Raw genomic sequence first — 72,089 nt, 5'->3', positions numbered from 1 at the left:
TTGCTCACGGGAGAGGTAGTATTGTGAAACACTGCAGAAACGAACGACTTCCTTACTTTAGCTCCGACTGACCATACTCTGCGAAATTTTCCCAGATCCTCTGCTGAGAATTTTTGCTGCTGGAAGTTACCTCAGAAACCCTGTTAAATCGAAATGTATTGAGCGAATCGCAAAACAGAAAGCATTTAACACGGAACACAAACAAACTGGCATATCCCATGCATTTTCAGACACAGAGATGCATGAATGCTAAATGTGAAACAGTCCGAGGGCATGAGTCATAAAGTAATCTCACAACTAACAACAGGGCATTTCCAAACGACTCTTTCAAAAAGCTCAACTTGCCTGGGATGGCAGAACTGTTTGCGATTTTCCGAGCGGGAGGCGAACACGATCATGACAGTAGAGACATTTTGAAATATTTGGCAGTATCCCACACCACAGTTAGTTCCCTGGGAAGCAAACCCCTTTAACTTTTGTTTTCAACATCAATATACAGTGGGCACCGAAACAGCATTTTAACAAGCTGCAGCGTTGGAGTTGATCAGCAGAAATGGCAGTGGTGGGATTCGAACCCACGCCCCTTTCGAGACTGGAACCTGGATCCAGCGCCTTAGACCGCTCGGCCACACTACCAGCCGGCCGCGCCTTCTTATTTTCTTGTATTTCCAATTGTGCTCCTGCATAACAACAGATGCAAAGTCACATGATAAGGGTTCCATGATTCCTCTCGGACTCGCACAGCTGCTGGGATGTCCTCTCGGACTGGCACAGCTACAATGTCAATTTCGCAGCAGATATTGATAGCCCATCAATCCAGACAAAAATCAATGGTAAACTGAGTCTATCTTCTCAGACTCTTTTCAGCTACAAATGTATCTGTGAGTGCTTAAGAATATGGGTTCGCTTATGATTTGGTCAAATAACCATGAGCTGCTTGACATTACTGCAATTTCGAATCTCGCTTTGCTAAATGATTTCACCCATTGCTCGAAACAGGACGACTTTCACGTTTACACGGAACACCAAACACACCGGACTACAGGGAAAATGCACAAACCTGAGCAGGCCGTAATCCACATCATACCGTGCAGCATAGTTTCAGTCACTGTGTCTGTTTTTTTTTTCAGAATAAGAGTCCCAAAGAATGTTCTCCACCCGAAAACCGGAGGTAACATTACAATCCGAGAACGACAGATCACATTGTGAGGATGCTCTGACCTCGGAGCCAGTTCTAGAAGCGACTTTCCTTGCCTTTTACCTTAACCGTGCAATGTGCTGCAGAGATGTTCACACCTGGACATGAGCCACATGGATACCAACTGCGTTGGAAACCTATGTGGGAATCGACGACAAGCGACTCGATAAATTTTGTTAAATTCCATGGTGCTTTTTAGAAATGCAGTTTCTGTTCACCTCAATCAAAACGGCAGTTTCTGAACATAGTAACAGAAGTCACAAGGTAATTACCTCACCGCACCCCCCACTCCGGAAGAGGTGCTAACTGCCCTTGAGTGCTTTTTGTTCTCGATGTGAAGAGCTTTCACGCCTGAGTCACCTTCACGTCTCTGGTTGCTGAGTGAATCACAAAGAAGGAATTTCACCAGAGCTGCAACTGCCTCACTTCTCCACTCGCCCTCCCCGTTTACATTTTCCTGCTCGTCAGTAATTTAAAGAAAACCAAATGGATGCGATGTCATTCTGTAGCCTCTCTGTCGATTCCTCCGTTTCAGTTCCAACATGACTTAGATCTCGGGGCGGACCTTAATACTAGCGACGCTATGAATTCGCAAGTCGAAAGGTTCCTCTGAGCGTGCAATTTCTTTCATTGCTGTTGCTGATTGAATGAGCCACTAACGTGCGAATTGCTCCAAAACATGATTCAGGATATCTGGTGCCAATTCTCGCACGTTGAATCACGATTGACAGCTTCCAAATGAGGTCTTTCTGAGACGACCTTGGGGTACATTTGACAAACAGACAAGTTCAGGAATTCGTGGTGCGCTGTGACACCAGAGCATCTGCTTCTTTCCTGTCTTTGAACCGAGCCGCCTGCGCAAGGAAGGCAAATGCGGTACTGCTTTTCGTGGAAGGATCAGAAGGCGGTAACTACACTCTCCAACAGAATGGCATATGATCAGAACCAGGTTGGAGAAAAACTTAACAACGCTTTGCACTGTAATTAAATGGAATTGCATTACATTTCACTACCAGAGCAGATTTGTTCAAGCAAATTCGAAGGCTGGTATGCAGATGGGAAAGCATGCAAGAAAGCTCAGCTCTTGTCCATGTAAAAGGCTGCAGTTGAAGAACAAAGCAGTTTCTGCCCAGTTTCGAACTGGGGACCTTTCGCGTGTGAGGCGAACGTGATGACCACTACACTACAGAAACAAGCCGGAGTCGGCAGTGCTGCGACTCAATGGCGTCCAACACTGAAAGTTGAATCCGTTCTACGTTTCACCTTTTTGTTTCCAATAGCTCGTTGTTGTCCAGCGTAATTGACATCTTGAAAACGTAAAAAAAAAAGACACGTTAAATTGATGACAAAATATAGACAAAGCTGTCGTCGATGTTTGTACCGTCGGGCGAGGTGGAATAGGCTGGGACGACTTTCCCTGCAGCGTAACAGCTGCGACATGACCTTATGGAAGGGTGGTTAACTAAGTTTTACCCAAGTTGGTGTGAGTTGAAAACTCGAGAGCATAGCTTTAAGGTGATTGGGCTGAAAGTGACAAAGGACCTGAGGCACATTTCCCACAAAGAAGGTTGTGCGTGTTTGGAATGATCTACCAGAGGAAGTGGAGGAGGCTATTACACTCAGAAAATTGCAAAGGTAATCGGGTGAGTTTCTGGATATGATGCGTTTAGAGGGATTGGGGCCAAATGCTGGGGAACGGGACTTGTTTAATTTTGGCGATGTGGTGAGCACGGATGAGGTCCACCGAAGTATCTTTTTCCACGATGTACCCCAATTACGTCATGTTACCGGCTTTAAAGGATTACTTTTTAGCGGAGTTTGCCATCGCAGTCTGTGGCACAAACATTTAGTCTGTTCGATTGCTCACGGGAGAGGTAGTATTGTGAAACACTGCAGAAACGAACGACTTCCTTACTTTAGCTCCGACTGACCATACTCTGCGAAATTTTCCCAGATCCTCTGCTGAGAATTTTTGCTGCTGGAAGTTACCTCAGAAACCCTGTTAAATCGAAATGTATTGAGCGAATCGCAAAACAGAAAGCATTTAACACGGAACACAAACAAACTGGCATATCCCATGCATTTTCAGACACAGAGATGCATGAATGCTAAATGTGAAACAGTCCGAGGGCATGAGTCATAAAGTAATCTCACAACTAACAACAGGGCATTTCCAAACGACTCTTTCAAAAAGCTCAACTTGCCTGGGATGGCAGAACTGTTTGCGATTTTCCGAGCGGGAGGCGAACACGATCATGACAGTAGAGACATTTTGAAATATTTGGCAGTATCCCACACCACAGTTAGTTCCCTGGGAAGCAAACCCCTTTAACTTTTGTTTTCAACATCAATATACAGTGGGCACCGAAACAGCATTTTAACAAGCTGCAGCGTTGGAGTTGATCAGCAGAAATGGCAGTGGTGGGATTCGAACCCACGCCCCTTTCGAGACTGGAACCTGGATCCAGCGCCTTAGACCGCTCGGCCACACTACCAGCCGGCCGCGCCTTCTTATTTTCTTGTATTTCCAATTGTGCTCCTGCATAACAACAGATGCAAAGTCACATGATAAGGGTTCCATGATTCCTCTCGGACTCGCACAGCTGCTGGGATGTCCTCTCGGACTGGCACAGCTACAATGTCAATTTCGCAGCAGATATTGATAGCCCATCAATCCAGACAAAAATCAATGGTAAACTGAGTCTATCTTCTCAGACTCTTTTCAGCTACAAATGTATCTGTGAGTGCTTAAGAATATGGGTTCGCTTATGATTTGGTCAAATAACCATGAGCTGCTTGACATTACTGCAATTTCGAATCTCGCTTTGCTAAATGATTTCACCCATTGCTCGAAACAGGACGACTTTCACGTTTACACGGAACACCAAACACACCGGACTACAGGGAAAATGCACAAACCTGAGCAGGCCGTAATCCACATCATACCGTGCAGCATAGTTTCAGTCACTGTGTCTGTTTTTTTTTTCAGAATAAGAGTCCCAAAGAATGTTCTCCACCCGAAAACCGGAGGTAACATTACAATCCGAGAACGACAGATCACATTGTGAGGATGCTCTGACCTCGGAGCCAGTTCTAGAAGCGACTTTCCTTGCCTTTTACCTTAACCGTGCAATGTGCTGCAGAGATGTTCACACCTGGACATGAGCCACATGGATACCAACTGCGTTGGAAACCTATGTGGGAATCGACGACAAGCGACTCGATAAATTTTGTTAAATTCCATGGTGCTTTTTAGAAATGCAGTTTCTGTTCACCTCAATCAAAACGGCAGTTTCTGAACATAGTAACAGAAGTCACAAGGTAATTACCTCACCGCACCCCCCACTCCGGAAGAGGTGCTAACTGCCCTTGAGTGCTTTTTGTTCTCGATGTGAAGAGCTTTCACGCCTGAGTCACCTTCACGTCTCTGGTTGCTGAGTGAATCACAAAGAAGGAATTTCACCAGAGCTGCAACTGCCTCACTTCTCCACTCGCCCTCCCCGTTTACATTTTCCTGCTCGTCAGTAATTTAAAGAAAACCAAATGGATGCGATGTCATTCTGTAGCCTCTCTGTCGATTCCTCCGTTTCAGTTCCAACATGACTTAGATCTCGGGGCGGACCTTAATACTAGCGACGCTATGAATTCGCAAGTCGAAAGGTTCCTCTGAGCGTGCAATTTCTTTCATTGCTGTTGCTGATTGAATGAGCCACTAACGTGCGAATTGCTCCAAAACATGATTCAGGATATCTGGTGCCAATTCTCGCACGTTGAATCACGATTGACAGCTTCCAAATGAGGTCTTTCTGAGACGACCTTGGGGTACATTTGACAAACAGACAAGTTCAGGAATTCGTGGTGCGCTGTGACACCAGAGCATCTGCTTCTTTCCTGTCTTTGAACCGAGCCGCCTGCGCAAGGAAGGCAAATGCGGTACTGCTTTTCGTGGAAGGATCAGAAGGCGGTAACTACACTCTCCAACAGAATGGCATATGATCAGAACCAGGTTGGAGAAAAACTTAACAACGCTTTGCACTGTAATTAAATGGAATTGCATTACATTTCACTACCAGAGCAGATTTGTTCAAGCAAATTCGAAGGCTGGTATGCAGATGGGAAAGCATGCAAGAAAGCTCAGCTCTTGTCCATGTAAAAGGCTGCAGTTGAAGAACAAAGCAGTTTCTGCCCAGTTTCGAACTGGGGACCTTTCGCGTGTGAGGCGAACGTGATGACCACTACACTACAGAAACAAGCCGGAGTCGGCAGTGCTGCGACTCAATGGCGTCCAACACTGAAAGTTGAATCCGTTCTACGTTTCACCTTTTTGTTTCCAATAGCTCGTTGTTGTCCAGCGTAATTGACATCTTGAAAACGTAAAAAAAAAAGACACGTTAAATTGATGACAAAATATAGACAAAGCTGTCGTCGATGTTTGTACCGTCGGGCGAGGTGGAATAGGCTGGGACGACTTTCCCTGCAGCGTAACAGCTGCGACATGACCTTATGGAAGGGTGGTTAACTAAGTTTTACCCAAGTTGGTGTGAGTTGAAAACTCGAGAGCATAGCTTTAAGGTGATTGGGCTGAAAGTGACAAAGGACCTGAGGCACATTTCCCACAAAGAAGGTTGTGCGTGTTTGGAATGATCTACCAGAGGAAGTGGAGGAGGCTATTACACTCAGAAAATTGCAAAGGTAATCGGGTGAGTTTCTGGATATGATGCGTTTAGAGGGATTGGGGCCAAATGCTGGGGAACGGGACTTGTTTAATTTTGGCGATGTGGTGAGCACGGATGAGGTCCACCGAAGTATCTTTTTCCACGATGTACCCCAATTACGTCATGTTACCGGCTTTAAAGGATTACTTTTTAGCGGAGTTTGCCATCGCAGTCTGTGGCACAAACATTTAGTCTGTTCGATTGCTCACGGGAGAGGTAGTATTGTGAAACACTGCAGAAACGAACGACTTCCTTACTTTAGCTCCGACTGACCATACTCTGCGAAATTTTCCCAGATCCTCTGCTGAGAATTTTTGCTGCTGGAAGTTACCTCAGAAACCCTGTTAAATCGAAATGTATTGAGCGAATCGCAAAACAGAAAGCATTTAACACGGAACACAAACAAACTGGCATATCCCATGCATTTTCAGACACAGAGATGCATGAATGCTAAATGTGAAACAGTCCGAGGGCATGAGTCATAAAGTAATCTCACAACTAACAACAGGGCATTTCCAAACGACTCTTTCAAAAAGCTCAACTTGCCTGGGATGGCAGAACTGTTTGCGATTTTCCGAGCGGGAGGCGAACACGATCATGACAGTAGAGACATTTTGAAATATTTGGCAGTATCCCACACCACAGTTAGTTCCCTGGGAAGCAAACCCCTTTAACTTTTGTTTTCAACATCAATATACAGTGGGCACCGAAACAGCATTTTAACAAGCTGCAGCGTTGGAGTTGATCAGCAGAAATGGCAGTGGTGGGATTCGAACCCACGCCCCTTTCGAGACTGGAACCTGGATCCAGCGCCTTAGACCGCTCGGCCACACTACCAGCCGGCCGCGCCTTCTTATTTTCTTGTATTTCCAATTGTGCTCCTGCATAACAACAGATGCAAAGTCACATGATAAGGGTTCCATGATTCCTCTCGGACTCGCACAGCTGCTGGGATGTCCTCTCGGACTGGCACAGCTACAATGTCAATTTCGCAGCAGATATTGATAGCCCATCAATCCAGACAAAAATCAATGGTAAACTGAGTCTATCTTCTCAGACTCTTTTCAGCTACAAATGTATCTGTGAGTGCTTAAGAATATGGGTTCGCTTATGATTTGGTCAAATAACCATGAGCTGCTTGACATTACTGCAATTTCGAATCTCGCTTTGCTAAATGATTTCACCCATTGCTCGAAACAGGACGACTTTCACGTTTACACGGAACACCAAACACACCGGACTACAGGGAAAATGCACAAACCTGAGCAGGCCGTAATCCACATCATACCGTGCAGCATAGTTTCAGTCACTGTGTCTGTTTTTTTTTTCAGAATAAGAGTCCCAAAGAATGTTCTCCACCCGAAAACCGGAGGTAACATTACAATCCGAGAACGACAGATCACATTGTGAGGATGCTCTGACCTCGGAGCCAGTTCTAGAAGCGACTTTCCTTGCCTTTTACCTTAACCGTGCAATGTGCTGCAGAGATGTTCACACCTGGACATGAGCCACATGGATACCAACTGCGTTGGAAACCTATGTGGGAATCGACGACAAGCGACTCGATAAATTTTGTTAAATTCCATGGTGCTTTTTAGAAATGCAGTTTCTGTTCACCTCAATCAAAACGGCAGTTTCTGAACATAGTAACAGAAGTCACAAGGTAATTACCTCACCGCACCCCCCACTCCGGAAGAGGTGCTAACTGCCCTTGAGTGCTTTTTGTTCTCGATGTGAAGAGCTTTCACGCCTGAGTCACCTTCACGTCTCTGGTTGCTGAGTGAATCACAAAGAAGGAATTTCACCAGAGCTGCAACTGCCTCACTTCTCCACTCGCCCTCCCCGTTTACATTTTCCTGCTCGTCAGTAATTTAAAGAAAACCAAATGGATGCGATGTCATTCTGTAGCCTCTCTGTCGATTCCTCCGTTTCAGTTCCAACATGACTTAGATCTCGGGGCGGACCTTAATACTAGCGACGCTATGAATTCGCAAGTCGAAAGGTTCCTCTGAGCGTGCAATTTCTTTCATTGCTGTTGCTGATTGAATGAGCCACTAACGTGCGAATTGCTCCAAAACATGATTCAGGATATCTGGTGCCAATTCTCGCACGTTGAATCACGATTGACAGCTTCCAAATGAGGTCTTTCTGAGACGACCTTGGGGTACATTTGACAAACAGACAAGTTCAGGAATTCGTGGTGCGCTGTGACACCAGAGCATCTGCTTCTTTCCTGTCTTTGAACCGAGCCGCCTGCGCAAGGAAGGCAAATGCGGTACTGCTTTTCGTGGAAGGATCAGAAGGCGGTAACTACACTCTCCAACAGAATGGCATATGATCAGAACCAGGTTGGAGAAAAACTTAACAACGCTTTGCACTGTAATTAAATGGAATTGCATTACATTTCACTACCAGAGCAGATTTGTTCAAGCAAATTCGAAGGCTGGTATGCAGATGGGAAAGCATGCAAGAAAGCTCAGCTCTTGTCCATGTAAAAGGCTGCAGTTGAAGAACAAAGCAGTTTCTGCCCAGTTTCGAACTGGGGACCTTTCGCGTGTGAGGCGAACGTGATGACCACTACACTACAGAAACAAGCCGGAGTCGGCAGTGCTGCGACTCAATGGCGTCCAACACTGAAAGTTGAATCCGTTCTACGTTTCACCTTTTTGTTTCCAATAGCTCGTTGTTGTCCAGCGTAATTGACATCTTGAAAACGTAAAAAAAAAAGACACGTTAAATTGATGACAAAATATAGACAAAGCTGTCGTCGATGTTTGTACCGTCGGGCGAGGTGGAATAGGCTGGGACGACTTTCCCTGCAGCGTAACAGCTGCGACATGACCTTATGGAAGGGTGGTTAACTAAGTTTTACCCAAGTTGGTGTGAGTTGAAAACTCGAGAGCATAGCTTTAAGGTGATTGGGCTGAAAGTGACAAAGGACCTGAGGCACATTTCCCACAAAGAAGGTTGTGCGTGTTTGGAATGATCTACCAGAGGAAGTGGAGGAGGCTATTACACTCAGAAAATTGCAAAGGTAATCGGGTGAGTTTCTGGATATGATGCGTTTAGAGGGATTGGGGCCAAATGCTGGGGAACGGGACTTGTTTAATTTTGGCGATGTGGTGAGCACGGATGAGGTCCACCGAAGTATCTTTTTCCACGATGTACCCCAATTACGTCATGTTACCGGCTTTAAAGGATTACTTTTTAGCGGAGTTTGCCATCGCAGTCTGTGGCACAAACATTTAGTCTGTTCGATTGCTCACGGGAGAGGTAGTATTGTGAAACACTGCAGAAACGAACGACTTCCTTACTTTAGCTCCGACTGACCATACTCTGCGAAATTTTCCCAGATCCTCTGCTGAGAATTTTTGCTGCTGGAAGTTACCTCAGAAACCCTGTTAAATCGAAATGTATTGAGCGAATCGCAAAACAGAAAGCATTTAACACGGAACACAAACAAACTGGCATATCCCATGCATTTTCAGACACAGAGATGCATGAATGCTAAATGTGAAACAGTCCGAGGGCATGAGTCATAAAGTAATCTCACAACTAACAACAGGGCATTTCCAAACGACTCTTTCAAAAAGCTCAACTTGCCTGGGATGGCAGAACTGTTTGCGATTTTCCGAGCGGGAGGCGAACACGATCATGACAGTAGAGACATTTTGAAATATTTGGCAGTATCCCACACCACAGTTAGTTCCCTGGGAAGCAAACCCCTTTAACTTTTGTTTTCAACATCAATATACAGTGGGCACCGAAACAGCATTTTAACAAGCTGCAGCGTTGGAGTTGATCAGCAGAAATGGCAGTGGTGGGATTCGAACCCACGCCCCTTTCGAGACTGGAACCTGGATCCAGCGCCTTAGACCGCTCGGCCACACTACCAGCCGGCCGCGCCTTCTTATTTTCTTGTATTTCCAATTGTGCTCCTGCATAACAACAGATGCAAAGTCACATGATAAGGGTTCCATGATTCCTCTCGGACTCGCACAGCTGCTGGGATGTCCTCTCGGACTGGCACAGCTACAATGTCAATTTCGCAGCAGATATTGATAGCCCATCAATCCAGACAAAAATCAATGGTAAACTGAGTCTATCTTCTCAGACTCTTTTCAGCTACAAATGTATCTGTGAGTGCTTAAGAATATGGGTTCGCTTATGATTTGGTCAAATAACCATGAGCTGCTTGACATTACTGCAATTTCGAATCTTGCTTTGCTAAATGATTTCACCCATTGCTCGAAACAGGACGACTTTCACGTTTACACGGAACACCAAACACACCGGACTACAGGGAAAATGCACAAACCTGAGCAGGCCGTAATCCACATCATACCGTGCAGCATAGTTTCAGTCACTGTGTCTGTTTTTTTTTTCAGAATAAGAGTCCCAAAGAATGTTCTCCACCCGAAAACCGGAGGTAACATTACAATCCGAGAACGACAGATCACATTGTGAGGATGCTCTGACCTCGGAGCCAGTTCTAGAAGCGACTTTCCTTGCCTTTTACCTTAACCGTGCAATGTGCTGCAGAGATGTTCACACCTGGACATGAGCCACATGGATACCAACTGCGTTGGAAACCTATGTGGGAATCGACGACAAGCGACTCGATAAATTTTGTTAAATTCCATGGTGCTTTTTAGAAATGCAGTTTCTGTTCACCTCAATCAAAACGGCAGTTTCTGAACATAGTAACAGAAGTCACAAGGTAATTACCTCACCGCACCCCCCACTCCGGAAGAGGTGCTAACTGCCCTTGAGTGCTTTTTGTTCTCGATGTGAAGAGCTTTCACGCCTGAGTCACCTTCACGTCTCTGGTTGCTGAGTGAATCACAAAGAAGGAATTTCACCAGAGCTGCAACTGCCTCACTTCTCCACTCGCCCTCCCCGTTTACATTTTCCTGCTCGTCAGTAATTTAAAGAAAACCAAATGGATGCGATGTCATTCTGTAGCCTCTCTGTCGATTCCTCCGTTTCAGTTCCAACATGACTTAGATCTCGGGGCGGACCTTAATACTAGCGACGCTATGAATTCGCAAGTCGAAAGGTTCCTCTGAGCGTGCAATTTCTTTCATTGCTGTTGCTGATTGAATGAGCCACTAACGTGCGAATTGCTCCAAAACATGATTCAGGATATCTGGTGCCAATTCTCGCACGTTGAATCACGATTGACAGCTTCCAAATGAGGTCTTTCTGAGACGACCTTGGGGTACATTTGACAAACAGACAAGTTCAGGAATTCGTGGTGCGCTGTGACACCAGAGCATCTGCTTCTTTCCTGTCTTTGAACCGAGCCGCCTGCGCAAGGAAGGCAAATGCGGTACTGCTTTTCGTGGAAGGATCAGAAGGCGGTAACTACACTCTCCAACAGAATGGCATATGATCAGAACCAGGTTGGAGAAAAACTTAACAACGCTTTGCACTGTAATTAAATGGAATTGCATTACATTTCACTACCAGAGCAGATTTGTTCAAGCAAATTCGAAGGCTGGTATGCAGATGGGAAAGCATGCAAGAAAGCTCAGCTCTTGTCCATGTAAAAGGCTGCAGTTGAAGAACAAAGCAGTTTCTGCCCAGTTTCGAACTGGGGACCTTTCGCGTGTGAGGCGAACGTGATGACCACTACACTACAGAAACAAGCCGGAGTCGGCAGTGCTGCGACTCAATGGCGTCCAACACTGAAAGTTGAATCCGTTCTACGTTTCACCTTTTTGTTTCCAATAGCTCGTTGTTGTCCAGCGTAATTGACATCTTGAAAACGTAAAAAAAAAAGACACGTTAAATTGATGACAAAATATAGACAAAGCTGTCGTCGATGTTTGTACCGTCGGGCGAGGTGGAATAGGCTGGGACGACTTTCCCTGCAGCGTAACAGCTGCGACATGACCTTATGGAAGGGTGGTTAACTAAGTTTTACCCAAGTTGGTGTGAGTTGAAAACTCGAGAGCATAGCTTTAAGGTGATTGGGCTGAAAGTGACAAAGGACCTGAGGCACATTTCCCACAAAGAAGGTTGTGCGTGTTTGGAATGATCTACCAGAGGAAGTGGAGGAGGCTATTACACTCAGAAAATTGCAAAGGTAATCGGGTGAGTTTCTGGATATGATGCGTTTAGAGGGATTGGGGCCAAATGCTGGGGAACGGGACTTGTTTAATTTTGGCGATGTGGTGAGCACGGATGAGGTCCACCGAAGTATCTTTTTCCACGATGTACCCCAATTACGTCATGTTACCGGCTTTAAAGGATTACTTTTTAGCGGAGTTTGCCATCGCAGTCTGTGGCACAAACATTTAGTCTGTTCGATTGCTCACGGGAGAGGTAGTATTGTGAAACACTGCAGAAACGAACGACTTCCTTACTTTAGCTCCGACTGACCATACTCTGCGAAATTTTCCCAGATCCTCTGCTGAGAATTTTTGCTGCTGGAAGTTACCTCAGAAACCCTGTTAAATCGAAATGTATTGAGCGAATCGCAAAACAGAAAGCATTTAACACGGAACACAAACAAACTGGCATATCCCATGCATTTTCAGACACAGAGATGCATGAATGCTAAATGTGAAACAGTCCGAGGGCATGAGTCATAAAGTAATCTCACAACTAACAACAGGGCATTTCCAAACGACTCTTTCAAAAAGCTCAACTTGCCTGGGATGGCAGAACTGTTTGCGATTTTCCGAGCGGGAGGCGAACACGATCATGACAGTAGAGACATTTTGAAATATTTGGCAGTATCCCACACCACAGTTAGTTCCCTGGGAAGCAAACCCCTTTAACTTTTGTTTTCAACATCAATATACAGTGGGCACCGAAACAGCATTTTAACAAGCTGCAGCGTTGGAGTTGATCAGCAGAAATGGCAGTGGTGGGATTCGAACCCACGCCCCTTTCGAGACTGGAACCTGGATCCAGCGCCTTAGACCGCTCGGCCACACTACCAGCCGGCCGCGCCTTCTTATTTTCTTGTATTTCCAATTGTGCTCCTGCATAACAACAGATGCAAAGTCACATGATAAGGGTTCCATGATTCCTCTCGGACTCGCACAGCTGCTGGGATGTCCTCTCGGACTGGCACAGCTACAATGTCAATTTCGCAGCAGATATTGATAGCCCATCAATCCAGACAAAAATCAATGGTAAACTGAGTCTATCTTCTCAGACTCTTTTCAGCTACAAATGTATCTGTGAGTGCTTAAGAATATGGGTTCGCTTATGATTTGGTCAAATAACCATGAGCTGCTTGACATTACTGCAATTTCGAATCTCGCTTTGCTAAATGATTTCACCCATTGCTCGAAACAGGACGACTTTCACGTTTACACGGAACACCAAACACACCGGACTACAGGGAAAATGCACAAACCTGAGCAGGCCGTAATCCACATCATACCGTGCAGCATAGTTTCAGTCACTGTGTCTGTTTTTTTTTTCAGAATAAGAGTCCCAAAGAATGTTCTCCACCCGAAAACCGGAGGTAACATTACAATCCGAGAACGACAGATCACATTGTGAGGATGCTCTGACCTCGGAGCCAGTTCTAGAAGCGACTTTCCTTGCCTTTTACCTTAACCGTGCAATGTGCTGCAGAGATGTTCACACCTGGACATGAGCCACATGGATACCAACTGCGTTGGAAACCTATGTGGGAATCGACGACAAGCGACTCGATAAATTTTGTTAAATTCCATGGTGCTTTTTAGAAATGCAGTTTCTGTTCACCTCAATCAAAACGGCAGTTTCTGAACATAGTAACAGAAGTCACAAGGTAATTACCTCACCGCACCCCCCACTCCGGAAGAGGTGCTAACTGCCCTTGAGTGCTTTTTGTTCTCGATGTGAAGAGCTTTCACGCCTGAGTCACCTTCACGTCTCTGGTTGCTGAGTGAATCACAAAGAAGGAATTTCACCAGAGCTGCAACTGCCTCACTTCTCCACTCGCCCTCCCCGTTTACATTTTCCTGCTCGTCAGTAATTTAAAGAAAACCAAATGGATGCGATGTCATTCTGTAGCCTCTCTGTCGATTCCTCCGTTTCAGTTCCAACATGACTTAGATCTCGGGGCGGACCTTAATACTAGCGACGCTATGAATTCGCAAGTCGAAAGGTTCCTCTGAGCGTGCAATTTCTTTCATTGCTGTTGCTGATTGAATGAGCCACTAACGTGCGAATTGCTCCAAAACATGATTCAGGATATCTGGTGCCAATTCTCGCACGTTGAATCACGATTGACAGCTTCCAAATGAGGTCTTTCTGAGACGACCTTGGGGTACATTTGACAAACAGACAAGTTCAGGAATTCGTGGTGCGCTGTGACACCAGAGCATCTGCTTCTTTCCTGTCTTTGAACCGAGCCGCCTGCGCAAGGAAGGCAAATGCGGTACTGCTTTTCGTGGAAGGATCAGAAGGCGGTAACTACACTCTCCAACAGAATGGCATATGATCAGAACCAGGTTGGAGAAAAACTTAACAACGCTTTGCACTGTAATTAAATGGAATTGCATTACATTTCACTACCAGAGCAGATTTGTTCAAGCAAATTCGAAGGCTGGTATGCAGATGGGAAAGCATGCAAGAAAGCTCAGCTCTTGTCCATGTAAAAGGCTGCAGTTGAAGAACAAAGCAGTTTCTGCCCAGTTTCGAACTGGGGACCTTTCGCGTGTGAGGCGAACGTGATGACCACTACACTACAGAAACAAGCCGGAGTCGGCAGTGCTGCGACTCAATGGCGTCCAACACTGAAAGTTGAATCCGTTCTACGTTTCACCTTTTTGTTTCCAATAGCTCGTTGTTGTCCAGCGTAATTGACATCTTGAAAACGTAAAAAAAAAAGACACGTTAAATTGATGACAAAATATAGACAAAGCTGTCGTCGATGTTTGTACCGTCGGGCGAGGTGGAATAGGCTGGGACGACTTTCCCTGCAGCGTAACAGCTGCGACATGACCTTATGGAAGGGTGGTTAACTAAGTTTTACCCAAGTTGGTGTGAGTTGAAAACTCGAGAGCATAGCTTTAAGGTGATTGGGCTGAAAGTGACAAAGGACCTGAGGCACATTTCCCACAAAGAAGGTTGTGCGTGTTTGGAATGATCTACCAGAGGAAGTGGAGGAGGCTATTACACTCAGAAAATTGCAAAGGTAATCGGGTGAGTTTCTGGATATGATGCGTTTAGAGGGATTGGGGCCAAATGCTGGGGAACGGGACTTGTTTAATTTTGGCGATGTGGTGAGCACGGATGAGGTCCACCGAAGTATCTTTTTCCACGATGTACCCCAATTACGTCATGTTACCGGCTTTAAAGGATTACTTTTTAGCGGAGTTTGCCATCGCAGTCTGTGGCACAAACATTTAGTCTGTTCGATTGCTCACGGGAGAGGTAGTATTGTGAAACACTGCAGAAACGAACGACTTCCTTACTTTAGCTCCGACTGACCATACTCTGCGAAATTTTCCCAGATCCTCTGCTGAGAATTTTTGCTGCTGGAAGTTACCTCAGAAACCCTGTTAAATCGAAATGTATTGAGCGAATCGCAAAACAGAAAGCATTTAACACGGAACACAAACAAACTGGCATATCCCATGCATTTTCAGACACAGAGATGCATGAATGCTAAATGTGAAACAGTCCGAGGGCATGAGTCATAAAGTAATCTCACAACTAACAACAGGGCATTTCCAAACGACTCTTTCAAAAAGCTCAACTTGCCTGGGATGGCAGAACTGTTTGCGATTTTCCGAGCGGGAGGCGAACACGATCATGACAGTAGAGACATTTTGAAATATTTGGCAGTATCCCACACCACAGTTAGTTCCCTGGGAAGCAAACCCCTTTAACTTTTGTTTTCAACATCAATATACAGTGGGCACCGAAACAGCATTTTAACAAGCTGCAGCGTTGGAGTTGATCAGCAGAAATGGCAGTGGTGGGATTCGAACCCACGCCCCTTTCGAGACTGGAACCTGGATCCAGCGCCTTAGACCGCTCGGCCACACTACCAGCCGGCCGCGCCTTCTTATTTTCTTGTATTTCCAATTGTGCTCCTGCATAACAACAGATGCAAAGTCACATGATAAGGGTTCCATGATTCCTCTCGGACTCGCACAGCTGCTGGGATGTCCTCTCGGACTGGCACAGCTACAATGTCAATTTCGCAGCAGATATTGATAGCCCATCAATCCAGACAAAAATCAATGGTAAACTGAGTCTATCTTCTCAGACTCTTTTCAGCTACAAATGTATCTGTGAGTGCTTAAGAATATGGGTTCGCTTATGATTTGGTCAAATAACCATGAGCTGCTTGACATTACTGCAATTTCGAATCTCGCTTTGCTAAATGATTTCACCCATTGCTCGAAACAGGACGACTTTCACGTTTACACGGAACACCAAACACACCGGACTACAGGGAAAATGCACAAACCTGAGCAGGCCGTAATCCACATCATACCGTGCAGCATAGTTTCAGTCACTGTGTCTGTTTTTTTTTTCAGAATAAGAGTCCCAAAGAATGTTCTCCACCCGAAAACCGGAGGTAACATTACAATCCGAGAACGACAGATCACATTGTGAGGATGCTCTGACCTCGGAGCCAGTTCTAGAAGCGACTTTCCTTGCCTTTTACCTTAACCATGCAATGTGCTGCAGAGATGTTCACACCTGGACATGAGCCACATGGATACCAACTGCGTTGGAAACCTATGTGGGAATCGACGACAAGCGACTCGATAAATTTTGTTAAATTCCATGGTGCTTTTTAGAAATGCAGTTTCTGTTCACCTCAATCAAAACGGCAGTTTCTGAACATAGTAACAGAAGTCACAAGGTAATTACCTCACCGCACCCCCCACTCCGGAAGAGGTGCTAACTGCCCTTGAGTGCTTTTTGTTCTCGATGTGAAGAGCTTTCACGCCTGAGTCACCTTCACGTCTCTGGTTGCTGAGTGAATCACAAAGAAGGAATTTCACCAGAGCTGCAACTGCCTCACTTCTCCACTCGCCCTCCCCGTTTACATTTTCCTGCTCGTCAGTAATTTAAAGAAAACCAAATGGATGCGATGTCATTCTGTAGCCTCTCTGTCGATTCCTCCGTTTCAGTTCCAACATGACTTAGATCTCGGGGCGGACCTTAATACTAGCGACGCTATGAATTCGCAAGTCGAAAGGTTCCTCTGAGCGTGCAATTTCTTTCATTGCTGTTGCTGATTGAATGAGCCACTAACGTGCGAATTGCTCCAAAACATGATTCAGGATATCTGGTGCCAATTCTCGCACGTTGAATCACGATTGACAGCTTCCAAATGAGGTCTTTCTGAGACGACCTTGGGGTACATTTGACAAACAGACAAGTTCAGGAATTCGTGGTGCGCTGTGACACCAGAGCATCTGCTTCTTTCCTGTCTTTGAACCGAGCCGCCTGCGCAAGGAAGGCAAATGCGGTACTGCTTTTCGTGGAAGGATCAGAAGGCGGTAACTACACTCTCCAACAGAATGGCATATGATCAGAACCAGGTTGGAGAAAAACTTAACAACGCTTTGCACTGTAATTAAATGGAATTGCATTACATTTCACTACCAGAGCAGATTTGTTCAAGCAAATTCGAAGGCTGGTATGCAGATGGGAAAGCATGCAAGAAAGCTCAGCTCTTGTCCATGTAAAAGGCTGCAGTTGAAGAACAAAGCAGTTTCTGCCCAGTTTCGAACTGGGGACCTTTCGCGTGTGAGGCGAACGTGATGACCACTACACTACAGAAACAAGCCGGAGTCGGCAGTGCTGCGACTCAATGGCGTCCAACACTGAAAGTTGAATCCGTTCTACGTTTCACCTTTTTGTTTCCAATAGCTCGTTGTTGTCCAGCGTAATTGACATCTTGAAAACGTAAAAAAAAAAGACACGTTAAATTGATGACAAAATATAGACAAAGCTGTCGTCGATGTTTGTACCGTCGGGCGAGGTGGAATAGGCTGGGACGACTTTCCCTGCAGCGTAACAGCTGCGACATGACCTTATGGAAGGGTGGTTAACTAAGTTTTACCCAAGTTGGTGTGAGTTGAAAACTCGAGAGCATAGCTTTAAGGTGATTGGGCTGAAAGTGACAAAGGACCTGAGGCACATTTCCCACAAAGAAGGTTGTGCGTGTTTGGAATGATCTACCAGAGGAAGTGGAGGAGGCTATTACACTCAGAAAATTGCAAAGGTAATCGGGTGAGTTTCTGGATATGATGCGTTTAGAGGGATTGGGGCCAAATGCTGGGGAACGGGACTTGTTTAATTTTGGCGATGTGGTGAGCACGGATGAGGTCCACCGAAGTATCTTTTTCCACGATGTACCCCAATTACGTCATGTTACCGGCTTTAAAGGATTACTTTTTAGCGGAGTTTGCCATCGCAGTCTGTGGCACAAACATTTAGTCTGTTCGATTGCTCACGGGAGAGGTAGTATTGTGAAACACTGCAGAAACGAACGACTTCCTTACTTTAGCTCCGACTGACCATACTCTGCGAAATTTTCCCAGATCCTCTGCTGAGAATTTTTGCTGCTGGAAGTTACCTCAGAAACCCTGTTAAATCGAAATGTATTGAGCGAATCGCAAAACAGAAAGCATTTAACACGGAACACAAACAAACTGGCATATCCCATGCATTTTCAGACACAGAGATGCATGAATGCTAAATGTGAAACAGTCCGAGGGCATGAGTCATAAAGTAATCTCACAACTAACAACAGGGCATTTCCAAACGACTCTTTCAAAAAGCTCAACTTGCCTGGGATGGCAGAACTGTTTGCGATTTTCCGAGCGGGAGGCGAACACGATCATGACAGTAGAGACATTTTGAAATATTTGGCAGTATCCCACACCACAGTTAGTTCCCTGGGAAGCAAACCCCTTTAACTTTTGTTTTCAACATCAATATACAGTGGGCACCGAAACAGCATTTTAACAAGCTGCAGCGTTGGAGTTGATCAGCAGAAATGGCAGTGGTGGGATTCGAACTCACGCCCCTTTCGAGACTGGAACCTGGATCCAGCGCCTTAGACCGCTCGGCCACACTACCAGCCGGCCGCGCCTTCTTATTTTCTTGTATTTCCAATTGTGCTCCTGCATAACAACAGATGCAAAGTCACATGATAAGGGTTCCATGATTCCTCTCGGACTCGCACAGCTGCTGGGATGTCCTCTCGGACTGGCACAGCTACAATGTCAATTTCGCAGCAGATATTGATAGCCCATCAATCCAGACAAAAATCAATGGTAAACTGAGTCTATCTTCTCAGACTCTTTTCAGCTACAAATGTATCTGTGAGTGCTTAAGAATATGGGTTCGCTTATGATTTGGTCAAATAACCATGAGCTGCTTGACATTACTGCAATTTCGAATCTCGCTTTGCTAAATGATTTCACCCATTGCTCGAAACAGGACGACTTTCACGTTTACACGGAACACCAAACACACCGGACTACAGGGAAAATGCACAAACCTGAGCAGGCCGTAATCCACATCATACCGTGCAGCATAGTTTCAGTCACTGTGTCTGTTTTTTTTTTTCAGAATAAGAGTCCCAAAGAATGTTCTCCACCCGAAAACCGGAGGTAACATTACAATCCGAGAACGACAGATCACATTGTGAGGATGCTCTGACCTCGGAGCCAGTTCTAGAAGCGACTTTCCTTGCCTTTTACCTTAACCGTGCAATGTGCTGCAGAGATGTTCACACCTGGACATGAGCCACATGGATACCAACTGCGTTGGAAACCTATGTGGGAATCGACGACAAGCGACTCGATAAATTTTGTTAAATTCCATGGTGCTTTTTAGAAATGCAGTTTCTGTTCACCTCAATCAAAACGGCAGTTTCTGAACATAGTAACAGAAGTCACAAGGTAATTACCTCACCGCACCCCCCACTCCGGAAGAGGTGCTAACTGCCCTTGAGTGCTTTTTGTTCTCGATGTGAAGAGCTTTCACGCCTGAGTCACCTTCACGTCTCTGGTTGCTGAGTGAATCACAAAGAAGGAATTTCACCAGAGCTGCAACTGCCTCACTTCTCCACTCGCCCTCCCCGTTTACATTTTCCTGCTCGTCAGTAATTTAAAGAAAACCAAATGGATGCGATGTCATTCTGTAGCCTCTCTGTCGATTCCTCCGTTTCAGTTCCAACATGACTTAGATCTCGGGGCGGACCTTAATACTAGCGACGCTATGAATTCGCAAGTCGAAAGGTTCCTCTGAGCGTGCAATTTCTTTCATTGCTGTTGCTGATTGAATGAGCCACTAACGTGCGAATTGCTCCAAAACATGATTCAGGATATCTGGTGCCAATTCTCGCACGTTGAATCACGATTGACAGCTTCCAAATGAGGTCTTTCTGAGACGACCTTGGGGTACATTTGACAAACAGACAAGTTCAGGAATTCGTGGTGCGCTGTGACACCAGAGCATCTGCTTCTTTCCTGTCTTTGAACCGAGCCGCCTGCGCAAGGAAGGCAAATGCGGTACTGCTTTTCGTGGAAGGATCAGAAGGCGGTAACTACACTCTCCAACAGAATGGCATATGATCAGAACCAGGTTGGAGAAAAACTTAACAACGCTTTGCACTGTAATTAAATGGAATTGCATTACATTTCACTACCAGAGCAGATTTGTTCAAGCAAATTCGAAGGCTGGTATGCAGATGGGAAAGCATGCAAGAAAGCTCAGCTCTTGTCCATGTAAAAGGCTGCAGTTGAAGAACAAAGCAGTTTCTGCCCAGTTTCGAACTGGGGACCTTTCGCGTGTGAGGCGAACGTGATGACCACTACACTACAGAAACAAGCCGGAGTCGGCAGTGCTGCGACTCAATGGCGTCCAACACTGAAAGTTGAATCCGTTCTACGTTTCACCTTTTTGTTTCCAATAGCTCGTTGTTGTCCAGCGTAATTGACATCTTGAAAACGTAAAAAAAAAAGACACGTTAAATTGATGACAAAATATAGACAAAGCTGTCGTCGATGTTTGTACCGTCGGGCGAGGTGGAATAGGCTGGGACGACTTTCCCTGCAGCGTAACAGCTGCGACATGACCTTATGGAAGGGTGGTTAACTAAGTTTTACCCAAGTTGGTGTGAGTTGAAAACTCGAGAGCATAGCTTTAAGGTGATTGGGCTGAAAGTGACAAAGGACCTGAGGCACATTTCCCACAAAGAAGGTTGTGCGTGTTTGGAATGATCTACCAGAGGAAGTGGAGGAGGCTATTACACTCAGAAAATTGCAAAGGTAATCGGGTGAGTTTCTGGATATGATGCGTTTAGAGGGATTGGGGCCAAATGCTGGGGAACGGGACTTGTTTAATTTTGGCGATGTGGTGAGCACGGATGAGGTCCACCGAAGTATCTTTTTCCACGATGTACCCCAATTACGTCATGTTACCGGCTTTAAAGGATTACTTTTTAGCGGAGTTTGCCATCGCAGTCTGTGGCACAAACATTTAGTCTGTTCGATTGCTCACGGGAGAGGTAGTATTGTGAAACACTGCAGAAACGAACGACTTCCTTACTTTAGCTCCGACTGACCATACTCTGCGAAATTTTCCCAGATCCTCTGCTGAGAATTTTTGCTGCTGGAAGTTACCTCAGAAACCCTGTTAAATCGAAATGTATTGAGCGAATCGCAAAACAGAAAGCATTTAACACGGAACACAAACAAACTGGCATATCCCATGCATTTTCAGACACAGAGATGCATGAATGCTAAATGTGAAACAGTCCGAGGGCATGAGTCATAAAGTAATCTCACAACTAACAACAGGGCATTTCCAAACGACTCTTTCAAAAAGCTCAACTTGCCTGGGATGGCAGAACTGTTTGCGATTTTCCGAGCGGGAGGCGAACACGATCATGACAGTAGAGACATTTTGAAATATTTGGCAGTATCCCACACCACAGTTAGTTCCCTGGGAAGCAAACCCCTTTAACTTTTGTTTTCAACATCAATATACAGTGGGCACCGAAACAGCATTTTAACAAGCTGCAGCGTTGGAGTTGATCAGCAGAAATGGCAGTGGTGGGATTCGAACCCACGCCCCTTTCGAGACTGGAACCTGGATCCAGCGCCTTAGACCGCTCGGCCACACTACCAGCCGGCCGCGCCTTCTTATTTTCTTGTATTTCCAATTGTGCTCCTGCATAACAACAGATGCAAAGTCACATGATAAGGGTTCCATGATTCCTCTCGGACTCGCACAGCTGCTGGGATGTCCTCTCGGACTGGCACAGCTACAATGTCAATTTCGCAGCAGATATTGATAGCCCATCAATCCAGACAAAAATCAATGGTAAACTGAGTCTATCTTCTCAGACTCTTTTCAGCTACAAATGTATCTGTGAGTGCTTAAGAATATGGGTTCGCTTATGATTTGGTCAAATAACCATGAGCTGCTTGACATTACTGCAATTTCGAATCTCGCTTTGCTAAATGATTTCACCCATTGCTCGAAACAGGACGACTTTCACGTTTACACGGAACACCAAACACACCGGACTACAGGGAAAATGCACAAACCTGAGCAGGCCGTAATCCACATCATACCGTGCAGCATAGTTTCAGTCACTGTGTCTGTTTTTTTTTTCAGAATAAGAGTCCCAAAGAATGTTCTCCACCCGAAAACCGGAGGTAACATTACAATCCGAGAACGACAGATCACATTGTGAGGATGCTCTGACCTCGGAGCCAGTTCTAGAAGCGACTTTCCTTGCCTTTTACCTTAACCGTGCAATGTGCTGCAGAGATGTTCACACCTGGACATGAGCCACATGGATACCAACTGCGTTGGAAACCTATGTGGGAATCGACGACAAGCGACTCGATAAATTTTGTTAAATTCCATGGTGCTTTTTAGAAATGCAGTTTCTGTTCACCTCAATCAAAACGGCAGTTTCTGAACATAGTAACAGAAGTCACAAGGTAATTACCTCACCGCACCCCCCACTCCGGAAGAGGTGCTAACTGCCCTTGAGTGCTTTTTGTTCTCGATGTGAAGAGCTTTCACGCCTGAGTCACCTTCACGTCTCTGGTTGCTGAGTGAATCACAAAGAAGGAATTTCACCAGAGCTGCAACTGCCTCACTTCTCCACTCGCCCTCCCCGTTTACATTTTCCTGCTCGTCAGTAATTTAAAGAAAACCAAATGGATGCGATGTCATTCTGTAGCCTCTCTGTCGATTCCTCCGTTTCAGTTCCAACATGACTTAGATCTCGGGGCGGACCTTAATACTAGCGACGCTATGAATGCGCAAGTCGAAAGGTTCCTCTGAGCGTGCAATTTCTTTCATTGCTGTTGCTGATTGAATGAGCCACTAACGTGCGAATTGCTCCAAAACATGATTCAGGATATCTGGTGCCAATTCTCGCACGTTGAATCACGATTGACAGCTTCCAAATGAGGTCTTTCTGAGACGACCTTGGGGTACATTTGACAAACAGACAAGTTCAGGAATTCGTGGTGCGCTGTGACACCAGAGCATCTGCTTCTTTCCTGTCTTTGAACCGAGCCGCCTGCGCAAGGAAGGCAAATGCGGTACTGCTTTTCGTGGAAGGATCAGAAGGCGGTAACTACACTCTCCAACAGAATGGCATATGATCAGAACCAGGTTGGAGAAAAACTTAACAACGCTTTGCACTGTAATTAAATGGAATTGCATTACATTTCACTACCAGAGCAGATTTGTTCAAGCAAATTCGAAGGCTGGTATGCAGATGGGAAAGCATGCAAGAAAGCTCAGCTCTTGTCCATGTAAAAGGCTGCAGTTGAAGAACAAAGCAGTTTCTGCCCAGTTTCGAACTGGGGACCTTTCGCGTGTGAGGCGAACGTGATGACCACTACACTACAGAAACAAGCCGGAGTCGGCAGTGCTGCGACTCAATGGCGTCCAACACTGAAAGTTGAATCCGTTCTACGTTTCACCTTTTTGTTTCCAATAGCTCGTTGTTGTCCAGCGTAATTGACATCTTGAAAACGTAAAAAAAAAAGACACGTTAAATTGATGACAAAATATAGACAAAGCTGTCGTCGATGTTTGTACCGTCGGGCGAGGTGGAATAGGCTGGGACGACTTTCCCTGCAGCGTAACAGCTGCGACATGACCTTATGGAAGGGTGGTTAACTAAGTTTTACCCAAGTTGGTGTGAGTTGAAAACTCGAGAGCATAGCTTTAAGGTGATTGGGCTGAAAGTGACAAAGGACCTGAGGCACATTTCCCACAAAGAAGGTTGTGCGTGTTTGGAATGATCTACCAGAGGAAGTGGAGGAGGCTATTACACTCAGAAAATTGCAAAGGTAATCGGGTGAGTTTCTGGATATGATGCGTTTAGAGGGATTGGGGCCAAATGCTGGGGAACGGGACTTGTTTAATTTTGGCGATGTGGTGAGCACGGATGAGGTCCACCGAAGTATCTTTTTCCACGATGTACCCCAATTACGTCATGTTACCGGCTTTAAAGGATTACTTTTTAGCGGAGTTTGCCATCGCAGTCTGTGGCACAAACATTTAGTCTGTTCGATTGCTCACGGGAGAGGTAGTATTGTGAAACACTGCAGAAACGAACGACTTCCTTACTTTAGCTCCGACTGACCATACTCTGCGAAATTTTCCCAGATCCTCTGCTGAGAATTTTTGCTGCTGGAAGTTACCTCAGAAACCCTGTTAAATCGAAATGTATTGAGCGAATCGCAAAACAGAAAGCATTTAACACGGAACACAAACAAACTGGCATATCCCATGCATTTTCAGACACAGAGATGCATGAATGCTAAATGTGAAACAGTCCGAGGGCATGAGTCATAAAGTAATCTCACAACTAACAACAGGGCATTTCCAAACGACTCTTTCAAAAAGCTCAACTTGCCTGGGATGGCAGAACTGTTTGCGATTTTCCGAGCGGGAGGCGAACACGATCATGACAGTAGAGACATTTTGAAATATTTGGCAGTATCCCACACCACAGTTAGTTCCCTGGGAAGCAAACCCCTTTAACTTTTGTTTTCAACATCAATATACAGTGGGCACCGAAACAGCATTTTAACAAGCTGCAGCGTTGGAGTTGATCAGCAGAAATGGCAGTGGTGGGATTCGAACCCACGCCCCTTTCGAGACTGGAACCTGGATCCAGCGCCTTAGACCGCTCGGCCACACTACCAGCCGGCCGCGCCTTCTTATTTTCTTGTATTTCCAATTGTGCTCCTGCATAACAACAGATGCAAAGTCACATGATAAGGGTTCCATGATTCCTCTCGGACTCGCACAGCTGCTGGGATGTCCTCTCGGACTGGCACAGCTACAATGTCAATTTCGCAGCAGATATTGATAGCCCATCAATCCAGACAAAAATCAATGGTAAACTGAGTCTATCTTCTCAGACTCTTTTCAGCTACAAATGTATCTGTGAGTGCTTAAGAATATGGGTTCGCTTATGATTTGGTCAAATAACCATGAGCTGCTTGACATTACTGCAATTTCGAATCTCGCTTTGCTAAATGATTTCACCCATTGCTCGAAACAGGACGACTTTCACGTTTACACGGAACACCAAACACACCGGACTACAGGGAAAATGCACAAACCTGAGCAGGCCGTAATCCACATCATACCGTGCAGCATAGTTTCAGTCACTGTGTCTGTTTTTTTTTTCAGAATAAGAGTCCCAAAGAATGTTCTCCACCCGAAAACCGGAGGTAACATTACAATCCGAGAACGACAGATCACATTGTGAGGATGCTCTGACCTCGGAGCCAGTTCTAGAAGCGACTTTCCTTGCCTTTTACCTTAACCGTGCAATGTGCTGCAGAGATGTTCACACCTGGACATGAGCCACATGGATACCAACTGCGTTGGAAACCTATGTGGGAATCGACGACAAGCGACTCGATAAATTTTGTTAAATTCCATGGTGCTTTTTAGAAATGCAGTTTCTGTTCACCTCAATCAAAACGGCAGTTTCTGAACATAGTAACAGAAGTCACAAGGTAATTACCTCACCGCACCCCCCACTCCGGAAGAGGTGCTAACTGCCCTTGAGTGCTTTTTGTTCTCGATGTGAAGAGCTTTCACGCCTGAGTCACCTTCACGTCTCTGGTTGCTGAGTGAATCACAAAGAAGGAATTTCACCAGAGCTGCAACTGCCTCACTTCTCCACTCGCCCTCCCCGTTTACATTTTCCTGCTCGTCAGTAATTTAAAGAAAACCAAATGGATGAGATGTCATTCTGTAGCCTCTCTGTCGATTCCTCCGTTTCAGTTCCAACATGACTTAGATCTCGGGGCGGACCTTAATACTAGCGACGCTATGAATGCGCAAGTCGAAAGGTTCCTCTGAGCGTGCAATTTCTTTCATTGCTGTTGCTGATTGAATGAGCCACTAACGTGCGAATTGCTCCAAAACATGATTCAGGATATCTGGTGCCAATTCTCGCACGTTGAATCACGATTGACAGCTTCCAAATGAAGTCTTTCTGAGACGACCTTGGGGTACATTTGACAAACAGACAAGTTCAGGAATTCGTGGTGCGCTGTGACACCAGAGCATCTGCTTCTTTCCTGTCTTTGAACCGAGCCGCCTGCGCAAGGAAGGCAAATGCGGTACTGCTTTTCGTGGAAGGATCAGAAGGCGGTAACTACACTCTCCAACAGAATGGCATATGATCAGAACCAGGTTGGAGAAAAACTTAACAACGCTTTGCACTGTAATTAAATGGAATTGCATTACATTTCACTACCAGAGCAGATTTGTTCAAGCAAATTCGAAGGCTGGTATGCAGATGGGAAAGCATGCAAGAAAGCTCAGCTCTTGTCCATGTAAAAGGCTGCAGTTGAAGAACAAAGCAGTTTCTGCCCAGTTTCGAACTGGGGACCTTTCGCGTGTGAGGCGAACGTGATGACCACTACACTACAGAAACAAGCCGGAGTCGGCAGTGCTGCGACTCAATGGCGTCCAACACTGAAAGTTGAATCCGTTCTACGTTTCACCTTTTTGTTTCCAATAGCTCGTTGTTGTCCAGCGTAATTGACATCTTGAAAACGTAAAAAAAAAAGACACGTTAAATTGATGACAAAATATAGACAAAGCTGTCGTCGATGTTTGTACCGTCGGGCGAGGTGGAATAGGCTGGGACGACTTTCCCTGCAGCGTAACAGCTGCGACATGACCTTATGGAAGTGTGGTTAACTAAGTTTTACCCAAGTTGGTGTGAGTTGAAAACTCGAGAGCATAGCTTTAAGGTGATTGGGCTGAAAGTGACAAAGGACCTGAGGCACATTTCCCACAAAGAAGGTTGTGCGTGTTTGGAATGATCTACCAGTGGAAGTGGAGGAGGCTATTACACTCAGAAAATTGCAAAGGTAATCGGGTGAGTTTCTGGATATGATGCGTTTAGAGGGATTGGGGCCAAATGCTGGGGAACGGGACTTGTTTAATTTTGGCGATGTGGTGAGCACGGATGAGGTCCACCGAAGTATCTTTTTCCACGATGTACCCCAATTACGTCATGTTACCGGCTTTAAAGGATTAATTTTTAGCGGAGTTTGCCATCGCAGTCTGTGGCACAAACATTTAGTCTGTTCGATTGCTCACGGGAGAGGTAGTATTGTGAAACACTGCAGAAACGAACGACTTCCTTACTTTAGCTCCGACTGACCATACTCTGCGAAATTTTCCCAGATCCTCTGCTGAGAATTTTTGCTGCTGGAAGTTACCTCAGAAACCCTGTTAAATCGAAATGTATTGAGCGAATCGCAAAACAGAAAGCATTTAACACGGAACACAAACAAACTGGCATATCTCATGCATTTTCAGACACAGAGATGCATGAATGCTAAATGTGAAACAGTCCGAGGGCATGAGTCATAAAGTAATCTCACAACTAACAACAGGGCATTTCCAAACGACTCTTTCAAAAAGCTCAACTTGCCTGGGATGGCAGAACTGTTTGCGATTTTCCGAGCGGGAGGCGAACACGATCATGACAGTAGAGACATTTTGAAATATTTCGCAGTATCCCACACCACAGTTAGTTCCCTGGGAAGCAAACCCCTTTAACTTTTGTTTTCAACATCAATATACAGTGGGCACCGAAACAGCATTTTAACAAGCTGCAGCGTTGGAGTTGATCAGCAGAAATGGCAGTGGTGGGATTCGAACCCACGCCTCTTTCGAGACTGGAACCTGGATCCAGCGCCTTAGACCGCTCGGCCACACTACCAGCCGGCCGCGCCTTCTTATTTTCTTGTATTTCCAATTGTGCTCCTGCATAACAACAGATGCAAAGTCACATGATAAGGGTTCCATGATTCCTCTCGGACTCGCACAGCTGCTGGGATGTCCTCTCGGACTGGCACAGCTACAATGTCAATTTCGCAGCAGATATTGATAGCCCATCAATCCAGACAAAAATCAATGGTAAACTGAGTCTATCTTCTCAGACTCTTTTCAGCTACAAATGTATCTGTGAGTGCTTAAGAATATGGGTTCGCTTATGATTTGGTCAAATAACCATGAGCTGCTTGACATTACTGCAATTTCGAATCTCGCTTTGCTAAATGATTTCGCCCATTGCTCGAAACAGGACGACTTTCACGTTTACACGGAACACCAAACACACCGGACTACAGGGAAAATGCACAAACCTGAGCAGGCCGTAATCCACATCATACCGTGCAGCATAGTTTCAGTCACTGTGTCTGTTTTTTTTTCAGAATAAGAGTCCCAAAGAATGTTCTCCACCCGAAAACCGGAGGTAACATTACAATCCGAGAACGACAGATCACATTGTGAGGATGCTCTGACCTCGGAGCCAGTTCTAGAAGCGACTTTCCTTGCCTTTTACCTTAACCGTGCAATGTGCTGCAGAGATGTTCACACCTGGACATGAGCCACATGGATACCAACTGCGTTGGAAACCTATGTGGGAATCGACGACAAGCGACTCGATAAATTTTGTTAAATTCCATGGTGCTTTTTAGAAATGCAGTTTCTGTTCACCTCAATCAAAACGGCAGTTTCTGAACATAGTAACAGAAGTCACAAGGTAATTACCTCACCGCACCCCCCACTCCGGAAGAGGTGCTAACTGCCCTTGAGTGCTTTTTGTTCTCGATGTGAAGAGCTTTCACGCCTGAGTCACCTTCACGTCTCTGGTTGCTGAGTGAATCACAAAGAAGGAATTTCACCAGAGCTGCAACTGCCTCACTTCTCCACTCGCCCTCCCCGTTTACATTTTCCTGCTCGTCAGTAATTTAAAGAAAACCAAATGGATGCGATGTCATTCTGTAGCCTCTCTGTCGATTCCTCCGTTTCAGTTCCAACATGACTTAGATCTCGGGGCGGACCTTAATACTAGCGACGCTATGAATGCGCAAGTCGAAAGGTTCCTCTGAGCGTGCAATTTCTTTCATTGCTGTTGCTGATTGAATGAGCCACTAACGTGCGAATTGCTCCAAAACATGATTCAGGATATCTGGTGCCAATTCTCGCACGTTGAATCACGATTGACAGCTTCCAAATGAGGTCTTTCTGAGACGACCTTGGGGTACATTTGACAAACAGACAAGTTCAGGAATTCGTGGTGCGCTGTGACACCAGAGCATCTGCTTCTTTCCTGTCTTTGAACCGAGCCGCCTGCGCAAGGAAGGCAAATGCGGTACTGCTTTTCGTGGAAGGATCAGAAGGCGGTAACTACACTCTCCAACAGAATGGCATATGATCAGAACCAGGTTGGAGAAAAACTTAACAACGCTTTGCACTGTAATTAAATGGAATTGCATTACATTTCACTACCAGAGCAGATTTGTTCAAGCAAATTCGAAGGCTGGTATGCAGATGGGAAAGCATGCAAGAAAGCTCAGCTCTTGTCCATGTAAAAGGCTGCAGTTGAAGAACAAAGCAGTTTCTGCCCAGTTTCGAACAATGGCGTCCAACACTGAAAGTTGAATCCGTTCTACGTTTCACCTTTTTGTTTCCAATAGCTCGTTGTTGTCCAGCGTAATTGACATCTTGAAAACGTAAAAAAAAAAGACACGTTAAATTGATGACAAAATATAGACAAAGCTGTCGTCGATGTTTGTACCGTCGGGCGAGGTGGAATAGGCTGGGACGACTTTCCCTGCAGCGTAACAGCTGCGACATGACCTTATGGAAGGGTGGTTAACTAAGTTTTACCCAAGTTGGTGTGAGTTGAAAACTCGAGAGCATAGCTTTAAGGTGATTGGGCTGAAAGTGACAAAGGACCTGAGGCACATTTCCCACAAAGAAGGTTGTGCGTGTTTGGAATGATCTACCAGAGGAAGTGGAGGAGGCTATTACACTCAGAAAATTGCAAAGGTAATCGGGTGAGTTTCTGGATATGATGCGTTTAGAGGGATTGGGGCCAAATGCTGGGGAACGGGACTTGTTTAATTTTGGCGATGTGGTGAGCACGGATGAGGTCCACCGAAGTATCTTTTTCCACGATGTACCCCAATTACGTCATGTTACCGGCTTTAAAGGATTACTTTTTAGCGGAGTTTGCCATCGCAGTCTGTGGCACAAACATTTAGTCTGTTCGATTGCTCACGGGAGAGGTAGTATTGTGAAACACTGCAGAAACGAACGACTTCCTTACTTTAGCTCCGACTGACCATACTCTGCGAAATTTTCCCAGATCCTCTGCTGAGAATTTTTGCTGCTGGAAGTTACCTCAGAAACCCTGTTAAATCGAAATGTATTGAGCGAATCGCAAAACAGAAAGCATTTAACACGGAACACAAACAAACTGGCATATCCCATGCATTTTCAGACACAGAGATGCATGAATGCTAAATGTGAAACAGTCCGAGGGCATGAGTCATAAAGTAATCTCACAACTAACAACAGGGCATTTCCAAACGACTCTTTCAAAAAGCTCAACTTGCCTGGGATGGCAGAACTGTTTGCGATTTTCCGAGCGGGAGGCGAACACGATCATGACAGTAGAGACATTTTGAAATATTTGGCAGTATCCCACACCACAGTTAGTTCCCTGGGAAGCAAACCCCTTTAACTTTTGTTTTCAACATCAATATACAGTGGGCACCGAAACAGCATTTTAACAAGCTGCAGCGTTGGAGTTGATCAGCAGAAATGGCAGTGGTGGGATTCGAACCCACGCCCCTTTCGAGACTGGAACCTGGATCCAGCGCCTTAGACCGCTCGGCCACACTACCAGCCGGCCGCGCCTTCTTATTTTCTTGTATTTCCAATTGTGCTCCTGCATAACAACAGATGCAAAGTCACATGATAAGGGTTCCATGATTCCTCTCGGACTCGCACAGCTGCTGGGATGTCCTCTCGGACTGGCACAGCTACAATGTCAATTTCGCAGCAGATATTGATAGCCCATCAATCCAGACAAAAATCAATGGTAAACTGAGTCTATCTTCTCAGACTCTTTTCAGCTACAAATGTATCTGTGAGTGCTTAAGAATATGGGTTCGCTTATGATTTGGTCAAATAACCATGAGCTGCTTGACATTACTGCAATTTCGAATCTCGCTTTGCTAAATGATTTCGCCCATTGCTCGAAACAGGACGACTTTCACGTTTACACGGAACACCAAACACACCGGACTACAGGGAAAATGCACAAACCTGAGCAGGCCGTAATCCACATCATACCGTGCAGCATAGTTTCAGTCACTGTGTCTGTTTTTTTTTTCAGAATAAGAGTCCCAAAGAATGTTCTCCACCCGAAAACCGGAGGTAACATTACAATCCGAGAACGACAGATCACATTGTGAGGATGCTCTGACCTCGGAGCCAGTTCTAGAAGCGACTTTCCTTGCCTTTTACCTTAACCGTGCAATGTGCTGCAGAGATGTTCACACCTGGACATGAGCCACATGGATACCAACTGCGTTGGAAACCTATGTGGGAATCGACGACAAGCGACTCGATAAATTTTGTTAAATTCCATGGTGCTTTTTAGAAATGCAGTTTCTGTTCACCTCAATCAAAACGGCAGTTTCTGAACATAGTAACAGAAGTCACAAGGTAATTACCTCACCGCACCCCCCACTCCGGAAGAGGTGCTAACTGCCCTTGAGTGCTTTTTGTTCTCGATGTGAAGAGCTTTCACGCCTGAGTCACCTTCACGTCTCTGGTTGCTGAGTGAATCACAAAGAAGGAATTTCACCAGAGCTGCAACTGCCTCACTTCTCCACTCGCCCTCCCCGTTTACATTTTCCTGCTCGTCAGTAATTTAAAGAAAACCAAATGGATGAGATGTCATTCTGTAGCCTCTCTGTCGATTCCTCCGTTTCAGTTCCAACATGACTTAGATCTCGGGGCGGACCTTAATACTAGCGACGCTATGAATGCGCAAGTCGAAAGGTTCCTCTGAGCGTGCAATTTCTTTCATTGCTGTTGCTGATTGAATGAGCCACTAACGTGCGAATTGCTCCAAAACATGATTCAGGATATCTGGTGCCAATTCTCGCACGTTGAATCACGATTGACAGCTTCCAAATGAAGTCTTTCTGAGACGACCTTGGGGTACATTTGACAAACAGACAAGTTCAGGAATTCGTGGTGCGCTGTGACACCAGAGCATCTGCTTCTTTCCTGTCTTTGAACCGAGCCGCCTGCGCAAGGAAGGCAAATGCGGTACTGCTTTTCGTGGAAGGATCAGAAGGCGATAACTACACTCTCCAACAGAATGGCATATGATCAGAACCAGGTTGGAGAAAAACTTAACAACGCTTTGCACTGTAATTAAATGGAATTGCATTACATTTCACTACCAGAGCAGATTTGTTCAAGCAAATTCGAAGGCTGGTATGCAGATGGGAAAGCATGCAAGAAAGCTCAGCTCTTGTCCATGTAAAAGGCTGCAGTTGAAGAACAAAGCAGTTTCTGCCCAGTTTCGAACTGGGGACCTTTCGCGTGTGAGGCGAACGTGATGACCACTACACTACAGAAACAAGCCGGAGTCGGCAGTGCTGCGACTCAATGGCGTCCAACACTGAAAGTTGAATCCGTTCTACGTTTCACCTTTTTGTTTCCAATAGCTCGTTGTTGTCCAGCGTAATTGACATCTTGAAAACGTAAAAAAAAAAGACACGTTAAATTGATGACAAAATATAGACAAAGCTGTCGTCGATGTTTGTACCGTCGGGCGAGGTGGAATAGGCTGGGACGACTTTCCCTGCAGCGTAACAGCTGCGACATGACCTTATGGAAGGGTGGTTAACTAAGTTTTACCCAAGTTGGTGTGAGTTGAAAACTCGAGAGCATAGCTTTAAGGTGATTGGGCTGAAAGTGACAAAGGACCTGAGGCACATTTCCCACAAAGAAGGTTGTGCGTGTTTGGAATGATCTACCAGTGGAAGTGGAGGAGGCTATTACACTCAGAAAATTGCAAAGGTAATCGGGTGAGTTTCTGGATATGATGCGTTTAGAGGGATTGGGGCCAAATGCTGGGGAACGGGACTTGTTTAATTTTGGCGATGTGGTGAGCACGGATGAGGTCCACCGAAGTATCTTTTTCCACGATGTACCCCAATTACGTCATGTTACCGGCTTTAAAGGATTAATTTTTAGCGGAGTTTGCCATCGCAGTCTGTGGCACAAACATTTAGTCTGTTCGATTGCTCACGGGAGAGGTAGTATTGTGAAACACTGCAGAAACGAACGACTTCCTTACTTTAGCTCCGACTGACCATACTCTGCGAAATTTTCCCAGATCCTCTGCTGAGAATTTTTGCTGCTGGAAGTTACCTCAGAAACCCTGTTAAATCGAAATGTATTGAGCGAATCGCAAAACAGAAAGCATTTAACACGGAACACAAACAAACTGGCATATCTCATGCATTTTCAGACACAGAGATGCATGAATGCTAAATGTGAAACAGTCCGAGGGCATGAGTCATAAAGTAATCTCACAACTAACAACAGGGCATTTCCAAACGACTCTTTCAAAAAGCTCAACTTGCCTGGGATGGCAGAACTGTTTGCGATTTTCCGAGCGGGAGGCGAACACGATCATGACAGTAGAGACATTTTGAAATATTTCGCAGTATCCCACACCACAGTTAGTTCCCTGGGAAGCAAACCCCTTTAACTTTTGTTTTCAACATCAATATACAGTGGGCACCGAAACAGCATTTTAACAAGCTGCAGCGTTGGAGTTGATCAGCAGAAATGGCAGTGGTGGGATTCGAACCCACGCCTCTTTCGAGACTGGAACCTGGATCCAGCGCCTTAGACCGCTCGGCCACACTACCAGCCGGCCGCGCCTTCTTATTTTCTTGTATTTCCAATTGTGCTCCTGCATAACAACAGATGCAAAGTCACATGATAAGGGTTCCATGATTCCTCTCGGACTCGCACAGCTGCTGGGATGTCCTCTCGGACTGGCACAGCTACAATGTCAATTTCGCAGCAGATATTGATAGCCCATCAATCCAGACAAAAATCAATGGTAAACTGAGTCTATCTTCTCAGACTCTTTTCAGCTACAAATGTATCTGTGAGTGCTTAAGAATATGGGTTCGCTTATGATTTGGTCAAATAACCATGAGCTGCTTGACATTACTGCAATTTCGAATCTCGCTTTGCTAAATGATTTCGCCCATTGCTCGAAACAGGACGACTTTCACGTTTACACGGAACACCAAACACACCGGACTACAGGGAAAATGCACAAACCTGAGCAGGCCGTAATCCACATCATACCGTGCAGCATAGTTTCAGTCACTGTGTCTGTTTTTTTTTTTCAGAATAAGAGTCCCAAAGAATGTTCTCCACCCGAAAACCGGAGGTAACATTACAATCCGAGAACGACAGATCACATTGTGAGGATGCTCTGACCTCGGAGCCAGTTCTAGAAGCGACTTTCCTTGCCTTTTACCTTAACCGTGCAATGTGCTGCAGAGATGTTCACACCTGGACATGAGCCACATGGATACCAACTGCGTTGGAAACCTATGTGGGAATCGACGACAAGCGACTCGATAAATTTTGTTAAATTCCATGGTGCTTTTTAGAAATGCAGTTTCTGTTCACCTCAATCAAAACGGCAGTTTCTGAACATAGTAACAGAAGTCACAAGGTAATTACCTCACCGCACCCCCCACTCCGGAAGAGGTGCTAACTGCCCTTGAGTGCTTTTTGTTCTCGATGTGAAGAGCTTTCACGCCTGAGTCACCTTCACGTCTCTGGTTGCTGAGTGAATCACAAAGAAGGAATTTCACCAGAGCTGCAACTGCCTCACTTCTCCACTCGCCCTCCCCGTTTACATTTTCCTGCTCGTCAGTAATTTAAAGAAAACCAAATGGATGCGATGTCATTCTGTAGCCTCTCTGTCGATTCCTCCGTTTCAGTTCCAACATGACTTAGATCTCGGGGCGGACCTTAATACTAGCGACGCTATGAATGCGCAAGTCGAAAGGTTCCTCTGAGCGTGCAATTTCTTTCATTGCTGTTGCTGATTGAATGAGCCACTAACGTGCGAATTGCTCCAAAACATGATTCAGGATATCTGGTGCCAATTCTCGCACGTTGAATCACGATTGACAGCTTCCAAATGAGGTCTTTCTGAGACGACCTTGGGGTACATTTGACAAACAGACAAGTTCAGGAATTCGTGGTGCGCTGTGACACCAGAGCATCTGCTTCTTTCCTGTCTTTGAACCGAGCCGCCTGCGCAAGGAAGGCAAATGCGGTACTGCTTTTCGTGGAAGGATCAGAAGGCGGTAACTACACTCTCCAACAGAATGGCATATGATCAGAACCAGGTTGGAGAAAAACTTAACAACGCTTTGCACTGTAATTAAATGGAATTGCATTACATTTCACTACCAGAGCAGATTTGTTCAAGCAAATTCGAAGGCTGGTATGCAGATGGGAAAGCATGCAAGAAAGCTCAGCTCTTGTCCATGTAAAAGGCTGCAGTTGAAGAACAAAGCAGTTTCTGCCCAGTTTCGAACTGGGGACCTTTCGCGTGTGAGGCGAACGTGATGACCACTACACTACAGAAACAAGCCGGAGTCGGCAGTGCTGCGACTCAATGGCGTCCAACACTGAAAGTTGAATCCGTTCTACGTTTCACCTTTTTGTTTCCAATAGCTCGTTGTTGTCCAGCGTAATTGACATCTTGAAAACGTAAAAAAAAAAGACACGTTAAATTGATGACAAAATATAGACAAAGCTGTCGTCGATGTTTGTACCGTCGGGCGAGGTGGAATAGGCTGGGACGACTTTCCCTGCAGCGTAACAGCTGCGACATGACCTTATGGAAGGGTGGTTAACTAAGTTTTACCCAAGTTGGTGTGAGTTGAAAACTCGAGAGCATAGCTTTAAGGTGATTGGGCTGAAAGTGACAAAGGACCTGAGGCACATTTCCCACAAAGAAGGTTGTGCGTGTTTGGAATGATCTACCAGAGGAAGTGGAGGAGGCTATTACACTCAGAAAATTGCAAAGGTAATCGGGTGAGTTTCTGGATATGATGCGTTTAGAGGGATTGGGGCCAAATGCTGGGGAACGGGACTTGTTTAATTTTGGCGATGTGGTGAGCACGGATGAGGTCCACCGAAGTATCTTTTTCCACGATGTACCCCAATTACGTCATGTTACCGGCTTTAAAGGATTACTTTTTAGCGGAGTTTGCCATCGCAGTCTGTGGCACAAACATTTAGTCTGTTCGATTGCTCACGGGAGAGGTAGTATTGTGAAACACTGCAGAAACGAACGACTTCCTTACTTTAGCTCCGACTGACCATACTCTGCGAAATTTTCCCAGATCCTCTGCTGAGAATTTTTGCTGCTGGAAGTTACCTCAGAAACCCTGTTAAATCGAAATGTATTGAGCGAATCGCAAAACAGAAAGCATTTAACACGGAACACAAACAAACTGGCATATCCCATGCATTTTCAGACACAGAGATGCATGAATGCTAAATGTGAAACAGTCCGAGGGCATGAGTCATAAAGTAATCTCACAACTAACAACAGGGCATTTCCAAACGACTCTTTCAAAAAGCTCAACTTGCCTGGGATGGCAGAACTGTTTGCGATTTTCCGAGCGGGAGGCGAACACGATCATGACAGTAGAGACATTTTGAAATATTTGGCAGTATCCCACACCACAGTTAGTTCCCTGGGAAGCAAACCCCTTTAACTTTTGTTTTCAACATCAATATACAGTGGGCACCGAAACAGCATTTTAACAAGCTGCAGCGTTGGAGTTGATCAGCAGAAATGGCAGTGGTGGGATTCGAACCCACGCCCCTTTCGAGACTGGAACCTGGATCCAGCGCCTTAGACCGCTCGGCCACACTACCAGCCGGCCGCGCCTTCTTATTTTCTTGTATTTCCAATTGTGCTCCTGCATAACAACAGATGCAAAGTCACATGATAAGGGTTCCATGATTCCTCTCGGACTCGCACAGCTGCTGGGATGTCCTCTCGGACTGGCACAGCTACAATGTCAATTTCGCAGCAGATATTGATAGCCCATCAATCCAGACAAAAATCAATGGTAAACTGAGTCTATCTTCTCAGACTCTTTTCAGCTACAAATGTATCTGGGAGTGCTTAAGAATATGGGTTCGCTTATGATTTGGTCAAATAACCATGAGCTGCTTGACATTACTGCAATTTCGAATCTCGCTTTGCTAAATGATTTCACCCATTGCTCGAAACAGGACGACTTTCACGTTTACACGGAACACCAAACACACCGGACTACAGGGAAAATGCACAAACCTGAGCAGGCCGTAATCCACATCATACCGTGCAGCATAGTTTCAGTCACTGTGTCTGTTTTTTTTTTCAGAATAAGAGTCCCAAAGAATGTTCTCCACCCGAAAACCGGAGGTAACATTACAATCCGAGAACGACAGATCACATTGTGAGGATGCTCTGACCTCGGAGCCAGTTCTAGAAGCGACTTTCCTTGCCTTTTACCTTAACCGTGCAATGTGCTGCAGAGATGTTCACACCTGGACATGAGCCACATGGATACCAACTGCGTTGGAAACCTATGTGGGAATCGACGACAAGCGACTCGATAAATTTTGTTAAATTCCATGGTGCTTTTTAGAAATGCAGTTTCTGTTCACCTCAATCAAAACGGCAGTTTCTGAACATAGTAACAGAAGTCACAAGGTAATTACCTCACCGCACCCCCCACTCCGGAAGAGGTGCTAACTGCCCTTGAGTGCTTTTTGTTCTCGATGTGAAGAGCTTTCACGCCTGAGTCACCTTCACGTCTCTGGTTGCTGAGTGAATCACAAAGAAGGAATTTCACCAGAGCTGCAACTGCCTCACTTCTCCACTCGCCCTCCCCGTTTACATTTTCCTGCTCGTCAGTAATTTAAAGAAAACCAAATGGATGAGATGTCATTCTGTAGCCTCTCTGTCGATTCCTCCGTTTCAGTTCCAACATGACTTAGATCTCGGGGCGGACCTTAATACTAGCGACGCTATGAATGCGCAAGTCGAAAGGTTCCTCTGAGCGTGCAATTTCTTTCATTGCTGTTGCTGATTGAATGAGCCACTAACGTGCGAATTGCTCCAAAACATGATTCAGGATATCTGGTGCCAATTCTCGCACGTTGAATCACGATTGACAGCTTCCAAATGAAGTCTTTCTGAGACGACCTTGGGGTACATTTGACAAACAGACAAGTTCAGGAATTCGTGGTGCGCTGTGACACCAGAGCATCTGCTTCTTTCCTGTCTTTGAACCGAGCCGCCTGCGCAAGGAAGGCAAATGCGGTACTGCTTTTCGTGGAAGGATCAGAAGGCGGTAACTACACTCTCCAACAGAATGGCATATGATCAGAACCAGGTTGGAGAAAAACTTAACAACGCTTTGCACTGTAATTAAATGGAATTGCATTACATTTCACTACCAGAGCAGATTTGTTCAAGCAAATTCGAAGGCTGGTATGCAGATGGGAAAGCATGCAAGAAAGCTCAGCTCTTGTCCATGTAAAAGGCTGCAGTTGAAGAACAAAGCAGTTTCTGCCCAGTTTCGAACTGGGGACCTTTCGCGTGTGAGGCGAACGTGATGACCACTACACTACAGAAACAAGCCGGAGTCGGCAGTGCTGCGACTCAATGGCGTCCAACACTGAAAGTTGAATCCGTTCTACGTTTCACCTTTTTGTTTCCAATAGCTCGTTGTTGTCCAGCGTAATTGACATCTTGAAAACGTAAAAAAAAAAGACACGTTAAATTGATGACAAAATATAGACAAAGCTGTCGTCGATGTTTGTACCGTCGGGCGAGGTGGAATAGGCTGGGACGACTTTCCCTGCAGCGTAACAGCTGCGACATGACCTTATGGAAGGGTGGTTAACTAAGTTTTACCCAAGTTGGTGTGAGTTGAAAACTCGAGAGCATAGCTTTAAGGTGATTGGGCTGAAAGTGACAAAGGACCTGAGGCACATTTCCCACAAAGAAGGTTGTGCGTGTTTGGAATGATCTACCAGAGGAAGTGGAGGAGGCTATTACACTCAGAAAATTGCAAAGGTAATCGGGTGAGTTTCTGGATATGATGCGTTTAGAGGGATTGGGGCCAAATGCTGGGGAACGGGACTTGTTTAATTTTGGCGATGTGGTGAGCACGGATGAGGTCCACCGAAGTATCTTTTTCCACGATGTACCCCAATTACGTCATGTTACCGGCTTTAAAGGATTACTTTTTAGCGGAGTTTGCCATCGCAGTCTGTGGCACAAACATTTAGTCTGTTCGATTGCTCACGGGAGAGGTAGTATTGTGAAACACTGCAGAAACGAACGACTTCCTTACTTTAGCTCCGACTGACCATACTCTGCGAAATTTTCCCAGATCCTCTGCTGAGAATTTTTGCTGCTGGAAGTTACCTCAGAAACCCTGTTAAATCGAAATGTATTGAGCGAATCGCAAAACAGAAAGCATTTAACACGGAACACAAACAAACTGGCATATCCCATGCATTTTCAGACACAGAGATGCATGAATGCTAAATGTGAAACAGTCCGAGGGCATGAGTCATAAAGTAATCTCACAACTAACAACAGGGCATTTCCAAACGACTCTTTCAAAAAGCTCAACTTGCCTGGGATGGCAGAACTGTTTGCGATTTTCCGAGCGGGAGGCGAACACGATCATGACAGTAGAGACATTTTGAAATATTTCGCAGTATCCCACACCACAGTTAGTTCCCTGGGAAGCAAACCCCTTTAACTTTTGTTTTCAACATCAATATACAGTGGGCACCGAAACAGCATTTTAACAAGCTGCAGCGTTGGAGTTGATCAGCAGAAATGGCAGTGGTGGGATTCGAACCCACGCCCCTTTCGAGACTGGAACCTGGATCCAGCGCCTTAGACCGCTCGGCCACACTACCAGCCGGCCGCGCCTTCTTATTTTCTTGTATTTCCAATTGTGCTCCTGCATAACAACAGATGCAAAGTCACATGATAAGGGTTCCATGATTCCTCTCGGACTCGCACAGCTGCTGGGATGTCCTCTCGGACTGGCACAGCTACAATGTCAATTTCGCAGCAGATATTGATAGCCCATCAATCCAGACAAAAATCAATGGTAAACTGAGTCTATCTTCTCAGACTCTTTTCAGCTACAAATGTATCTGTGAGTGCTTAAGAATATGGGTTCGCTTATGATTTGGTCAAATAACCATGAGCTGCTTGACATTACTGCAATTTCGAATCTCGCTTTGCTAAATGATTTCACCCATTGCTCGAAACAGGACGACTTTCACGTTTACACGGAACACCAAACACACCGGACTACAGGGAAAATGCACAAACCTGAGCAGGCCGTAATCCACATCATACCGTGCAGCATAGTTTCAGTCACTGTGTCTGTTTTTTTTTTCAGAATAAGAGTCCCAAAGAATGTTCTCCACCCGAAAACCGGAGGTAACATTACAATCCGAGAACGACAGATCACATTGTGAGGATGCTCTGACCTCGGAGCCAGTTCTAGAAGCGACTTTCCTTGCCTTTTACCTTAACCGTGCAATGTGCTGCAGAGATGTTCACACCTGGACATGAGCCACATGGATACCAACTGCGTTGGAAACCTATGTGGGAATCGACGACAAGCGACTCGATAAATTTTGTTAAATTCCATGGTGCTTTTTAGAAATGCAGTTTCTGTTCACCTCAATCAAAACGGCAGTTTCTGAACATAGTAACAGAAGTCACAAGGTAATTACCTCACCGCACCCCCCACTCCGGAAGAGGTGCTAACTGCCCTTGAGTGCTTTTTGTTCTCGATGTGAAGAGCTTTCACGCCTGAGTCACCTTCACGTCTCTGGTTGCTGAGTGAATCACAAAGAAGGAATTTCACCAGAGCTGCAACTGCCTCACTTCTCCACTCGCCCTCCCCGTTTACATTTTCCTGCTCGTCAGTAATTTAAAGAAAACCAAATGGATGAGATGTCATTCTGTAGCCTCTCTGTCGATTCCTCCGTTTCAGTTCCAACATGACTTAGATCTCGGGGCGGACCTTAATACTAGCGACGCTATGAATGCGCAAGTCGAAAGGTTCCTCTGAGCGTGCAATTTCTTTCATTGCTGTTGCTGATTGAATGAGCCACTAACGTGCGAATTGCTCCAAAACATGATTCAGGATATCTGGTGCCAATTCTCGCACGTTGAATCACGATTGACAGCTTCCAAATGAAGTCTTTCTGAGACGACCTTGGGGTACATTTGACAAACAGACAAGTTCAGGAATTCGTGGTGCGCTGTGACACCAGAGCATCTGCTTCTTTCCTGTCTTTGAACCGAGCCGCCTGCGCAAGGAAGGCAAATGCGGTACTGCTTTTCGTGGAAGGATCAGAAGGCGGTAACTACACTCTCCAACAGAATGGCATATGATCAGAACCAGGTTGGAGAAAAACTTAACAACGCTTTGCACTGTAATTAAATGGAATTGCATTACATTTCACTACCAGAGCAGATTTGTTCAAGCAAATTCGAAGGCTGGTATGCAGATGGGAAAGCATGCAAGAAAGCTCAGCTCTTGTCCATGTAAAAGGCTGCAGTTGAAGAACAAAGCAGTTTCTGCCCAGTTTCGAACTGGGGACCTTTCGCGTGTGAGGCGAACGTGATGACCACTACACTACAGAAACAAGCCGGAGTCGGCAGTGCTGCGACTCAATGGCGTCCAACACTGAAAGTTGAATCCGTTCTACGTTTCACCTTTTTGTTTCCAATAGCTCGTTGTTGTCCAGCGTAATTGACATCTTGAAAACGTAAAAAAAAAAGACACGTTAAATTGATGACAAAATATAGACAAAGCTGTCGTCGATGTTTGTACCGTCGGGCGAGGTGGAATAGGCTGGGACGACTTTCCCTGCAGCGTAACAGCTGCGACATGACCTTATGGAAGTGTGGTTAACTAAGTTTTACCCAAGTTGGTGTGAGTTGAAAACTCGAGAGCATAGCTTTAAGGTGATTGGGCTGAAAGTGACAAAGGACCTGAGGCACATTTCCCACAAAGAAGGTTGTGCGTGTTTGGAATGATCTACCAGAGGAAGTGGAGGAGGCTATTACACTCAGAAAATTGCAAAGGTAATCGGGTGAGTTTCTGGATATGATGCGTTTAGAGGGATTGGGGCCAAATGCTGGGGAACGGGACTTGTTTAATTTTGGCGATGTGGTGAGCACGGATGAGGTCCACCGAAGTATCTTTTTCCACGATGTACCCCAATTACGTCATGTTACCGGCTTTAAAGGATTAATTTTTAGCGGAGTTTGCCATCGCAGTCTGTGGCACAAACATTTAGTCTGTTCGATTGCTCACGGGAGAGGTAGTATTGTGAAACACTGCAGAAACGAACGACTTCCTTACTTTAGCTCCGACTGACCATACTCTGCGAAATTTTCCCAGATCCTCTGCTGAGAATTTTTGCTGCTGGAAGTTACCTCAGAAACCCTGTTAAATCGAAATGTATTGAGCGAATCGCAAAACAGAAAGCATTTAACACGGAACACAAACAAACTGGCATATCTCATGCATTTTCAGACACAGAGATGCATGAATGCTAAATGTGAAACAGTCCGAGGGCATGAGTCATAAAGTAATCTCACAACTAACAACAGGGCATTTCCAAACGACTCTTTCAAAAAGCTCAACTTGCCTGGGATGGCAGAACTGTTTGCGATTTTCCGAGCGGGAGGCGAACACGATCATGACAGTAGAGACATTTTGAAATATTTCGCAGTATCCCACACCACAGTTAGTTCCCTGGGAAGCAAACCCCTTTAACTTTTGTTTTCAACATCAATATACAGTGGGCACCGAAACAGCATTTTAACAAGCTGCAGCGTTGGAGTTGATCAGCAGAAATGGCAGTGGTGGGATTCGAACCCACGCCCCTTTCGAGACTGGAACCTGGATCCAGCGCCTTAGACCGCTCGGCCACACTACCAGCCGGCCGCGCCTTCTTATTTTCTTGTATTTCCAATTGTGCTCCTGCATAACAACAGATGCAAAGTCACATGATAAGGGTTCCATGATTCCTCTCGGACTCGCACAGCTGCTGGGATGTCCTCTCGGACTGGCACAGCTACAATGTCAATTTCGCAGCAGATATTGATAGCCCATCAATCCAGACAAAAATCAATGGTAAACTGAGTCTATCTTCTCAGACTCTTTTCAGCTACAAATGTATCTGTGAGTGCTTAAGAATATGGGTTCGCTTATGATTTGGTCAAATAACCATGAGCTGCTTGACATTACTGCAATTTCGAATCTCGCTTTGCTAAATGATTTCGCCCATTGCTCGAAACAGGACGACTTTCACGTTTACACGGAACACCAAACACACCGGACTACAGGGAAAATGCACAAACCTGAGCAGGCCGTAATCCACATCATACCGTGCAGCATAGTTTCAGTCACTGTGTCTGTTTTTTTTTTCAGAATAAGAGTCCCAAAGAATGTTCTCCACCCGAAAACCGGAGGTAACATTACAATCCGAGAACGACAGATCACATTGTGAGGATGCTCTGACCTCGGAGCCAGTTCTAGAAGCGACTTTCCTTGCCTTTTACCTTAACCGTGCAATGTGCTGCAGAGATGTTCACACCTGGACATGAGCCACATGGATACCAACTGCGTTGGAAACCTATGTGGGAATCGACGACAAGCGACTCGATAAATTTTGTTAAATTCCATGGTGCTTTTTAGAAATGCAGTTTCTGTTCACCTCAATCAAAACGGCAGTTTCTGAACATAGTAACAGAAGTCACAAGGTAATTACCTCACCGCACCCCCCACTCCGGAAGAGGTGCTAACTGCCCTTGAGTGCTTTTTGTTCTCGATGTGAAGAGCTTTCACGCCTGAGTCACCTTCACGTCTCTGGTTGCTGAGTGAATCACAAAGAAGGAATTTCACCAGAGCTGCAACTGCCTCACTTCTCCACTCGCCCTCCCCGTTTACATTTTCCTGCTCGTCAGTAATTTAAAGAAAACCAAATGGATGAGATGTCATTCTGTAGCCTCTCTGTCGATTCCTCCGTTTCAGTTCCAACATGACTTAGATCTCGGGGCGGACCTTAATACTAGCGACGCTATGAATGCGCAAGTCGAAAGGTTCCTCTGAGCGTGCAATTTCTTTCATTGCTGTTGCTGATTGAATGAGCCACTAACGTGCGAATTGCTCCAAAACATGATTCAGGATATCTGGTGCCAATTCTCGCACGTTGAATCACGATTGACAGCTTCCAAATGAAGTCTTTCTGAGACGACCTTGGGGTACATTTGACAAACAGACAAGTTCAGGAATTCGTGGTGCGCTGTGACACCAGAGCATCTGCTTCTTTCCTGTCTTTGAACCGAGCCGCCTGCGCAAGGAAGGCAAATGCGGTACTGCTTTTCGTGGAAGGATCAGAAGGCGGTAACTACACTCTCCAACAGAATGGCATATGATCAGAACCAGGTTGGAGAAAAACTTAACAACGCTTTGCACTGTAATTAAATGGAATTGCATTACATTTCACTACCAGAGCAGATTTGTTCAAGCAAATTCGAAGGCTGGTATGCAGATGGGAAAGCATGCAAGAAAGCTCAGCTCTTGTCCATGTAAAAGGCTGCAGGTGAAGAACAAAGCAGTTTCTGCCCAGTTTCGAACTGGGGACCTTTCGCGTGTGAGGCGAACGTGATGACCACTACACTACAGAAACAAGCCGGAGTCGGCAGTGCTGCGACTCAATGGCGTCCAACACTGAAAGTTGAATCCGTTCTACGTTTCACCTTTTTGTTTCCAATAGCTCGTTGTTGTCCAGCGTAATTGACATCTTGAAAACGTAAAAAAAAAAGACACGTTAAATTGATGACAAAATATAGACAAAGCTGTCGTCGATGTTTGTACCGTCGGGCGAGGTGGAATAGGCTGGGACGACTTTCCCTGCAGCGTAACAGCTGCGACATGACCTTATGGAAGTGTGGTTAACTAAGTTTTACCCAAGTTGGTGTGAGTTGAAAACTCGAGAGCATAGCTTTAAGGTGATTGGGCTGAAAGTGACAAAGGACCTGAGGCACATTTCCCACAAAGAAGGTTGTGCGTGTTTGGAATGATCTACCAGAGGAAGTGGAGGAGGCTATTACACTCAGAAAATTGCAAAGGTAATCGGGTGAGTTTCTGGATATGATGCGTTTAGAGGGATTGGGGCCAAATGCTGGGGAACGGGACTTGTTTAATTTTGGCGATGTGGTGAGCACGGATGAGGTCCACCGAAGTATCTTTTTCCACGATGTACCCCAATTACGTCATGTTACCGGCTTTAAAGGATTAATTTTTAGCGGAGTTTGCCATCGCAGTCTGTGGCACAAACATTTAGTCTGTTCGATTGCTCACGGGAGAGGTAGTATTGTGAAACACTGCAGAAACGAACGACTTCCTTACTTTAGCTCCGACTGACCATACTCTGCGAAATTTTCCCAGATCCTCTGCTGAGAATTTTTGCTGCTGGAAGTTACCTCAGAAACCCTGTTAAATCGAAATGTATTGAGCGAATCGCAAAACAGAAAGCATTTAACACGGAACACAAACAAACTGGCATATCTCATGCATTTTCAGACACAGAGATGCATGAATGCTAAATGTGAAACAGTCCGAGGGCATGAGTCATAAAGTAATCTCACAACTAACAACAGGGCATTTCCAAACGACTCTTTCAAAAAGCTCAACTTGCCTGGGATGGCAGAACTGTTTGCGATTTTCCGAGCGGGAGGCGAACACGATCATGACAGTAGAGACATTTTGAAATATTTCGCAGTATCCCACACCACAGTTAGTTCCCTGGGAAGCAAACCCCTTTAACTTTTGTTTTCAACATCAATATACAGTGGGCACCGAAACAGCATTTTAACAAGCTGCAGCGTTGGAGTTGATCAGCAGAAATGGCAGTGGTGGGATTCGAACCCACGCCCCTTTCGAGACTGGAACCTGGATCCAGCGCCTTAGACCGCTCGGCCACACTACCAGCCGGCCGCGCCTTCTTATTTTCTTGTATTTCCAATTGTGCTCCTGCATAACAACAGATGCAAAGTCACATGATAAGGGTTCCATGATTCCTCTCGGACTCGCACAGCTGCTGGGATGTCCTCTCGGACTGGCACAGCTACAATGTCAATTTCGCAGCAGATATTGATAGCCCATCAATCCAGACAAAAATCAATGGTAAACTGAGTCTATCTTCTCAGACTCTTTTCAGCTACAAATGTATCTGTGAGTGCTTAAGAATATGGGTTCGCTTATGATTTGGTCAAATAACCATGAGCTGCTTGACATTACTGCAATTTCGAATCTCGCTTTGCTAAATGATTTCGCCCATTGCTCGAAACAGGACGACTTTCACGTTTACACGGAACACCAAACACACCGGACTACAGGGAAAATGCACAAACCTGAGCAGGCCGTAATCCACATCATACCGTGCAGCATAGTTTCAGTCACTGTGTCTGTTTTTTTTTTTCAGAATAAGAGTCCCAAAGAATGTTCTCCACCCGAAAACCGGAGGTAACATTACAATCCGAGAACGACAGATCACATTGTGAGGATGCTCTGACCTCGGAGCCAGTTCTAGAAGCGACTTTCCTTGCCTTTTACCTTAACCGTGCAATGTGCTGCAGAGATGTTCACACCTGGACATGAGCCACATGGATACCAACTGCGTTGGAAACCTATGTGGGAATCGACGACAAGCGACTCGATAAATTTTGTTAAATTCCATGGTGCTTTTTAGAAATGCAGTTTCTGTTCACCTCAATCAAAACGGCAGTTTCTGAACATAGTAACAGAAGTCACAAGGTAATTACCTCACCGCACCCCCCACTCCGGAAGAGGTGCTAACTGCCCTTGAGTGCTTTTTGTTCTCGATGTGAAGAGCTTTCACGCCTGAGTCACCTTCACGTCTCTGGTTGCTGAGTGAATCACAAAGAAGGAATTTCACCAGAGCTGCAACTGCCTCACTTCTCCACTCGCCCTCCCCGTTTACATTTTCCTGCTCGTCAGTAATTTAAAGAAAACCAAATGGATGCGATGTCATTCTGTAGCCTCTCTGTCGATTCCTCCGTTTCAGTTCCAACATGACTTAGATCTCGGGGCGGACCTTAATACTAGCGACGCTATGAATGCGCAAGTCGAAAGGTTCCTCTGAGCGTGCAATTTCTTTCATTGCTGTTGCTGATTGAATGAGCCACTAACGTGCGAATTGCTCCAAAACATGATTCAGGATATCTGGTGCCAATTCTCGCACGTTGAATCACGATTGACAGCTTCCAAATGAGGTCTTTCTGAGACGACCTTGGGGTACATTTGACAAACAGACAAGTTCAGGAATTCGTGGTGCGCTGTGACACCAGAGCATCTGCTTCTTTCCTGTCTTTGAACCGAGCCGCCTGCGCAAGGAAGGCAAATGCGGTACTGCTTTTCGTGGAAGGATCAGAAGGCGGTAACTACACTCTCCAACAGAATGGCATATGATCAGAACCAGGTTGGAGAAAAACTTAACAACGCTTTGCACTGTAATTAAATGGAATTGCATTACATTTCACTACCAGAGCAGATTTGTTCAAGCAAATTCGAAGGCTGGTATGCAGATGGGAAAGCATGCAAGAAAGCTCAGCTCTTGTCCATGTAAAAGGCTGCAGTTGAAGAACAAAGCAGTTTCTGCCCAGTTTCGAACTGGGGACCTTTCGCGTGTGAGGCGAACGTGATGACCACTACACTACAGAAACAAGCCGGAGTCGGCAGTGCTGCGACTCAATGGCGTCCAACACTGAAAGTTGAATCCGTTCTACGTTTCACCTTTTTGTTTCCAATAGCTCGTTGTTGTCCAGCGTAATTGACATCTTGAAAACGTAAAAAAAAAAGACACGTTAAATTGATGACAAAATATAGACAAAGCTGTCGTCGATGTTTGTACCGTCGGGCGAGGTGGAATAGGCTGGGACGACTTTCCCTGCAGCGTAACAGCTGCGACATGACCTTATGGAAGGGTGGTTAACTAAGTTTTACCCAAGTTGGTGTGAGTTGAAAACTCGAGAGCATAGCTTTAAGGTGATTGGGCTGAAAGTGACAAAGGACCTGAGGCACATTTCCCACAAAGAAGGTTGTGCGTGTTTGGAATGATCTACCAGAGGAAGTGGAGGAGGCTATTACACTCAGAAAATTGCAAAGGTAATCGGGTGAGTTTCTGGATATGATGCGTTTAGAGGGATTGGGGCCAAATGCTGGGGAACGGGACTTGTTTAATTTTGGCGATGTGGTGAGCACGGATGAGGTCCACCGAAGTATCTTTTTCCACGATGTACCCCAATTACGTCATGTTACCGGCTTTAAAGGATTACTTTTTAGCGGAGTTTGCCATCGCAGTCTGTGGCACAAACATTTAGTCTGTTCGATTGCTCACGGGAGAGGTAGTATTGTGAAACACTGCAGAAACGAACGACTTCCTTACTTTAGCTCCGACTGACCATACTCTGCGAAATTTTCCCAGATCCTCTGCTGAGAATTTTTGCTGCTGGAAGTTACCTCAGAAACCCTGTTAAATCGAAATGTATTGAGCGAATCGCAAAACAGAAAGCATTTAACACGGAACACAAACAAACTGGCATATCCCATGCATTTTCAGACACAGAGATGCATGAATGCTAAATGTGAAACAGTCCGAGGGCATGAGTCATAAAGTAATCTCACAACTAACAACAGGGCATTTCCAAACGACTCTTTCAAAAAGCTCAACTTGCCTGGGATGGCAGAACTGTTTGCGATTTTCCGAGCGGGAGGCGAACACGATCATGACAGTAGAGACATTTTGAAATATTTGGCAGTATCCCACACCACAGTTAGTTCCCTGGGAAGCAAACCCCTTTAACTTTTGTTTTCAACATCAATATACAGTGGGCACCGAAACAGCATATTAACAAGCTGCAGCGTTGGAGTTGATCAGCAGAAATGGCAGTGGTGGGATTCGAACCCACGCCCCTTTCGAGACTGGAACCTGGATCCAGCGCCTTAGACCGCTCGGCCACACTACCAGCCGGCCGCGCCTTCTTATTTTCTTGTATTTCCAATTGTGCTCCTGCATAACAACAGATGCAAAGTCACATGATAAGGGTTCCATGATTCCTCTCGGACTCGCACAGCTGCTGGGATGTCCTCTCGGACTGGCACAGCTACAATGTCAATTTCGCAGCAGATATTGATAGCCCATCAATCCAGACAAAAATCAATGGTAAACTGAGTCTATCTTCTCAGACTCTTTTCAGCTACAAATGTATCTGTGAGTGCTTAAGAATATGGGTTCGCTTATGATTTGGTCAAATAACCATGAGCTGCTTGACATTACTGCAATTTCGAATCTCGCTTTGCTAAATGATTTCACCCATTGCTCGAAACAGGACGACTTTCACGTTTACACGGAACACCAAACACACCGGACTACAGGGAAAATGCACAAACCTGAGCAGGCCGTAATCCACATCATACCGTGCAGCATAGTTTCAGTCACTGTGTCTGTTTTTTTTTTCAGAATAAGAGTCCCAAAGAATGTTCTCCACCCGAAAACCGGAGGTAACATTACAATCCGAGAACGACAGATCACATTGTGAGGATGCTCTGACCTCGGAGCCAGTTCTAGAAGCGACTTTCCTTGCCTTTTACCTTAACCGTGCAATGTGCTGCAGAGATGTTCACACCTGGACATGAGCCACATGGATACCAACTGCGTTGGAAACCTATGTGGGAATCGACGACAAGCGACTCGATAAATTTTGTTAAATTCCATGGTGCTTTTTAGAAATGCAGTTTCTGTTCACCTCAATCAAAACGGCAGTTTCTGAACATAGTAACAGAAGTCACAAGGTAATTACCTCACCGCACCCCCCACTCCGGAAGAGGTGCTAACTGCCCTTGAGTGCTTTTTGTTCTCGATGTGAAGAGCTTTCACGCCTGAGTCACCTTCACGTCTCTGGTTGCTGAGTGAATCACAAAGAAGGAATTTCACCAGAGCTGCAACTGCCTCACTTCTCCACTCGCCCTCCCCGTTTACATTTTCCTGCTCGTCAGTAATTTAAAGAAAACCAAATGGATGAGATGTCATTCTGTAGCCTCTCTGTCGATTCCTCCGTTTCAGTTCCAACATGACTTAGATCTCGGTGCGGACCTTAATACTAGCGACGCTATGAATGCGCAAGTCGAAAGGTTCCTCTGAGCGTGCAATTTCTTTCATTGCTGTTGCTGATTGAATGAGCCACTAACGTGCGAATTGCTCCAAAACATGATTCAGGATATCTGGTGCCAATTCTCGCACGTTGAATCACGATTGACAGCTTCCAAATGAAGTCTTTCTGAGACGACCTTGGGGTACATTTGACAAACAGACAAGTTCAGGAATTCGTGGTGCGCTGTGACACCAGAGCATCTGCTTCTTTCCTGTCTTTGAACCGAGCCGCCTGCGCAAGGAAGGCAAATGCGGTACTGCTTTTCGTGGAAGGATCAGAAGGCGGTAACTACACTCTCCAACAGAATGGCATATGATCAGAACCAGGTTGGAGAAAAACTTAACAACGCTTTGCACTGTAATTAAATGGAATTGCATTACATTTCACTACCAGAGCAGATTTGTTCAAGCAAATTCGAAGGCTGGTATGCAGATGGGAAAGCATGCAAGAAAGCTCAGCTCTTGTCCATGTAAAAGGCTGCAGTTGAAGAACAAAGCAGTTTCTGCCCAGTTTCGAACTGGGGACCTTTCGCGTGTGAGGCGAACGTGATGACCACTACACTACAGAAACAAGCCGGAGTCGGCAGTGCTGCGACTCAATGGCGTCCAACACTGAAAGTTGAATCCGTTCTACGTTTCACCTTTTTGTTTCCAATAGCTCGTTGTTGTCCAGCGTAATTGACATCTTGAAAACGTAAAAAAAAAGACACGTTAAATTGATGACAAAATATAGACAAAGCTGTCGTCGATGTTTGTACCGTCGGGCGAGGTGGAATAGGCTGGGACGACTTTCCCTGCAGCGTAACAGCTGCGACATGACCTTATGGAAGTGTGGTTAACTAAGTTTTACCCAAGTTGGTGTGAGTTGAAAACTCGAGAGCATAGCTTTAAGGTGATTGGGCTGAAAGTGACAAAGGACCTGAGGCACATTTCCCACAAAGAAGGTTGTGCGTGTTTGGAATGATCTACCAGAGGAAGTGGAGGAGGCTATTACACTCAGAAAATTGCAAAGGTAATCGGGTGAGTTTCTGGATATGATGCGTTTAGAGGGATTGGGGCCAAATGCTGGGGAACGGGACTTGTTTAATTTTGGCGATGTGGTGAGCACGGATGAGGTCCACCGAAGTATCTTTTTCCACGATGTACCCCAATTACGTCATGTTACCGGCTTTAAAGGATTACTTTTTAGCGGAGTTTGCCATCGCAGTCTGTGGCACAAACATTTAGTCTGTTCGATTGCTCACGGGAGAGGTAGTATTGTGAAACACTGCAGAAACGAACGACTTCCTTACTTTAGCTCCGACTGACCATACTCTGCGAAATTTTCCCAGATCCTCTGCTGAGAATTTTTGCTGCTGGAAGTTACCTCAGAAACCCTGTTAAATCGAAATGTATTGAGCGAATCGCAAAACAGAAAGCATTTAACACGGAACACAAACAAACTGGCATATCTCATGCATTTTCAGACACAGAGATGCATGAATGCTAAATGTGAAACAGTCCGAGGGCATGAGTCATAAAGTAATCTCACAACTAACAACAGGGCATTTCCAAACGACTCTTTCAAAAAGCTCAACTTGCCTGGGATGGCAGAACTGATGGCGATTTTCCGAGCGGGAGGCGAACACGATCATGACAGTAGAGACATTTTGAAATATTTCGCAGTATCCCACACCACAGTTAGTTCCCTGGGAAGCAAACCCCTTTAACTTTTGTTTTCAACATCAATATACAGTGGGCACCGAAACAGCATTTTAACAAGCTGCAGCGTTGGAGTTGATCAGCAGAAATGGCAGTGGTGGGATTCGAACCCACGCCCCTTTCGAGACTGGAACCTGGATCCAGCGCCTTAGACCGCTCGGCCACACTACCAGCCGGCCGCGCCTTCTTATTTTCTTGTATTTCCAATTGTGCTCCTGCATAACAACAGGTGCAAAGTCACATGATAAGGGTTCCATGATTCCTCTCGGACTCGCACAGCTGCTGGGATGTCCTCTCGGACTGGCACAGCTACAATGTCAATTTCGCAGCAGATATTGATAGCCCATCAATCCAGACAAAAATCAATGGTAAACTGAGTCTATCTTCTCAGACTCTTTTCAGCTACAAATGTATCTGTGAGTGCTTAAGAATATGGGTTCGCTTATGATTTGGTCAAATAACCATGAGCTGCTTGACATTACTGCAATTTCGAATCTCGCTTTGCTAAATGATTTCACCCATTGCTCGAAACAGGACGACTTTCACGTTTACACGGAACACCAAACACACCGGACTACAGGGAAAATGCACAAACCTGAGCAGGCCGTAATCCACATCATACCGTGCAGCATAGTTTCAGTCACTGTGTCTGTTTTTTTTTCAGAATAAGAGTCCCAAAGAATGTTCTCCACCCGAAAACCGGAGGTAACATTACAATCCGAGAACGACAGATCACATTGTGAGGATGCTCTGACCTCGGAGCCAGTTCTAGAAGCGACTTTCCTTGCCTTTTACCTTAACCGTGCAATGTGCTGCAGAGATGTTCACACCTGGACATGAGCCACATGGATACCAACTGCGTTGGAAACCTATGTGGGAATCGACGACAAGCGACTCGATAAATTTTGTTAAATTCCATGGTGCTTTTTAGAAATGCAGTTTCTGTTCACCTCAATCAAAACGGCAGTTTCTGAACATAGTAACAGAAGTCACAAGGTAATTACCTCACCGCACCCCCCACTCCGGAAGAGGTGCTAACTGCCCTTGAGTGCTTTTTGTTCTCGATGTGAAGAGCTTTCACGCCTGAGTCACCTTCACGTCTCTGGTTGCTGAGTGAATCACAAAGAAGGAATTTCACCAGAGCTGCAACTGCCTCACTTCTCCACTCGCCCTCCCCGTTTACATTTTCCTGCTCGTCAGTAATTTAAAGAAAACCAAATGGATGCGATGTCATTCTGTAGCCTCTCTGTCGATTCCTCCGTTTCAGTTCCAACATGACTTAGATCTCGGGGCGGACCTTAATACTAGCGACGCTATGAATGCGCAAGTCGAAAGGTTCCTCTGAGCGTGCAATTTCTTTCATTGCTGTTGCTGATTGAATGAGCCACTAACGTGCGAATTGCTCCAAAACATGATTCAGGATATCTGGTGCCAATTCTCGCACGTTGAATCACGATTGACAGCTTCCAAATGAGGTCTTTCTGAGACGACCTTGGGGTACATTTGACAAACAGACAAGTTCAGGAATTCGTGGTGCGCTGTGACACCAGAGCATCTGCTTCTTTCCTGTCTTTGAACCGAGCCGCCTGCGCAAGGAAGGCAAATGCGGTACTGCTTTTCGTGGAAGGATCAGAAGGCGGTAACTACACTCTCCAACAGAATGGCATATGATCAGAACCAGGTTGGAGAAAAACTTAACAACGCTTTGCACTGTAATTAAATGGAATTGCATTACATTTCACTACCAGAGCAGATTTGTTCAAGCAAATTCGAAGGCTGGTATGCAGATGGGAAAGCATGCAAGAAAGCTCAGCTCTTGTCCATGTAAAAGGCTGCAGTTGAAGAACAAAGCAGTTTCTGCCCAGTTTCGAACTGGGGACTTTTCGCGTGTGAGGCGAACGTGATGACCACTACACTACAGAAACAAGCCGGAGTCGGCAGTGCTGCGACTCAATGGCGTCCAACACTGAAAGTTGAATCCGTTCTACGTTTCACCTTTTTGTTTCCAATAGCTCGTTGTTGTCCAGCGTAATTGACATCTTGAAAACGTAAAAAAAAAAGACACGTTAAATTGATGACAAAATATAGACAAAGCTGTCGTCGATGTTTGTACCGTCGGGCGAGGTGGAATAGGCTGGGACGACTTTCCCTGCAGCGTAACAGCTGCGACATGACCTTATGGAAGTGTGGTTAACTAAGTTTTACCCAAGTTGGTGTGAGTTGAAAACTCGAGAGCATAGCTTTAAGGTGATTGGGTTAAAAATGACAAAGGACCTGAGGCACATTTCCCACAAAGAAGGTTGTGCGTGTTTGGAATGATCTACCAGAGGAAGTGGAGGAGGCTATTACACTCAGAAAATTGCAAAGGTAATCGGGTGAGTTTCTGGATATGATGCGTTTAGAGGGATTGGGGCCAAATGCTGGGGAACGGGACTTGTTTAATTTTGGCGATGTGGTGAGCACGGATGAGGTCCACCGAAGTATCTTTTTCCACGATGTACCCCAATTACGTCATGTTACCGGCTTTAAAGGATTACTTTTTAGCGGAGTTTGCCATCGCAGTCTGTGGCACAAACATTTAGTCTGTTCGATTGCTCACGGGAGAGGTAGTATTGTGAAACACTGCAGAAACGAACGACTTCCTTACTTTAGCTCCGACTGACCATACTCTGCGAAATTTTCCCAGATCCTCTGCTGAGAATTTTTGCTGCTGGAAGTTACCTCAGAAACCCTGTTAAATCGAAATGTATTGAGCGAATCGCAAAACAGAAAGCATTTAACACGGAACACAAACAAACTGGCATATCTCATGCATTTTCAGACACAGAGATGCATGAATGCTAAATGTGAAACAGTCCGAGGGCATGAGTCATAAAGTAATCTCACAACTAACAACAGGGCATTTCCAAACGACTCTTTCAAAAAGCTCAACTTGCCTGGGATGGCAGAACTGTTTGCGATTTTCCGAGCGGGAGGCGAACACGATCATGACAGTAGAGACATTTTGAAATATTTCGCAGTATCCCACACCACAGTTAGTTCCCTGGGAAGCAAACCCCTTTAACTTTTGTTTTCAACATCAATATACAGTGGGCACCGAAACAGCATTTTAACAAGCTGCAGCGTTGGAGTTGATCAGCAGAAATGGCAGTGGTGGGATTCGAACCCACGCCCCTTTCGAGACTGGAACCTGGATCCAGCGCCTTAGACCGCTCGGCCACACTACCAGCCGGCCGCGCCTTCTTATTTTCTTGTATTTCCAATTGTGCTCCTGCATAACAACAGATGCAAAGTCACATGATAAGGGTTCCATGATTCCTCTCGGACTCGCACAGCTGCTGGGATGTCCTCTCGGACTGGCACAGCTACAATGTCAATTTCGCAGCAGATATTGATAGCCCATCAATCCAGACAAAAATCAATGGTAAACTGAGTCTATCTTCTCAGACTCTTTTCAGCTACAAATGTATCTGTGAGTGCTTAAGAATATGGGTTCGCTTATGATTTGGTCAAATAACCATGAGCTGCTTGACATTACTGCAATTTCGAATCTCGCTTTGCTAAATGATTTCACCCATTGCTCGAAACAGGACGACTTTCACGTTTACACGGAACACCAAACACACCGGACTACAGGGAAAATGCACAAACCTGAGCAGGCCGTAATCCACATCATACCGTGCAGCATAGTTTCAGTCACTGTGTCTGTTTTTTTTTTTCAGAATAAGAGTCCCAAAGAATGTTCTCCACCCGAAAACCGGAGGTAACATTACAATCCGAGAACGACAGATCACATTGTGAGGATGCTCTGGCCTCGGAGCCAGTTCTAGAAGCGACTTTCCTTGCCTTTTACCTTAACCGTGCAATGTGCTGCAGAGATGTTCACACCTGGACATGAGCCACATGGATACCAACTGCGTTGGAAACCTATGTGGGAATCGACGACAAGCGACTCGATAAATTTTGTTAAATTCCATGGTGCTTTTTAGAAATGCAGTTTCAGTTCACCTCAATCAAAACGGCAGTTTCTGAACATAGTAACAGAAGTCACAAGGTAATTACCTCACCGCACCCCCCACTCCGGAAGAGGTGCTAACTGCCCTTGAGTGCTTTTTGTTCTCGATGTGAAGAGCGTTCACGCCTGAGTCACCTTCACGTCTCTGGTTGCTGAGTGAATCACAAAGAAGGAATTTCACCAGAGCTGCAACTGCCTCACTTCTCCACTCGCCCTCCCCGTTTACATTTTCCTGCTCGTCAGTAATTTAAAGAAAACCAAATGGATGAGATGTCATTCTGTAGCCTCTCTGTCGATTCCTCCGTTTCAGTTCCAACATGACTTAGATCTCGGGGCGGACCTTAATACTAGCGACGCTATGAATGCGCAAGTCGAAAGGTTCCTCTGAGCGTGCAATTTCTTTCATTGCTGTTGCTGATTGAATGAGCCACTAACGTGCGAATTGCTCCAAAACATGATTCAGGATATCTGGTGCCAATTCTCGCACGTTGAATCACGATTGACAGCTTCCAAATGAGGTCTTTCTGAGACGACCTTGGGGTACATTTGACAAACATACAAGTTCAGGAATTCGTGGTGCGCTGTGACACCAGAGCATCTGCTTCTTTCCTGTCTTTGAACCGAGCCGCCTGCGCAAGGAAGGCAAATGCGGTACTGCTTTTCGTGGAAGGATCAGAAGGCGGTAACTACACTCTCCAACAGAATGGCATATGATCAGAACCAGGTTGGAGAAAAACTTAACAACGCTTTGCACTGTAATTAAATGGAATTGCATTACATTTCACTACCAGAGCAGATTTGTTCAAGCAAATTCGAAGGCTGGAATGCAGATGGGAAAGCATGCAAGAAAGCTCAGCTCTTGTCCATGTAAAAGGCTGCAGTTGAAGAACAAAGCAGTTTCTGCCCAGTTTCGAACTGGGGACCTTTCGCGTGTGAGGCGAACGTGATGACCACTACACTACAGAAACAAGCCGGAGTCGGCAGTGCTGCGACTCAATGGCGTCCAACACTGAAAGTTGAATCCGTTCTACGTTTCACCTTTTTGTTTCCAATAGCTCGTTGTTGTCCAGCGTAATTGACATCTTGAAAACGTAAAAAAAAAAGACACGTTAAATTGATGACAAAATATAGACAAAGCTGTCGTCAATGTTTGTACCGTCGGGCGAGGTGGAATAGGCTGGGACGACTTTCCCTGCAGCGTAACAGCTGCGACATGACCTTATGGAAGGGTGGTTAACTAAGTTTTACCCAAGTTGGTGTGAGTTGAAAACTCGAGAGCATAGCTTTAAGGTGATTGGGCTGAAAGTGACAAAGGACCTGAGGCACATTTCCCACAAAGAAGGTTGTGCGTGTTTGGAATGATCTACCAGAGGAAGTGGAGGAGGCTATTACACTCAGAAAATTGCAAAGGTAATCGGGTGAGTTTCTGGATATGATGCGTTTAGAGGGATTGGGGCCAAATGCTGGGGAACGGGACTTGTTTAATTTTGGCGATGTGGTGAGCACGGATGAGGTCCACCGAAGTATCTTTTTCCACGATGTACCCCAATTACGTCATGTTACCGGCTTTAAAGGATTACTCTCTGTCGATTCCTCCGTTTCAGTTCCAACATGACTTAGATCTCGGGGCGGACCTTAATACTAGCGACGCTATGAATGCGCAAGTCGAAAGGTTCCTCTGAGCGTGCAATTTCTTTCATTGCTGTTGCTGATTGAATGAGCCACTAACGTGCGAATTGCTCCAAAACATGATTCAGGATATCTGGTGCCAATTCTCGCACGTTGAATCACGATTGACAGCTTCCAAATGAAGTCTTTCTGAGACGACCTTGGGGTACATTTGACAAACAGACAAGTTCAGGAATTCGTGGTGCGCTGTGACACCAGAGCATCTGCTTCTTTCCTGTCTTTGAACCGAGCCGCCTGCGCAAGGAAGGCAAATGCGGTACTGCTTTTCGTGGAAGGATCAGAAGGCGGTAACTACACTCTCCAACAGAATGGCATATGATCAGAACCAGGTTGGAGAAAAACTTAACAACGCTTTGCACTGTAATTAAATGGAATTGCATTACATTTCACTACCAGAGCAGATTTGTTCAAGCAAATTCGAAGGCTGGTATGCAGATGGGAAAGCATGCAAGAAAGCTCAGCTCTTGTCCATGTAAAAGGCTGCAGTTGAAGAACAAAGCAGTTTCTGCCCAGTTTCGAACTGGGGACCTTTCGCGTGTGAGGCGAACGTGATGACCACTACACTACAGAAACAAGCCGGAGTCGGCAGTGCTGCGACTCAATGGCGTCCAACACTGAAAGTTGAATCCGTTCTACGTTTCACCTTTTTGTTTCCAATAGCTCGTTGTTGTCCAGCGTAATTGACATCTTGAAAACGTAAAAAAAAAAGACACGTTAAATTGATGACAAAATATAGACAAAGCTGTCGTCGATGTTTGTACCGTCGGGCGAGGTGGAATAGGCTGGGACGACTTTCCCTGCAGCGTAACAGCTGCGACATGACCTTATGGAAGTGTGGTTAACTAAGTTTTACCCAAGTTGGTGTGAGTTGAAAACTCGAGAGCATAGCTTTAAGGTGATTGGGCTGAAAGTGACAAAGGACCTGAGGCACATTTCCCACAAAGAAGGTTGTGCGTGTTTGGAATGATCTACCAGAGGAAGTGGAGGAGGCTATTACACTCAGAAAATTGCAAAGGTAATCGGGTGAGTTTCTGGATATGATGCGTTTAGAGGGATTGGGGCCAAATGCTGGGGAACGGGACTTGTTTAATTTTGGCGATGTGGTGAGCACGGATGAGGTCCACCGAAGTATCTTTTTCCACGATGTACCCCAATTACGTCATGTTACCGGCTTTAAAGGATTACTTTTTAGCGGAGTTTGCCATCGCAGTCTGTGGCACAAACATTTAGTCTGTTCGATTGCTCACGGGAGAGGTAGTATTGTGAAACACTGCAGAAACGAACGACTTCCTTACTTTAGCTCCGACTGACCATACTCTGCGAAATTTTCCCAGATCCTCTGCTGAGAATTTTTGCTGCTGGAAGTTACCTCAGAAACCCTGTTAAATCGAAATGTATTGAGCGAATCGCAAAACAGAAAGCATTTAACACGGAACACAAACAAACTGGCATATCTCATGCATTTTCAGACACAGAGATGCATGAATGCTAAATGTGAAACAGTCCGAGGGCATGAGTCATAAAGTAATCTCACAACTAACAACAGGGCATTTCCAAACGACTCTTTCAAAAAGCTCAACTTACCTGGGATGGCAGAACTGTTTGCGATTTTCCGAGCGGGAGGCGAACACGATCATGACAGTAGAGACATTTTGAAATATTTCGCAGTATCCCACACCACAGTTAGTTCCCTGGGAAGCAAACCCCTTTAACTTTTGTTTTCAACATCAATATACAGTGGGCACCGAAACAGCATTTTAACAAGCTGCAGCGTTGGAGTTGATCAGCAGAAATGGCAGTGGTGGGATTCGAACCCACGCCCCTTTCGAGACTGGAACCTGGATCCAGCGCCTTAGACCGCTCGGCCACACTACCAGCCGGCCGCGCCTTCTTATTTTCTTGTATTTCCAATTGTGCTCCTGCATAACAACAGATGCAAAGTCACATGATAAGGGTTCCATGATTCCTCTCGGACTCGCACAGCTGCTGGGATGTCCTCTCGGACTGGCACAGCTACAATGTCAATTTCGCAGCAGATATTGATAGCCCATCAATCCAGACAAAAATCAATGGTAAACTGAGTCTATCTTCTCAGACTCTTTTCAGCTACAAATGTATCTGTGAGTGCTTAAGAATATGGGTTCGCTTATGATTTGGTCAAATAACCATGAGCTGCTTGACATTACTGCAATTTCGAATCTCGCTTTGCTAAATGATTTCACCCATTGCTCGAAACAGGACGACTTTCACGTTTACACGGAACACCAAACACACCGGACTACAGGGAAAATGCACAAACCTGAGCAGGCCGTAATCCACATCATACCGTGCAGCATAGTTTCAGTCACTGTGTCTGTTTTTTTTTCAGAATAAGAGTCCCAAAGAATGTTCTCCACCCGAAAACCGGAGGTAACATTACAATCCGAGAACGACAGATCACATTGTGAGGATGCTCTGACCTCGGAGCCAGTTCTAGAAGCCACTTTCCTTGCCTTTTACCTTAACCGTGCAATGTGCTGCAGAGATGTTCACACCTGGACATGAGCCACATGGATACCAACTGCGTTGGAAACCTATGTGGGAATCGACGACAAGCGACTCGATAAATTTTGTTAAATTCCATGGTGCTTTTTAGAAATGCAGTTTCTGTTCACCTCAATCAAAACGGCAGTTTCTGAACATAGTAACAGAAGTCACAAGGTAATTACCTCACCGCACCCCCCACTCCGGAAGAGGTGCTAACTGCCCTTGAGTGCTTTTTGTTCTCGATGTGAAGAGCTTTCACGCCTGAGTCACCTTCACGTCTCTGGTTGCTGAGTGAATCACAAAGAAGGAATTTCACCAGAGCTGCAACTGCCTCACTTCTCCACTCGCCCTCCCCGTTTACATTTTCCTGCTCGTCAGTAATTTAAAGAAAACCAAATGGATGCGATGTCATTCTGTAGCCTCTCTGTCGATTCCTCCGTTTCAGTTCCAACATGACTTAGATCTCGGGGCGGACCTTAATACTAGCGACGCTATGAATGCGCAAGTCGAAAGGTTCCTCTGAGCGTGCAATTTCTTTCATTGCTGTTGCTGATTGAATGAGCCACTAACGTGCGAATTGCTCCAAAACATGATTCAGGATATCTGGTGCCAATTCTCGCACGTTGAATCACGATTGACAGCTTCCAAATGAGGTCTTTCTGAGACGACCTTGGGGTACATTTGACAAACAGACAAGTTCAGGAATTCGTGGTGCGCTGTGACACCAGAGCATCTGCTTCTTTCCTGTCTTTGAACCGAGCCGCCTGCGCAAGGAAGGCAAATGCGGTACTGCTTTTCGTGGAAGGATCAGAAGGCGGTAACTACACTCTCCAACAGAATGGCATATGATCAGAACCAGGTTGGAGAAAAACTTAACAACGCTTTGCACTGTAATTAAATGGAATTGCATTACATTTCACTACCAGAGCAGATTTGTTCAAGCAAATTCGAAGGCTGGTATGCAGATGGGAAAGCATGCAAGAAAGCTCAGCTCTTGTCCATGTAAAAGGCTGCAGTTGAAGAACAAAGCAGTTTCTGCCCAGTTTCGAACTGGGGACCTTTCGCGTGTGAGGCGAACGTGATGACCACTACACTACAGAAACAAGCCGGAGTCGGCAGTGCTGCGACTCAATGGCGTCCAACACTGAAAGTTGAATCCGTTCTACGTTTCACCTTTTTGTTTCCAATAGCTCGTTGTTGTCCAGCGTAATTGACATCTTGAAAACGTAAAAAAAAAAGACACGTTAAATTGATGACAAAATATAGACAAAGCTGTCGTCGATGTTTGTACCGTCGGGCGAGGTGGAATAGGCTGGGACGACTTTCCCTGCAGCGTAACAGCTGCGACATGACCTTATGGAAGTGTGGTTAACTAAGTTTTACCCAAGTTGGTGTGAGTTGAAAACTCGAGAGCATAGCTTTAAGGTGATTGGGCTGAAAGTGACAAAGGACCTGAGGCACATTTCCCACAAAGAAGGTTGTGCGTGTTTGGAATGATCTACCAGAGGAAGTGGAGGAGGCTATTACACTCAGAAAATTGCAAAGGTAATCGGGTGAGTTTCTGGATATGATGCGTTTAGAGGGATTGGGGCCAAATGCTGGGGAACGGGACTTGTTTAATTTTGGCGATGTGGTGAGCACGGATGAGGTCCACCGAAGTATCTTTTTCCACGATGTACCCCAATTACGTCATGTTACCGGCTTTAAAGGATTACTTTTTAGCGGAGTTTGCCATCGCAGTCTGTGGCACAAACATTTAGTCTGTTCGATTGCTCACGGGAGAGGTAGTATTGTGAAACACTGCAGAAACGAACGACTTCCTTACTTTAGCTCCGACTGACCATACTCTGCGAAATTTTCCCAGATCCTCTGCTGAGAATTTTTGCTGCTGGAAGTTACCTCAGAAACCCTGTTAAATCGAAATGTATTGAGCGAATCGCAAAACAGAAAGCATTTAACACGGAACACAAACAAACTGGCATATCCCATGCATTTTCAGACACAGAGATGCATGAATGCTAAATGTGAAACAGTCCGAGGGCATGAGTCATAAAGTAATCTCACAACTAACAACAGGGCATTTCCAAACGACTCTTTCAAAAAGCTCAACTTGCCTGGGATGGCAGAACTGTTTGCGATTTTCCGAGCGGGAGGCGAACACGATCATGACAGTAGAGACATTTTGAAATATTTGGCAGCATCCCACACCACGGTTAGTTCCCTGGGAAGCAAACCCCTTTAACTTTTGTTTTCAACATCAATATACAGTGGGCACCGAAACAGCATTTTAACAAGCTGCAGCGTTGGAGTTGATCAGCAGAAATGGCAGTGGTGGGATTCGAACCCACGCCCCTTTCGAGACTGGAACCTGGACCCAGCGCCTTAGACCGCTCGGCCACACTACCAGCCGGCCGCGCCTTCTTATTTTCTTGTATTTCCAATTGTGCTCCTGCATAACAACAGATGCAAAGTCACATGATAAGGGTTCCATGATTCCTCTCGGACTCGCACAGCTGCTGGGATGTCCTCTCGGACTGGCACAGCTACAATGTCAATTTCGCAGCAGATATTGATAGCCCATCAATCCAGACAAAAATCAATGGTAAACTGAGTCTATCTTCTCAGACTCTTTTCAGCTACAAATGTATCTGTGAGTGCTTAAGAATATGGGTTCGCTTATGATTTGGTCAAATAACCATGAGCTGCTTGACATTACTGCATTTTCGAATCTCGCTTTGCTAAATGATTTCACCCATTGCTCGAAACAGGACGACTTTCACGTTTACACGGAACACCAAACACACCGGACTACAGGGAAAATGCACAAACCTGAGCAGGCCGTAATCCACATCATACCGTGCAGCATAGTTTCAGTCACTGTGTCTGTTTTTTTTTCAGAATAAGAGTCCCAAAGAATGTTCGCCACCCGAAAACCGGAGGTAACATTACAATCCGAGAACGACAGATCACATTGTGAGGATGCTCTGACCTCGGAGCCAGTTCTAGAAGCGACTTTCCTTGCCTTTTACCTTAACCGTGCAATGTGCTGCAGAGATGTTCACACCTGGACATGAGCCACATGGATACCAACTGCGTTGGAAACCTATGTGGGAATCGACGACAAGCGACTCGATAAATTTTGTTAAATTCCATGGTGCTTTTTAGAAATGCAGTTTCAGTTCACCTCAATCAAAACGGCAGTTTCTGAACATAGTAACAGAAGTCACAAGGTAATTACCTCACCGCACCCCCCACTCCGGAAGAGGTGCTAACTGCCCTTGAGTGCTTTTTGTTCTCGATGTGAAGAGCGTTCACGCCTGAGTCACCTTCACGTCTCTGGTTGCTGAGTGAATCACAAAGAAGGAATTTCACCAGAGCTGCAACTGCCTCACTTCTCCACTCGCCCTCCCCGTTTACATTTTCCTGCTCGTCAGTAATTTAAAGAAAACCAAATGGATGCGATGTCATTCTGTAGCCTCTCTGTCGATTCCTCCGTTTCAGTTCCAACATGACTTAGATCTCGGGGCGGACCTTAATACTAGCGACGCTATGAATGCGCAAGTCGAAAGGTTCCTCTGAGCGTGCAATTTCTTTCATTGCTGTTGCTGATTGAATGAGCCACTAACGTGCGAATTGCTCCAAAACATGATTCAGGATATCTGGTGCCAATTCTCGCACGTTGAATCACGATTGACAGCTTCCAAATGAGGTCTTTCTGAGACGACCTTGGGGTACATTTGACAAACAGACAAGTTCAGGAATTCGTGGTGCGCTGTGACACCAGAGCATCTGCTTCTTTCCTGTCTTTGAACCGAGCCGCCTGCGCAAGGAAGGCAAATGCGGTACTGCTTTTCGTGGAAGGATCAGAAGGCGGTAACTACACTCTCCAACAGAATGGCATATGATCAGAACCAGGTTGGAGAAAAACTTAACAACGCTTTGCACTGTAATTAAATGGAATTGCATTACATTTCACTACCAGAGCAGATTTGTTCAAGCAAATTCGAAGGCTGGTATGCAGATGGGAAAGCATGCAAGAAAGCTCAGCTCTTGTCCATGTAAAAGGCTGCAGTTGAAGAACAAAGCAGTTTCTGCCCAGTTTCGAACTGGGGACCTTTCGCGTGTGAGGCGAACGTGATGACCACTACACTACAGAAACAAGCCGGAGTCGGCAGTGCTGCGACTCAAAGGCGTCCAACACTGAAAGTTGAATCCGTTCTACGTTTCACCTTTTTGTTTCCAATGGCTCGTTGTTGTCCAGCGTAATTGACATCTTGAAAACGTAAAAAAAAAAGACACGTTAAATTGATGACAAAATATAGACAAAGCTGTCGTCGATGTTTGTACCGTCGGGCGAGGTGGAATAGGCTGGGACGACTTTCCCTGCAGCGTAACAGCTGCGACATGACCTTATGGAAGTGTGGTTAACTAAGTTTTACCCAAGTTGGTGTGAGTTGAAAACTCGAGAGCATAGCTTTAAGGTGATTGGGCTGAAAGTGACAAAGGACCTGAGGCACATTTCCCACAAAGAAGGTTGTGCTTGTTTGGAATGATCTACCAGAGGAAGTGGAGGAGGCTATTACACTCAGAAAATTGCAAAGGTAATCGGGTGAGTTTCTGGATATGATGCGTTTAGAGGGATTGGGGCCAAATGCTGGGGAACGGGACTTGTTTAATTTTGGCGATGTGGTGAGCACGGATGAGGTCCACCGAAGTATCTTTTTCCACGATGTACCCCAATTACGTCATGTTACCGGCTTTAAAGGATTACTTTTTAGCGGAGTTTGCCATCGCAGTCTGTGGCACAAACATTTAGTCTGTTCGATTGCTCACGGGAGAGGTAGTATTGTGAAACACTGCAGAAACGAACGACTTCCTTACTTTAGCTCCGACTGACCATACTCTGCGAAATTTTCCCAGATCCTCTGCTGAGAATTTTTGCTGCTGGAAGTTACCTCAGAAACCCTGTTAAATCGAAATGTATTGAGCGAATCGCAAAACAGAAAGCATTTAACACGGAACACAAACAAACTGGCATATCCCATGCATTTTCAGACACAGAGATGCATGAATGCTAAATGTGAAACAGTCCGAGGGCATGAGTCATAAAGTAATCTCACAACTAACAACAGGGCATTTCCAAACGACTCTTTCAAAAAGCTCAACTTGCCTGGGATGGCAGAACTGTTTGCGATTTTCCGAGCGGGAGGCGAACACGATCATGACAGTAGAGACATTTTGAAATATTTGGCAGTATCCCACACCACAGTTAGTTCCCTGGGAAGCAAACCCCTTTAACTTTTGTTTTCAACATCAATATACAGTGGGCACCGAAACAGCATTTTAACAAGCTGCAGCGTTGGAGTTGATCAGCAGAAATGGCAGTGGTGGGATTCGAACCCACGCCCCTTTCGAGACTGGAACCTGGATCCAGCGCCTTAGACCGCTCGGCCACACTACCAGCCGGCCGCGCCTTCTTATTTTCTTGTATTTCCAATTGTGCTCCTGCATAACAACAGATGCAAAGTCACATGATAAGGGTTCCATGATTCCTCTCGGACTCGCACAGCTGCTGGGATGTCCTCTCGGACTGGCACAGCTACAATGTCAATTTCGCAGCAGATATTGATAGCCCATCAATCCAGACAAAAATCAATGGTAAACTGAGTCTATCTTCTCAGACTCTTTTCAGCTACAAATGTATCTGTGAGTGCTTAAGAATATGGGTTCGCTTATGATTTGGTCAAATAACCATGAGCTGCTTGACATTACTGCAATTTCGAATCTCGCTTTGCTAAATGATTTCACCCATTGCTCGAAACAGGACGACTTTCACGTTTACACGGAACACCAAACACACCGGACTACAGGGAAAATGCACAAACCTGAGCAGGCCGTAATCCACATCATACCGTGCAGCATAGTTTCAGTCACTGTGTCTGTTTTTTTTTTCAGAATAAGAGTCCCAAAGAATGTTCTCCACCCGAAAACCGGAGGTAACATTACAATCCGAGAACGACAGATCACATTGTGAGGATGCTCTGGCCTCGGAGCCAGTTCTAGAAGCGACTTTCCTTGCCTTTTACCTTAACCGTGCAATGTGCTGCAGAGATGTTCACACCTGGACATGAGCCACATGGATACCAACTGCGTTGGAAACCTATGTGGGAATCGACGACAAGCGACTCGATAAATTTTGTTAAATTCCATGGTGCTTTTTAGAAATGCAGTTTCAGTTCACCTCAATCAAAACGGCAGTTTCTGAACATAGTAACAGAAGTCACAAGGTAATTACCTCACCGCACCCCCCACTCCGGAAGAGGTGCTAACTGCCCTTGAGTGCTTTTTGTTCTCGATGTGAAGAGCGTTCACGCCTGAGTCACCTTCACGTCTCTGGTTGCTGAGTGAATCACAAAGAAGGAATTTCACCAGAGCTGCAACTGCCTCACTTCTCCACTCGCCCTCCCCGTTTACATTTTCCTGCTCGTCAGTAATTTAAAGAAAACCAAATGGATGAGATGTCATTCTGTAGCCTCTCTGTCGATTCCTCCGTTTCAGTTCCAACATGACTTAGATCTCGGGGCGGACCTTAATACTAGCGACGCTATGAATGCGCAAGTCGAAAGGTTCCTCTGAGCGTGCAATTTCTTTCATTGCTGTTGCTGATTGAATGAGCCACTAACGTGCGAATTGCTCCAAAACATGATTCAGGATATCTGGTGCCAATTCTCGCACGTTGAATCACGATTGACAGCTTCCAAATGAGGTCTTTCTGAGACGACCTTGGGGTACATTTGACAAACAGACAAGTTCAGGAATTCGTGGTGCGCTGTGACACCAGAGCATCTGCTTCTTTCCTGTCTTTGAACCGAGCCGCCTGCGCAAGGAAGGCAAATGCGGTACTGCTTTTCGTGGAAGGATCAGAAGGCGGTAACTACACTCTCCAACAGAATGGCATCTGATCAGAACCAGGTTGGAGAAAAACTTAACAACGCTTTGCACTGTAATTAAATGGAATTGCATTACATTTCACTACCAGAGCAGATTTGTTCAAGCAAATTCGAAGGCTGGAATGCAGATGGGAAAGCATGCAAGAAAGCTCAGCTCTTGTCCATGTAAAAGGCTGCAGTTGAAGAACAAAGCAGTTTCTGCCCAGTTTCGAACTGGGGACCTTTCGCGTGTGAGGCGAACGTGATGACCACTACACTACAGAAACAAGCCGGAGTCGGCAGTGCTGCGACTCAATGGCGTCCAACACTGAAAGTTGAATCCGTTCTACGTTTCACCTTTTTGTTTCCAATAGCTCGTTGTTGTCCAGCGTAATTGACATCTTGAAAACGTAAAAAAAAAAGACACGTTAAATTGATGACAAAATATAGACAAAGCTGTCGTCGATGTTTGTACCGTCGGGCGAGGTGGAATAGGCTGGGACGACTTTCCCTGCAGCGTAACAGCTGCGACATGACCTTATGGAAGGGTGGTTAACTAAGTTTTACCCAAGTTGGTGTGAGTTGAAAACTCGAGAGCATAGCTTTAAGGTGATTGGGCTGAAAGTGACAAAGGACCTGAGGCACATTTCCCACAAAGAAGGTTGTGCGTGTTTGGAATGATCTACCAGAGGAAGTGGAGGAGGCTATTACACTCAGAAAATTGCAAAGGTAATCGGGTGAGTTTCTGGATATGATGCGTTTAGAGGGATTGGGGCCAAATGCTGGGGAACGGGACTTGTTTAATTTTGGCGATGTGGTGAGCACGGATGAGGTCCACCGAAGTATCTTTTTCCACGATGTACCCCAATTACGTCATGTTACCGGCTTTAAAGGATTACTTTTTAGCGGAGTTTGCCATCGCAGTCTGTGGCACAAACATTTAGTCTGTTCGATTGCTCACGGGAGAGGTAGTATTGTGAAACACTGCAGAAACGAACGACTTCCTTACTTTAGCTCCGACTGACCATACTCTGCGAAATTTTCCCAGATCCTCTGCTGAGAATTTTTGCTGCTGGAAGTTACCTCAGAAACCCTGTTAAATCGAAATGTATTGAGCGAATCGCAAAACAGAAAGCATTTAACACGGAACACAAACAAACTGGCATATCCCATGCATTTTCAGACACAGAGATGCATGAATGCTAAATGTGATACAGTCCGAGGGCATGAGTCATAAAGTAATCTCACAACTAACAACAGGGCATTTCCAAACGACTCTTTCAAAAAGCTCAACTTGCCTGGGATGGCAGAACTGTTTGCGATTTTCCGAGCGGGAGGCGAACACGATCATGACAGTAGAGACATTTTGAAATATTTGGCAGTATCCCACACCACAGTTAGTTCCCTGGGAAGCAAACCCCTTTAACTTTTGTTTTCAACATCAATATACAGTGGGCACCGAAACAGCATTTTAACAAGCTGCAGCGTTGGAGTTGATCAGCAGAAATGGCAGTGGTGGGATTCGAACCCACGCCCCTTTCGAGACTGGAACCTGGATCCAGCGCCTTAGACCGCTCGGCCACACTACCAGCCGGCCGCGCCTTCTTATTTTCTTGTATTTCCAATTGTGCTCCTGCATAACAACAGATGCAAAGTCACATGATAAGGGTTCCATGATTCCTCTCGGACTCGCACAGCTGCTGGGATGTCCTCTCGGACTGGCACAGCTACAATGTCAATTTCGCAGCAGATATTGATAGCCCATCAATCCAGACAAAAATCAATGGTAAACTGAGTCTATCTTCTCAGACTCTTTTCAGCGACAAATGTATCTGTGAGTGCTTAAGAATATGGGTTCGCTTATGATTTGGTCAAATAACCATGAGCTGCTTGACATTACTGCAATTTCGAATCTCGCTTTGCTAAATGATTTCACCCATTGCTCGAAACAGGACGACTTTCACGTTTACACGGAACACCAAACACACCGGACTACAGGGAAAATGCACAAACCTGAGCAGGCCGTAATCCACATCATACCGTGCAGCATAGTTTCAGTCACTGTGTCTGTTTTTTTTTTTCAGAATAAGAGTCCCAAAGAATGTTCTCCACCCGAAAACCGGAGGTAACATTACAATCCGAGAACGACAGATCACATTGTGAGGATGCTCTGACCTCGGAGCCAGTTCTAGAAGCGACTTTCCTTGCCTTTTACCTTAACCGTGCAATGTGCTGCAGAGATGTTCACACCTGGACATGAGCCACATGGATACCAACTGCGTTGGAAACCTATGTGGGAATCGACGACAAGCGACTCGATAAATTTTGTTAAATTCCATGGTGCTTTTTAGAAATGCAGTTTCTGTTCACCTCAATCAAAACGGCAGTTTCTGAACATAGTAACAGAAGTCACAAGGTAATTACCTCACCGCACCCCCCACTCCGGAAGAGGTGCTAACTGCCCTTGAGTGCTTTTTGTTCTCGATGTGAAGAGCTCGGAGCCAGTTCTAGAAGCCACTTTCCTTGCCTTTTACCTTAACCGTGCAATGTGCTGCAGAGATGTTCACACCTGGACATGAACCACATGGATACCAACTGCGTTGGAAACCTATGTGGGAATCGACGACAAGCGACTCGATAAATTTTGTTAAATTCCATGGTGCTTTTTAGAAATGCAGTTTCTGTTCACCTCAATCAAAACGGCAGTTTCTGAACATAGTAACAGAAGTCACAAGGTAATTACCTCACCGCACCCCCCACTCCGGAAGAGGTGCTAACTGCCCTTGAGTGCTTTTTGTTCTCGATGTGAAGAGCTTTCGCGCCTGAGTCACCTTCACGTCTCTGGTTGCTGAGTGAATCACAAAGAAGGAATTTCACCAGAGCTGCAACTGCCTCACTTCTCCACTCGCCCTCCCCGTTTACATTTTCCTGCTCGTCAGTAATTTAAAGAAAACCAAATGGAAGCGATGTCATTCTGTAGCCTCTCTGTCGATTCCTCCGTTTCAGTTCCAACATGACTTAGATCTCGGGGCGGACCTTAATACTAGCGACGCTATGAATGCGCAAGTCGAAAGGTTCCTCTGAGAGTGCAATTTCTTTCATTGCTGTTGCTGATTGAATGAGCCACTAACGTGCGAATTGCTCCAAAACATGATTCAGGATATCTGGTGCCAATTCTCGCACGTTGAATCACGATTGACAGCTTCCAAATGAGGTCTTTCTGAGACGACCTTGGGGTACATTTGACAAACAGACAAGTTCAGGAATTCGTGGTGCGCTGTGACACCAGAGCATCTGCTTCTTTCCTGTCTTTGAACCGAGCCGCCTGCGCAAGGAAGGCAAATGCGGTACTGCTTTTCGTGGAAGGATCAGAAGGCGGTAACTACACTCTCCAACAGAATGGCATATGATCAGAACCAGGTTGGAGAAAAACTTAACAACGCTTTGCACTGTAATTAATTGGAATTGCATTACATTTCACTCCCAGAGCAGATTTGTTCAAGCAAATTCGAAGGCTGGTATGCAGATGGGAAAGCATGCAAGAAAGCTCAGCTCTTGTCCATGTAAAAGGCTGCAGTTGAAGAACAAAGCAGTTTCTGCCCAGTTTCGAACTGGGGACTTTTCGCGTGTGAGGCGAACGTGATGACCACTACACTACAGAAACAAGCCGGAGTCGGCAGTGCTGCGACTCAATGGCGTCCGACACTGAAAGTTGAATCCGTTCTACGTTTCACCTTTTTGTTTCCAATAGCTCGTTGTTGTCCAGCGTAATTGACATCTTGAAAACGTAAAAAAAAAAGACACGTTAAATTGATGACAAAATATAGACAAAGCTGTCGTCGATGTTTGTACCGTCGGGCGAGGTGGAATAGGCTGGGACGACTTTCCCTGCAGCGTTACAGCTGCGACATGACCTTATGGAAGGGTGGTTAACTGAGTTTTACCCAAGTTGGTGTGAGTTGAAAACTCGAGAGCATAGCTTTAAGGTGATTGGGCTGAAAGTGACAAAGGACCTGAGGCACATTTCCCACAAAGAAGGTTGTGCGTGTTTGGAATGATCTACCAGAGGAAGTGGAGGAGGCTATTACACTCAGAAAATTGCAAAGGTAATCGGGTGAGTTTCTGGATATGATGCGTTTAGAGGGATTGGGGCCAAATGCTGGGGAACGGGACTTGTTTAATTTTGGCGATGTGGTGAGCACGGATGAGGTCCACCGAAGTATCTTTTTCCACGATGTACCCCAATTACGTCATGTTACCGGCTTTAAAGGATTACTTTTTAGCGGAGTTTGCCATCGCAGTCTGTGGCACAAACATTTAGTCTGTTCGACTGCTCACGGGAGAGGTAGTATTGTGAAACACTGCAGAAACGAACGACTTCCTTACTTTAGCTCCGACTGACCATACTCTGCGAAATTTTCCCAGATCCTCTGCTGAGAATTTTTGCTGCTGGAAGTTACCTCAGAAACCCTGTTAAATCGAAATGTATTGAGCGAATCGCAAAACAGAAAGCATTTAACACGGAACACAAACAAACTGGCATATCTCATGCATTTTCAGACACAGAGATGCAT

General features: G+C 45.5%; 2 non-coding genes across 2 annotated transcripts; both read right to left on the bottom strand.

Moving 5' to 3' along the window:
- Window positions 1–28,068: 28,068 nt before the first annotated feature.
- On the bottom strand, window positions 28,069–28,150 carry trnal-cag (transfer RNA leucine (anticodon CAG)). The gene has a single exon. It is a non-coding gene; the product is annotated as a tRNA-Leu (tRNA).
- A 5,952-nt stretch (window positions 28,151–34,102) lies between these two features.
- On the bottom strand, window positions 34,103–34,184 carry trnal-cag (transfer RNA leucine (anticodon CAG)). The gene has a single exon. It is a non-coding gene; the product is annotated as a tRNA-Leu (tRNA).
- Window positions 34,185–72,089: the final 37,905 nt, after the last annotated feature.

Source organism: Chiloscyllium plagiosum, unplaced genomic scaffold (assembly GCF_037043375.1).
Source record: "Chiloscyllium plagiosum isolate Xiang-an unplaced genomic scaffold, Cpla_swu_hap1 HiC_scaffold_84, whole genome shotgun sequence".
NCBI classification, from domain to species: domain Eukaryota; kingdom Metazoa; phylum Chordata; class Chondrichthyes; order Orectolobiformes; family Hemiscylliidae; genus Chiloscyllium; species Chiloscyllium plagiosum.
This window is presented reverse-complemented; position numbering and strand designations above follow the sequence as displayed.